At 25.4% G+C, this 58,488-nt stretch overlaps 1 protein-coding gene across 1 annotated transcript; it reads left to right on the forward strand.

Moving 5' to 3' along the window:
- Positions 1–4,622: 4,622 nt before the first annotated feature.
- LOC111642402 (calcitonin receptor-like) lies at positions 4,623–55,367 on the forward strand (the record flags this gene model as incomplete). The annotated part of the gene is made up of 5 exons (XM_023388749.1): positions 4,623–4,761; positions 4,904–5,017; positions 5,087–5,193; positions 53,818–53,919; positions 55,245–55,367. Coding segments are annotated over 5 exons (585 nt in total), but the record flags the coding sequence as incomplete, so codon positions are not given.
- Positions 55,368–58,488: the final 3,121 nt, after the last annotated feature.

Genomic DNA, 58,488 nt, shown 5'->3' on the forward strand with positions numbered 1-58,488 from the left:
ATATATAATATTTATATCTTTGTATAAACATAGTAAAAGTAAGGAATTTTTTAGACAAACAGTAAGTCGGATAATAGTATTAATGGATATGTTTCGGTATATCTTTTAATAAGAAAGTGGAAGTAAAGTATTAGCAGACATGTTTCGGAATCTCTCTTTCTTGTAAAAGAGCATAACATACTATGTAGAGTGAATCTCTTCAAATAAGAATGGATCAATAGCAACCGTATACCATGCACTACTGTAGTAGATAGAATATGGAGAGAGCTCATGACTTTTCCAATTCCCAAATGTAACAATTCTGTATGTTCGTAGATCCATTCAATGGAAACGATCTCATCCCCAAAACGATAGGTCTATTGCTTAAAACGAATTCTGTAAATAGAGCAGCATAGAATTTTGTATTCCTTCTTAACTGTAAATGCCGCATTTCTATTATTTAAGTATCCTGTCTTTATATTGATATCAAAACTTGGAAATAGGACAATTATTCTATCAATTTAGCTGTGTTTTATTCTATTTGTGGCAATCTTTTTAGTCCACGATGTATCAGATAGAACAGTAAGACTTCCTGTTTTCTCCAGTTCATTCATTATGTATTTTAAATTGTGTTAATTGTCTCGAGTACAACCAAAGTCTTCCAAAGCCAAATTCATTAATTCCACGTCATCGTTTTCTATTCTCTTAAAATAGCTCCATTATAAATTAGTATTCATTCTAGCAAACAATATTATGCTATTCAGTTACGTTTGATATACTTTTCTAAACTTTGGGACTTGGAAAAGTATATCAAACTTAACTAAAATTAACTTTAGAAATTCAACTTTTTACATTTAAATTCAAAGTTTATATATATATAAAATATATTAATATATTTCAAAAAGTAACCTACGTATTTTTTAATTTATTAAGTGTTGTTAATATATTTCTTTATTTATATTAAAATAAATGTAATTCTAATATTAATATCTTTTGAGATTGTAAATTAAATTATTATAATATTTATAAAATGTATAAAAGGAAAAAATTACATTTTCGTCTAAGATAAAGTAATGAAAAGGAATGTTAATAACATATTTTGTAAATTAATGCATAGAAAATTTCTCTTTTAGATACTATATAAAAAAGAAATTGTTATTCTAAAATATTCAATTTTTTAAAAATAAACTTTAGTATTTAATTAAATATTAAATATACACAAATAAGTAAAATAATGCAAGCTGTACTGAAGAGCTACTTCAATATTTTAACATTTAAATAGCACTGTAAATATTACTGAAATTATCTAAATTAATCGCATTATTTCTAAATTTCTGTAAGTTATTTTTTTTTCTTTTATTTAAATAGCCAAATAACCAATCTAATAAAATATAATATACATTCATATGAATTGAATACATATATTTCCCAGTAAAATAAATAATATATATTTTTAAAATAATGTAATAAACATTTGACAGAAACAAAATTCAATTTGTATTTTGTGTATTCTAAATTAAGTATTTTGTAATAAAATAAAATTTTATGTGAATAATTGTAAAATCTAAATAAAAAATTAAATGCTCTTCATTGTAAGAAGCATTATTACTTCTAATTTTTATATAAAAATTATATACAAATTAAATAATCAACACAAGAAAAACATAGATAAGATACTTATAATATGTAAAATAGTATATTTAGTAAGGAAGAGAATAAATTATTTAAAGACGAGGGAAATATTTTATAATAAACATTTGAAAGAAAAATTTTACATGGAAAGTACAGTACAACTGCGCTGTTTTTTCTTCTGACGGTAAATGAAAAAGTGCATTATGATTCTAATAACAAGTAAAAGATAAATAATTTTAAAAATTATTAATTTAAAGTTAAATGTTATATTAATATTAAAATATATAAACTTACATTAAACATATAAACTTATGACGTGATTAAAACATAGTAATAATTTATTATATAAATTGAATAATTGTATAATTAAAAAAAAATTAAATTTGTAATTAAATAGTAAATACAATTAATTTCATTTATAATTTACAAAATTCAAAAAAAGCTTTATATAAATTAATTAAATTAAAGTAAATTACTTAACTGAAGTTGTGTTGGCAATAACATCAACTACTTGTAATAGATGACCTATCCTGGAATCATTCCAAAATAAGAATAGGAAGATGTAGTAAATTACTTTCATATACACGTAATCACCGGTAATAATGTATTGGGCACGGATAGATATCACGTTATCATCAATGGAAGTACAGCAACAAATCTTATTTGTTATTATACATGAATAAGATTTTCTGTTCTAGGAAAACTATTCAACTAATCAATATTTGTTTATTTGGGTTAATATATTGAGTTAAAGAAGGTTTTTGTGAATATGACAAGTAATTTATAATCAATAAAATAAGTTTTATATAAAATAAATACTTTTAAAACTCGAACACTTTAATTATTTTTACTATCTCGACTGTATGGCGATCGGTTCACAATAATTACCCCTCAAGATTTTAATATTTTTGGACTCAAAAATGTAAACATTATGGGGAAAGTTGGGGATTTTCCTGTATGTGTGGATTTTATAGTCTGCATGTGTGTTTAGTACGATTTTTCAACCTACTTTGAAGCTTAATAACTCCTGCATCTTTTGCCGAAATTTTCTGAAATTTTGCAGGAAGCTTTGTATATCAGAGTGAAATATTTCTCGAAATTTTGAGAAAAAATTTTAGCCCCTTTAATATCTCACGAACCAATCTAAAGACCTTAAAGGTAATGGTAAAAATTATTAAGGACGAAAATAAATAAAAAATGCCGAGAAATAATTGAAACTATGTTTCAAGCCCTTCCTGAAAGTTTAAGTGAAATAAATGAGCAATACATTCTAAATTGTTAATAAGTTTTATAGTTTGAATGTTAATTTAATTCAATGTAATAAAATTATTTAAATATTTTTGAAACGTTAGTAAATATACCATAAACAAAATAATTACTGTAATTCTCTTCTATTGCTATTTATACAGTATTATCCTATTCTAAATATTTATGTGAATTCCTCGAGTTTAATGAGCCAAATATGAAGCTGTTAGTGCCTAGTACCTGGCATAAACTTTCTAAATTATACATAGATTAGATCTATTACTTATACTTTATAATAGATAAACTGTGGGCTGTAAATGAAATGTAACTTATACAATCAAATTAAATTCTTGCAAAAATAATTACCCTGTTAACAATATATGAGAATATTTTATATTCATTTTGATATTATATATTTAATGTTTAATTCAGAGAAAACATTTTAGTAATTATTGGGCTACAATTTGAAGAAATTATAGACCTGTAAATTCTCACTGTCTGTCCTTCCTTAATGTCGAGAGTAGATATAGAAAGAGTAGGGACAGTAGGCCCTGATTAACTATATACTTCCGTTCTATACCGGAAGTTACGTTTTTTCAATTCAAAAATTTTCCCAGAATGGAGTTACATAGATAACCAGCATAACTCTGTTGTTATCAGGAAAAGTATGATTTACAGGGGCAATCCACTACTAATTTGAGGTTGAGAGCATATATTTTTAATTATATAAATTAAAAATATGATTAAAAATTGCAGCCCGGCATTATGACGATGTCATAATTATTTTTTCTCGTTGAAAATACATCATCTTACAGTGAAATTTCGTATTTAATGCTTACATTTTACAGTAGTATAAACAAATTTAATTGTTCTGATTGAGAATTATCATATCATTATAATGATTAAAATGGCGCTTAAATGGTAATAAAATATAAATCAAAATGCCGGGTTGCAGTTTTTAATAATCTTTTTATTTAAAAAAAGTGTAATGTGACTTCCGGTCCGGACATATAGTAATCTTTCCTTTTATAGTCTTGACTTCCATCTGTATAACTCCTTTCACAAGATTACGAAGGACAGACAAACAGGCATTGGAAATGCATAGGTCTTCATCCCAATTAAAATATTTCTGAATAAATAGTTGCCATTATTTTTTAGATAATATTTAGAAATTTAAAAAAATAATTAGAAAAAAGTAATAATTACTTTTTCAAATCCGTAGAAAATAGTAAATTTTAAAAAATTTTAAACAGATTTATAACACATTTACTGTACCATTTACTCTCAAAAGTATTTTAAAAACATATTAATTTCTATGATTTTTAATTTAAAAAATAATTTAATTTACTCTCTAAACAGATTGTTTCATGAAAATTAATAATGCTCAACTCTTTCTTGGATATATCTGGCAATCAATATATATATATATGATATACTAAATAGTAAAGAAAAATATATAAAAATGTATATATTTAATGTACACATTTATTATAAAATAAATTTATGTGAGGATTATTAAGTAAATCATTTATACCATATNTTGTCAAAAGTACACCATTGCACACAACAGAAAGGGAGAGGTCAAAAATGGCTGAAAAATTGTACACCTAATCAATGAACGGTCCCATACTAATTATGCTAATAAGCAATAACATTCTTAATACATTAATTTAATATTAAAAGCTTATTAATTACTAATTGTAACTTTATCTAGTATCTGTAAGATATAATAATTAAATTATAATATTTAATTTAAATATTATTAGAATACGGATCAGGAATTATTGTTCTATCTCTTTGATGAGTTTGCAAAACTAGAAGAAATTCCTTACTCCGTTTCTGCGATCGAATATGCGTTCAATCAATGTATCGATAATGTATTATCTCAACCTCGGCCTAAGGATGGTAAGTTTATGTATAAATATTTTAAATTTTACCACAAATATCGATTGTTTCGCAAAAAAAAGTTTAGTGAGTGCACTTTAAAAATTCAAACTTTACAAAAGTTTTTGCGGTGATTAATTATAAATTTTAATTTAAAAAAAAGGTAGGAAATATTGCTTACGTACTTTCGATGGATGGGGATGTTGGAACGATACACCCGCTGGAGAGACTGCTTACATCACTTGTCCAACGTTCATAACTGGTTTTTTACCTGAAAGTAAGTAGTAAAATCAATATTTTTTAATAAATCAAAATTAATAAAAATTTTATGTAAATTGTGTATCAGGATTTGCTCACAAAATATGTAACGAAGATGGGACGTGGTACAGACATCCCCATACCAATCGCACGTGGTCTAATTATACGACTTGTATTGATCAGGATGACTTATCGGTTAGTTTTGTTTTCATTTTATTTATTAAAAATTAATGTTCTATTTTTACTTTATTGGTTAATTAAGTTTTAAAGTGTAAATTCAAACGATTAAAATAAAAATTAATTTAGACAAACATAATTTTCTTAATTGTGTTTCTTTGGATTGCTACAACAAAAGTAATAATACTCATTAGTTCCAAAAGAAATTTTTTCTGTGTTTTCTATATTTTCTATTTATTTTTTCTTTCTTTCAAGGGTCATTCCATCTTTTTGAAAATAATTGTTTAAAAAATCGAATTTTTTTGCGGTATCATAGTTACAGAAAAATAAAAGTAACAAGTAACAATAACGAAAGCTTCTGAATTATTTTACTAGAATTTAAAACAGGAGGAGAGGGAAAAAAAAACAAATCCAATTTTCGAGATTTTGTAACGCGAAATCTTTGTGCACTTTAGTAAATGAAAGTAGTTGAAACTTGATGAAATTTATGTATAATGTGGATATTTCTAAGCTTTGTAAACAAATGATGGATAAAATTTAAATAAGCCTATTTAAGTTAAGCAACAGGTGGTAGAAATGAGTTGCTTTACTTTATCATAGCGCTTTAGCAATATGAAAAATGGAGATCTTTAATGGAAAAATATCGACAATGCAAAATAATTTGAATGCCCATTTAGGGATATTAAAAATTTCATGCTTACATTTTAATATAAAATTAATTATGCGTGATAAATTTTCTCGTTATATATTTTAATTTAGTCAATTTTTATTATGTTCAAATATTATTTTTGTAAATTTAAAATGATTCTTTTGGTTGATTACTTTGTAATTTTTTTTATTTTATCATTTATTTCAAAAAATTAAATTATTTATACAAAAATTTTTATTTATTTTTTTTACAATACAGTTTAATCTATTGAATTTTAAAATGGGTTAATTTTAAATTTAATTGTTTAAATTATAATAAATTGGTCTTAAAACAAAGAAGGTCTTCTTTTTTTTTTACTAAAATTAATTATTTATNTTTTGATCTTAAAAAATATTTAACTTTAGAAGAAGAAAAAAAGTTGTTAACCGGTACAAAATGATGCTAATTAATAAGAGTAAAGTCATCCTCTAATTTTTAGAAACCTTTTATTGACAGATCTGGCTTAAAATTAAAAATACTTAAGAAAAGGAAAAAAAAATTAGGAAGGGGAAAAAATTAGAGTCTAGAGTAAAGTAATAAATAGGAACAATGTAATTTTTATCAATTACTTATTCCTAACTCCAATTAATACTTCTCTTAAAACTTAACAAAGAACTTAAAGAGAATGTTTAATTGCTTTTTGCAACATTTCCTTTACAATACGCGCAATTTCCCTAATTACTTTTTCAGAATAAGAAGTGAGTGCTTAACACTTTTCTTTATTTTTTCAGAAAAAAAATAAATAAATAAAAGTTCACGTTAAGAAGAAAAGAAAACAGACATGTTTACTTTTTTTTAAGATTATATTTTCTTATATTCTGTTCTTATATACTAAGAAGTATTTACGTGATTTTAAACTTAAAATTTTATATGTTCTACAAAAAAAAAGTTAAGAAGAACTTTAAAAAATTATTATTTTATTCTTTTTTTAAATTTAATTTAATTTTAAATATTTAAGTTTTAATTTTTTAACATTTATTTTTAATACTGATAATAATTAAATTATAAATAAAGTGAGTGTATTTTAGCAATAATTTATGTGTAATATGAATTAAATTTTTTAAAATTTTTAATAAAATGTTTTAAAATGAATTTTTTAATGTTATTATTTTATTTTTATCCATTTCTTTTAGTCTCGTAATTTGATTTAGTTAATTAAAAATAAAAATTATTAATTAATAGTTAAGTTTCTTATAAATATAAAACAGTTTTGTTCTGGATAATTTTTTTTATAAGAATTTCCTGAAATAAAAAGCGATAGAAGCTTGAAAAAATATCTTTGAAATTTATCATAAAATACAATAAATTAGTTCTAATCTATAATATTGATGACCCAAAGCATTATTCCAGAATTAGAAGGTCATCATGTCTGTATCTCTGTTATTAGTTGTCATCTCTTCTTTCAAATTGTTGCCTCAATTCATACTGTACTATCATTATTCTGCCATTCAAAGAAGTTCTGATATAAGAGAATTACTTTGTAAAAATAACGCTACTTCAGTTATCACTAGCAAGCTCATATATTACTCTTGTATTATAGTAGAATAGCGTTGTTTATATTGGATTTGTTGTTGTAGCTCACAAGTTTTTTTTTTTTTAATTTATAGCTTTACCACACTCGTTACATCAGCTTTTATTATTAATTTAATATGTTTTAGTATAATGAAATCCTTTTATGTATGATTAAATTTAATCACAAAGTAGCATCAATGATGATCATCTTTGTTATAAAAGTCAGACGGTATCTTCGCTTGGTCAACGTCAAAAGCATCTGGACATCACCTATCTGTACAGTAGTAGAATTCACTATCTCTGTTACGACATGGCCATTTCCCTTTTTCTTTTCCATTGGATTCAGTTTCTTTGACAAGGCGTGATCGGAAATTGTAAACAGGAATCGTTTCGTCCGGTTGGATGACATTGGCGGAGGATAAGAAAGGATGCTCTATTTCCGTTTGATACCCAAAAACTTGAAAGCACACACTATCCATAGAAGAGAGAAAAAAATAAAGTTTTATTCGGTAATGGTATAAAACACAAAAAGTTTCAAGTAAATAACCAATAAAGTATTTAATATCATTTAAACGGTATGACTTTAAGTAAGAAAAATTAATTATTTTAAATTACGTGTATAATTTAAGGATGGAAGGGCGTCAAAGTAAAAGTACAGTACATCATTGTACGTACACATTTGAGAGGGTAGAGACATTGTCTACGTGGACATGCCGTTAATAGTATTAATTGCATACAAATTTGTTTTACATCATTAGTAAAAAAACTATCAGATAATATTTTCAGAATTTTTGTCATTTTTTCAGTTTCGGGGTGATCTGTGAAATATGGGGCACGTAATTAAAAAAGAAGGGATTTCCAAAAATAGACAATTGTATACAATAGAGGGAGAGAGAGAGAGAGGGCGAAAAGTTATTCAAAAATTGTATTCGTATAAGGTAACTTGTTAAAATTTAAGTTTTCGAAAAGTATGAAAATGAAAGAAAAATATTTTAATAAATTAACGCTGGTAATGATGATATTATTGTCTATTTACTTTACAAAATGTCAACATAGTACTCCTTTATCTTCATCTCCTCCTCGAGCAAACATTTCTTATATTATCTTCGATAAAAAGTTAATTAAGATTTTCGCTTATTCTTTAATGAAACGATTAATGAAACTTTGTCAAGTTTTATATATTACCTACCGAGATAACACTTTTTAAATTAAATTATGTAGGTTGTAAGCACCAAACGAGGAAAAAAAAATTAGATATCTAACTAATTATATTCGAAAACAATTTTATTTGTTTAATAATAAGTTTGGCTGAAGACATTTAACGTTTCTTTTAATGTTTAATCCCACTTCTTTTCTATTAGAATTTAATTTTAAATAAAATAAATTAGCTTATTATCATAAATAAATAGTGCTGAAGCTAATTTAAATTTCGTCATTAATTTTTCTTTCACTTTCTTTTCAGATCTATTAAAACGCGATAAAAGGAGACAATTGAAATTTAAGGAAAGAACATCTGTAGACAATTAAGAGTAAATGCAAAGGTAATGCAAATCAATCAACGTTTAGCCCTTCATTAACAGCTGAGATGAGAATTGTTTCAAAGACATTGGTCTTAGATCTGGCACGACAACAAAAGCTTTATGCTCCAACTACTTAATTATCTTTATTAGTATCATGCATTAAGTCATTCTGTAAGATTAATGATAATTACTTGTAACAAGAAGCTGCGGATAAAGAGTTTAAAATGGCTAAAGTTTCATACATTTAGGTTATCTGACTTCGATTAGTAAGGTAAATCTATCGTAATTAGCAATTAGGAAGAATCTCTTATATATTAGTGTTTAGCTACAGATGATGAATGTGCAGTTAAGACTCTGCTTCACATTTAAACACGTCTTATCGACAATAATCAATGTTTGAAGAAAATATTTTATAATTATATACTGTTCGACTAAAGTTTTTGTAAAATTTTACACCATTAATTTCTTAAGTTTCACTTCAATGTAATATATTCTAATAATATATTTTTGCTAATTATTTGTGATAATTTTTATACATTTTGAAAAACACAGTTGTGGCCCAGAAGACAGTGAACTAAGATATATTTTCATTTCAGGAATCGGTTAACTGATTTTTGAACCGCCTTTTAGCCTATATATTACTTACCATATATATTAATTTAACAAATTGTTATAATCTAGATATTTAATTAATTTTTTTTAAAATTATTCATAACAATTATTTGTTAAATTTTCAAAGAAAATAAAAATATTTTGCATTTTATATTTTTTTAAAAAATATTTCATTATCCAAACGTTACAGATAATCAAACTGCAATGATAACAATTCGTAATGTTTGAAATCATTTTGTATTCATTTATATGAATAAATCTGTGTTACTTATATTCGAGAAATCGTGAAATTTTTTTCAGGTTTTCCCTTTTCTATATAGAGTTTTTAAGAGTAGGAACACTACCAAAATTTAAATTACGCTTCATCAGTTTTTGAAACTAACTGGTGGATTCAGATATTAACTATAAATAGCATATATCTAATAAATAAATTCAGTATTAACTTGAAAGCAAAGTAAATTGGTTCAAAATTGAATGTGAAATAACCTCATTTGCATACATTTCGAATAAATGAAGTAGTTAAGTTTATAGGAAACATTTAACTATCACTAATAAATTAATACTAATGATGATATATATCCATTATAAAACTTAACTGACGTATAATAAATAAGTAAATTGTTGTTAAATATGGTATTTTTAAAAAACCAAAATAATTAGTTTTGTCAAAAACTTCAATAGAAGAGTATCGTAAATTTGTTATGCTTGAAGAAATAGGCCTACATATATGTTTATCTGTGCCTGAACAGCATGAATTGATGATAAATAAAACACGTTTTTTTTTTATATTTTCAATATTAATATTAACATAGCATTTAACTTTAAATTGATAATTCTTTATATTATTTACTATCAGTAGAATTCATAATACTCTTTTTTCATTTAACGCTAGATGAAAAAACGGCGCTGTTNAAATAAACAGCTTATAAAGTATTAATCAACTGAAAGTACACTTTACGTTGATTTTATTTTTTAAATAAAGTATAAACTTTCGTGAAATAATATAAATAGATATATATTATTAACGAAAACATTTTTATATATATATAAATATTTTAAAGCAATATTTATATAAAATTTTAAGTTAATAAAAAGCCGTAATAAAATAATTTAAGATAAACCCTAATATAAATAACTGTATTAAGTTAGTAGAAACGTTTACTATTTTAAGATTTTATTCCGTTATATACTGTTATAAGTTACATTTTATCTATAATGAAAGAATAATTGGATATTTATTGGGTTGCAATTTTCAAATTGTAGACCTATAGCTTTCATTGTCGTCCGGCTGTTCGTCCGCCCGTCATTCATTAATCTCGAGAAAATAGTTATGTATATGAAAATCGATACCATAATTAGAAAGAGTATGAGCTAACGGCCCGGATTAACTATATACGAACGTTCAGTTTAGATCGAAAGACACGTGGTTTCAGTTCAAAATTTTCTCAAGAACGGAGTAAGATGATCGGCATTACTCGATTGTTATCAGGAGAAGTATGATGTACAGGGGCAAGACACCACTAAAATCCATACAAGAAGACTTAAGGGCCAAATACCCCGATTATCTTTATAAGAACTTTCGGTCTAGACCGGAAGTCATGTGATTTTTTTAAATTAAAATATTATTAAAAATTGCAGCCCGGCATTGTGACGATGTCACAATAATTAATCGCTCGTTAATTATAAAATTATTTAGCAGATTTTAATATATAAAAATATTAAAAATTATTTGAGTATCTTCCACAAGACACGTTCGCGTATTAAGCAAAGATCTTTATTCTACTTTCGTGTCTTCACAAGATATGCATTTCGAGTATGTTATTTCATACTACTTCTCAACGTACAGAAGCATTTACTGCCCTGTGCAAAGGATTTTTATGTAGAATAAATTAGAAATCACTCGAAATAACAATTAGAAACAATACACGGCATGTAATTAATCTATCCTTAATTTAACCAAATATTTAAATATTTAATTTACTAAATTACACATTAAAGTGTACGGCTATTCTTCTTCGCGGCTCGTATTCATTTTATTTGAATTTCTACGAGCTTCATCCAAGAAAAACCAACATTCTCATCAAGGTTTTATATTCAGGAAAATTTTGTAAAGAAAGAGCGTAAATTAAATATAAAAAAAACAATATCAATACAGGAGATTCAGTAACGTACAAACCATATTAAAATACCTCACGCCATTAATGATTATTGGATCAATAAGCAGTCAGAAGCAAAGTTTATTAAGTAAACATGCCAGAAAAATCCCAATTGAAATAACTACTACTTCTATATCGCCATTATCTAACTGGATAGGAAAATGAAAAACTTCTTGATATGTTTCATTGTATTGGATGATGGAAAAAAAAGGGGAAAAGCAAAGTAGTACCTCAGTGGCGCTAACTACCAGTGATTTGGAGCTTTGCCAACTCACAGACAGACAAAACTAACCCTTGTTTCCAAACACGTCAATATATCTTCTTTTATGATTCAGATAAAACTGTAGCTGACAATCGTATAGAAGGGAACAACTGTAACTTGACATTCACCCTTCTTGCGATGTTAACTCAAATTTTCGACTCGTTCCAACTCTTGTGTTTAAGGCAAGCTTAACTAAATTGATCATTTGAATTATCTTTTAGTAGTTTTTGATAAATTTTTAACGAAAATAGTCTAAAAAATTAATGAATTAATTTCATTAAAATTTCAAAATTATAACTTGTATAAATTATGTTTTATACTTTTTTTTATTTTAATAAATCTTTATCTTGCTCTTGTTCTAAAATTGGTAAACTTACATACATAATATTAATAAAAAAATTAATTATTTTTCTGTAAAAATTTTCGTAAAAATTCTTTTCTTGTAATCAACATAAATATATTATTTTATTATTCTAGTTTTCACGATAAATTTGCCGAGTATAAGAGTAAAAAAATTTTCCAATCTTACACTGAGTTATATGAAGAATTTTGTAATGAGGATTACCTAATTATTCTCACTTATCGCACGCTTTATTAAATATATAATACATTAAATATCATATAAATAATTTCAAGCATATCTAATAAATTCCTTTTTCAAAACTCGAATAATATCATCCATATTAGTTGCTTCGTAATAAATTCATACCATGTAATTAGTTTCGTATTATTGAATCAAATGGGAATAAGTATAGGATTATTGAGGTTTTAAATAATTAAACTTATTTGTAATTAACTGATAATACTTTAATTTAGAATCCAACAATCTTATTTCGTACGAGATGAACATATTTTATATTTTTAAAAAACGTGTTTAAATTTTATATTGCAATAAAAGTATTAAAAATAATCGAAAATACATATTTTCTATGGTTTTTTTATGGCAATGATTTGTTGAAATTTTTATAAGAATACGAATTATTTATTTAAATAATGCAAAGAAAATTCTAGAGCGAATTGAATATAAGAACTAGCTATACGCCCTATAGGAGATCAAAAATAAAAGGAAAATAGAGAAAGAAACGGTAGAAATGTCCATAAAATTTATAAAAAATTTATTAAAAAGAAAAAAAATACACTATATTTTGCAAGTAGAAAATAAATCCAAACTTATAAATTGTTATGATTTGAAATGATGTTAAAATATATAACGCATCCAAACAAATCTTGAAAAGACTATAGAAACAATAATTTCAAACATTTAATATCATGAAATATCGATGAAGATTCTTTCAACTTTATCTTCACGAGTGATATCAGAAATAAGACATTGAGAAAAATACATAAATTCGAAATTGTTGGAAATGTTTTCAATTTTATTTTTCTCTTTTAATATTTTTTTTTATTGATCGATCATGCTAAAAACCAATTGGAAATTCACGAAGAAAGTTATTAAATATGTAAAAACATATTTTTGTTTCTTAAATTTCATTTGGAGATTGTAAAGAAAATTTTTCATCAAAATTCAGTTTTCTGCTACGAAAATATGTAAATCTGATACGAAGAAAATAAATAAAACACGAAAATATGAAATAGTTCGAAAATTAGAATATGAACAATCCTGATTTATTATTTTCGAATAAAATTAATATTTTATATTTTATATTCTAGAAAGATAAAGTTTCCAAAGTTTCTTGTATACAAAAATTATAATGGAAAATTTTCTTCACGATATAAGTATAAACTTAATTATTCTTAATAATGAATGCTTTGAAAATCTTATAAACTCGTAAAACATGGTAATAGTTAAAAATATATTTCATGTAATACTATTTATTTAATTTAAAACATGTATATAACATTTACTACTGTTAAAGCTCTCCTATAGATTTTATCGTTAGGCATTAGATATTAATGTCCTTTATCCTTTAAAGTAAATTTTCTAGATGTGTGAATTACTTTATGTTGAAAATGTAATCACTTTGCATAGAATTCAATCTGCGTTTTATAAATCTTTCATCAGTAAACACTCCAGATAACTCTAATAAATAATGTTTACATTATAATCAATATGAAAATCATAGTTTCTACTCACAGATTACATGGACATCCGCAGATGGGGTCAAACGGGACACTTCCCCCTTGGATCGAATAAAAAATTTCACAAATTATAATTGTAAAAGTAATTGAGATGTGTAATCTTATATTCTCGACCATGAGAAACTTTATCTATCTTTTCGTATTGATGCAATACTGTATTTTGTAAACTACTTGTGAAAAAATCCCTAAATTAAATAACATATGTCTGCAAAAAATATTTTTTTGCAGCTGCATGGAATATTTTTGCTGAATTATATGTTTAAAGATCGAAGATTCTAAAAATGACTTCCGTAACATCCCATCACGTATAGGTTTTTTGCAAAATAAAAACAAATTTTTGATAAAAACTCTTATAACATATTTAGTTCATTGTAATAAATATTTTCTTACAACTAATCAAAAAATTGTTTCTGATATTTATACACAATTTTAGGTCTACTCTTTTTTTCTTATGAAACCTTTTCTTCTTCTCTTTGATGCTTCTCCGAACTCGTTTCCGATTTCCTTCTCTGGTTTCTCGATTGAACATTCAACAGTAGTCAGCTAACATATTGAGATCCCATTTTCCTTGGTAACGTCTCTCAATATCACGGACATCCTGGTGAAATCTTTCACCCTGTTCTTCATTGTAGGCTCCCAAGTTTTCGGGAAAATAGTCAATATAGGAGTGTAAGAAATGAACTTTTCAGCTCATCTTGCATCCTTGAGCTTCATACGCTGTCAGCATGCGTTGTACAATGGTTTTGTAGTCAGGGTTCTTAGTATTCCCAAAAACTAATGCACTACATTCTTGAAAGAGTCCCATGCTTCTTTATCTTTTTCTCCCATTGTTTCCAAAAAGAGGGGATCAGATAAAGGGGATGTTGACTTGACTTTTCACTGTGTATTCATCACAAACTTAACAGAAGCTGTCGGGAGAAATTACACAATTCTGGGATCGGGGAATCTGGTATTTTTATTTCGGGAATATGGCTCTGCGAGCCATATTCCCGAAATAAAAATACAAGCACAGTAGCGTTCGAATGCTGGATATAAACTGAGTGTGGCATTAGATGGCCAGCGAGATACTGAACTTATTTAGCTTGTTGAAACATGATCTAATCCAACAATAGGTTGTTTATATTTATTCCTAGTATCCCAGATAACATGTCAAAACATGATCAACCTCACCAGTAATATTATTCACTATCAACTTTTAACCTGTTTCTACACGATCATGCGACCTTCCTAACCCACCTCCCCCTACCACTACTCTCTTTAACCATTAACATTTTTATTTATTTATTACAAAGTCCAGCTATAATTGATAGAATTAATGTGAGAAGTCTTCATTTTAAGGCCATTTTTTAAATAAAAAAAATTNTTTTTTTTTTTTTTTTTTTTTTTTTTTTTTTTTTTTTTTTTTTTTTTTTTTTTTTTTTTTTTTTTTTTTTTTTTTTTTTTTTTTTTTTTTTTTTTTTTTTTTTTTTTTTTTTTTTTTTTTTTTTTTTTTTTTTTTTTTTTTTTTTTTTTTTTTTTTTTTTTTTTTTTTTTTTTTTTTTTTTTTTTTTTTTTTTTTTTTTTTTTTTTTTTTTTTTTTTTTTTTTTTTTTTTTTTTTTTTTTTTTTTTTTTTTTTTTTTTTTTTTTTTTTTTTTTTTTTTTTTTTTTTTTTTTTTTTTTTTTTTTTTTTTTTTTTTTTTTTTTTTTTTTTTTTTTTTTTTTTTTTTTTTTTTTTTTTTTTTTTTTTTTTTTTTTTTTTTTTTTTTTTTTTTTTTTTTTTTTTTTTTTTTTTTTTTTTTTTTTTTTTTTTTTTTTTTTTTTTTTTTTTTTTTTTTTTTTTTTTTTTTTTTTTTTTTTTTTTTTTTTTTTTTTTTTTTTTTTTTTTTTTTTTTTTTTTTTTTTTTTTTTTTTTTTTTTTTTTTTTTTTTTTTTTTTTTTTTTTTTTTTTTTTTTTTTTTTTTTTTTTTTTTTTTTTTTTTTTTTTTTTTTTTTTTTTTTTTTTTTTTTTTTTTGTTAAGATTTCTTAAAATATTTTAATTTGAATTAAAAATTTTTCTTTGAAATTAATAATTTAAATTTTATCGATTTTAAGAGAAAAGTTTTGAAAAATTGTCTTATTATTTAATACTTTTATATTTGATTCTCTTTCTATAATTAATTGCCACATGTCAAATATAAATATTGTGTTTAATTACATATCATTTATGTCAGTCTTTGTAATCTATATAAACCATATTCATATCAGCTAAAATAGTGTGTGATGGAGGAATTTAGTGATGACAAATGAATTATTTTTCTTAATTAATGAGTTATTCTTTCATTTTTGTAATAAAAGTGATTTATTCTTTTATTCTATCATTTTTCATTATACTTATTTGATATAAAAATGATTAAAAAAATTATTTATTTCATTTTATAATAGTTAAAATATATGTACAATTAAGACAGTACGTTAAAGATTATATTTTATTTAAAAAAACAAATAATGTTTAATGATTTTTGTATCTCTGAACTTATAATAAATTTTTAAAAAATACCCCAACAACAAGCTGTGTAACTTTCTCGGCAAAACCTTTTAAAATTGCGTGTGGCGCTATCTGTTATGATATTTTATTTTTTTTTAACTTTTTATATTATTAATTATTATAAAATGCAAAAAGCTAAATTTTGAGAGTCGAGATGAGTTTTATTTTTAAAAAATTGTAAATCAATTAACGAATAAAATCGTCATTAAATTCATTCTCATTCGAAATATAAGAAATCACCCACCTCTATCTCCCCACTCCCTCGACCTTTAATTACCAAAATTTAACAGCTTAAACTCCCTTAACACAAGAACATCCCTGCAAAATTTCAAAAATTTTCGACAAAAGACACAGGAGTTATTAAGCTTTAAATTAGGGGAATAAAATCGTGCACCCACACATACATACTAACATTAATACATACAGAAAAATAAGTCCAACTTTTTGCATTTCTGGACGTCTCAAAGTACTATAGTCTAAAATAGTAAAAAACTTCGGGGGGTCATTTTTTTAGACTGATCTTCATACTTTTCCTGGCTGTTATATACAGCAGCCATGAAAGTAAAAATAACAAGCAATTATTTATTGTGACATCGTCAGAAAACCGGGCTGCAATTTTTAATCAAATTTTTATTTTTTCATTTAAAATATATGCTCTCAATCTCAAATTAGTGTCTTGCCCCTGTATATAATACTTTTCCTGATAAGAATAGTCGTGCATGTCATCACGTAACTCCGTTCTAGGGGAAAATTTTGAATTGAAATCACGTGACTTCCGGTCTAGTTTGGAAGTTCCTATATAGTCGATCGGGACTTCCTTCCCCTAAGGCTTCCATACCAGGTTAACTCTGTTCTCGAGATTAAGGAAAGACAGTGTAAATTTATAGGTATAAATTTTTTCAAATTGGAGCCCAATGAAGCTTCCAACTTTAAAATGGCATACAGTTATAAGCATTCAAAAGCAACTTCTTTTATAATATTTTATGATCATATAAGTAACCAAATCTTACTTTTGAATGTAAAATTAAAATTTATCTAAATCATAGATTACTTTATACATTTTACATTTTATCATTCCTGTTTATGCAAGTTTTACTGTATTGATAATCCTTATTAATTAACACTGTAAAGTATATAACTTGACATATAAAGCTTCAAATTTGAATTCGAAGTTATATTTATGAAGATATATTTCTCATAATTAAAAGATTCAGCAAAACCTATGTAAACCGGACCGAATTTTTTCCGTTTTGGCAGGTTTCCGTTTTACTCAAGTTCCATTTTAGATAGGTTTTACTGTATAATAAAAGTTATAAAACTGAAGATTTTGAAATAGAAAATATAAATGATTACCTTTGCCATTTTTAAAGAATTTTTCGGTAAAATAGCATTATTTATATGAAACATTTTTTTGTAAAATATGCCAGCATCCCATCATCATAATCATCATCCTCATCGCTTTTGTCCATTTATTTCAGATCGACTTTCTGAGTTCTTTCTCTCAATTTCTCTTTATTTCCATCATTTTTATTGTCTGTCAACATTCTAAATTGCACTTTACATAGATATTTCTTCATTAAATGTCAATCGTTTCAAGAAAACTTATTACAGTTTTATCCATTTTATGAACTTATATATTAACATTATATTTAAAAATTTAACATATTTAACCTTTTAAGCATTAAAATATTCGATTTTTATAACAAAATTTCATATAAAATATCTAGATAAAATGAATTTCAGTACTTCTTAGATGGGAATTGAGAATTATTGTCATCTTTTGAATATAGAATCTCTAATTTATTTAATAATTATTTTAGTTTTTTTTTTAAATTATATTCAAATGCTGATCAAAAATGAATGATTTCATATGTATTTTCAATTTAAAACATTTAAAAATATTTAAATATAATACATAATTTATTAAAAATTAAACTGCTTAAATTTAAATCTATAATAAGAATTAAATTATTTGTAACGTTATCTTATATATATTATATTTTATATCATTTTAGAAAATTTTCTTAAAAGAAAATTAAATAGCTTACAGGTTAAAATTCATATTAAAATATCTATATTTTAATCTATTTTATAAATATATGGGCTATCAATTTCTTATTTTAATATAAGAATACCAAAAAAATTAATTAGAATCCTAATTTTTCGCATATAATTATAATTTTGTATATTTTTAAATCGTTGGAATTAGCATAATATAAATTTTAAAAATATATTCTTGTTGTATTAAGCTAATGAAAATCATATGTAAACATTTAAATAAAATTGAAAGTATTAATTATCAGAAATGGAGAACTTTCAGTTGAATAATTATACTTGTGTAGAAATTTTCACTCCTGACACCATTATAATTATTATATGAAAAGTCGTGTGTTTCGGGTACATAACACTAAGTTAACTTTATGTAATTATTCTTACAATTCACTAATTATAATCAAACGTTTATACACTTTCATAATTATTAGCATGTTAGGTAAATAACTGCATAAAATTAATTTCTATATTAGACACTAAACTGTACTAATTGTTACTTTTATTAAGAAAGTGAATATCTAAATGAACTTTTGCTTGATATTCGGTTTAATTAAACGAAGAATATGTTCAATTTAAACAGAATTTTAACTAAATTTCGATTAGGTATAATATTTATTAAGTGTAATATAAAAGAGCACAATTCTCAGATGAAGGAAATAAGAGAAAAATCTGTTTTTATTAAATTAATTTATTATGATAAAGTAATATAATTATTTTAGTATTTTAATTTAATATCGGAAATTATGTCAAATTTGGTCCTTATGTTTTTATGCAAATCTTGATGTTGAGACTCCTGAATCAAAATTAGGGAAAATTTCTTTGGTTATGTATGTGTGTGTTTCGCATCTATTATGTTAACTATCTCAGGAAGGAGTAAAAATTAAGCAACGAAATTTTGCCTGGTAACTAATATATAAGGGGCAATGATGCTATTAAATTTTAATGGTTAAAGGTCCAGTGATGTGGAGATAAAGTGCATGATCCCCTCTATCTCGTATTTGGTCAGACTTGATAGAAATTTTACCAGTTATTACCATTTATAATTTTTTAAAAAACTCATATCTATTTTCAAAATTAAGCTTTTCGCCTTTTTATAATAATTAAATAATATAAAAGTTATTTTTAAAATAAAATCTCACAACAGATGACATCACACTCAATTTTAACTATGTGCTAGTGTTTTGTTTTCCTAAACATTAATATTCTTTGCCAGAAAAGTTATGCAACTCGTCGCTGGATGTTTTTTACAAAAGTCCGTACAAAATAACCTCCAAATAACCGCCACCTTCGAATAAAACCATTTTATACGTTCTTTTCAATAGCCGTTGTTCAGAGGTTATTTAATTGTAAAATAATTAAAACTGTAAAGTGCTATAATACAAATACAGTACATCAATACAGTAACAGGAGAGTTCAACTGTTAATGATTTTTCGATTTTTCTAGGAAATTCTATCCATTTTAATCTTTCTTGGATGATCTGTTTGACCCTCCTAATTCGTACCACAACGACACAGTTACTAAAGAAAAACGATCTGAGTTATGCTTATATTCTGATACTGTATCAAAATGGAAAACTGATAATTTTGTAAATGACACCATTAATCCTCATCATAATTTTGTGCAAAGTTATAACGAGCAGTTGTAATCCCTGCAAGAAATTTGGAAGTTTTATTGAGAGATAGTGATGTAGCTGGTCTCAGAAGTGATTGAAGTGCAGCATATCAGAGGATACAAACTCGAGTGTTAAAATTTATGTTTCTAGGGATAAATTAAAATGAATAATCCTAAAAATTATTTCTAATATTTAGTATGATAAGATAGAAAAGGTCTAAATGTTGGAGAAACTATTAAATAATCGTATAATTTATTAAAGTTTTGACAACGAGGTAGGATGGAATAGAAATAACTAATTTCCTGTCTTATTTTTAATTACAATATAATATTAAATAAGATATTTAAGCATTTTTGGGTTGCAATTCGAAAAAAAAAATTGTAGACCTATAAATTCCCACCGTCATTTGTCTATTTATCTTTCCTTAACCTCGAGAATGGAGTTAGATAGATGAAAGTCGAGATGAAGTATGGAAAGCATAAGGGCAGGAGACCCTGATTAGCTATATGCAAACTTCTAATTCAAAAAAGTCCCATGAAAGGAGTTAGATAGATGACAGGCATGATTCTGTTGTTATCAGGAAAAGTATGATGTACAGGGGCAAAACACTACTAAGATGGAGAGCATATAATTTAAATCATTATTTTTGAATTTAGAATTAATATAAAAATAAATATTAAGGTGTTGTTAGAAATAATCTATTGTTGTATTTATTTGGATGAAAGCAGCCCGTGCAAAAATCTCTTTTTGCTTATCTTTATGAAAAATTAAATGTGTTTATGCATCCGAATATGCCTGTGGCAATATAAATAATAATTATATTTATAATTAAACTTTTATTTTGTATCTGTTATTGAAAACAAAGTTATGATTCTTGTTATGTTTTTATATTTTCTTTCTAATTTTCAAGATTTTCATTTATTAAAATCGCTTGAAAAACGTTTAATTAATGATACAATTGATACATTTTAATGATAAATATAGAAATTTAATTATTATCCATTTAAAATTGTGATATTTTAATTAAAGCATTTATATAAATTTTTATAATGTAGATAAGTTAACTTATTTTATGATTTATAAGCACATTAATTCACCAAAATAATTATCAAACACATATTTTACCAATAAAATATGTATTTCTTTTTTATGCTTTTGTTTTATAACAGTTTTTACGATTTTCTGGAAGGTAGGGGTTAGAAAAGGCAGCAATAAAGTTCTGTACACTGTACAAATATCCTTGAGCTAGCCCTACAAACAGACTCTTAAATTGTTAAAAATGGCTATACTAATTCCAATGTTTCTTTTGAAATTGCTATAAAACAGAGGGAAAAAAACTGAAAGAATAAGTGAATGCTATTAAACATAAAAATAGATAGGAATTTTTCTCATTTAATAAAATATGTTTAATAAATTAGTATCAGTTTATTATTATGAATTGTCATAAAGAAATATCAAATTTTTAATATTTGCTTTTTAAAATGTATAAATGTAATGAAAAATAATTTTTTATGAAGATAAAATTAACTAGTTTGACTTTTATGTTCTCGTCTCTGTTACGTATATAACAGAGGAAAAGTATGACGAAAGGTCAAAAATAATCCCCAAAGTTTTTACATTTTTGTACTCAGGGGACCTCGAAACGTCGAGAAATAGAAAAAAAAAAAAATTGGGTTTCATTTCTATATGTATGGATGTTAGTGTGTGTAAAAACACGATTTTGTTCACCCTCTTTGAAGCTTAATAACTCCTGGGCTTTTTGTCGAAAATTTCTGAAATATTGCAAGGACGTTCTTTCATTAGAAGGATTAATGCTATTAAATTTTGGTGATTAAAGGTCGAGGGGGCGGAAAGATAAAGGGGGTCGTGTATCATATATCCAGTAAGACTTAATGATGATTTTACTCTTTATTAGCATTTACAATTTTTTAAATAAAATTCACTCCTACCCTCAAAATGATGCTTTTTGCCATTTTATAATACTTAAAAATATAAAAAGTTTTTAAAATAAACATCATACAAGATGGCGCTACCAAATGTTGCCGAGAAAGTTAAGCAACTCATTGCTGGATTTTTTTAACATTTAATTAAAATTTAGAGTATAGATTTTTTTCAATATGCCAAATGAAACACGGAATTAATATTTTATTCGTGATATATTTTAGAAAGTTACGAATACATCAAACACTAAAACTTGAAAGATCCATTATGCGACAGTCGACCGGAAGTTGAGATGCGGGGACCAACCTATCCGGTATTCCAAACACCTGAAATCCAAGTGGTAGTAGCAGCCATTTCAATCTGAATTCAGCAACCGCCACAAAACGAAGAATCCCGAGGGAACAGACACTTCATTCTCAGTTAAAAAGTTCCAATGAACCCCAGCACTCGTGGAAAATCCAAGCAGTTGTAGCCAGAACTCAATTCCTCCAGGAGCGGGGGGGGTCCTGGTTTGAGTCCTGAAACAAAATAATGTTCAAATTTGATTTATTGAATAAATAAATATCGAGAAAATATTATTAGAATATGTTCTTAGATTAATACTAATGTTTTTTAAATTTATAAATTTTTAATTTAATTTTAATATTTATTCCATTCCTCAAAACTACTAAATATAAATCGTATGTATAACTACAGTATATAAGATATAATTCTTATTTACCAGCTATAAAGTAGGATCACTTCTTTCCTGTACACTTCATTTCTGAAAGTAGGCCTAAATGTTGATAGATAAATAAGAATTATGCCTGTATATGAACAAGTTCAAAGAAGTTACCAGCTCTATCAAAATATGCCGTACATATAATTGAAATGTATAAAAAACACTAGACAAAAATTGATTATAATGATAATTAAAACAATATATATTATTTTAATAGTTTCTTCCCATGTATAACACCTAAATAATGCCCAGTTTTTCATTGAAAACCCTCCTGGGAGGCACCCTCCTTGGCATATCGCCCATGTGTTGCATTGTATTTTATCGAACCAGACCAATCTAATTTTGCAATCTGCCCAAATTAATATGTAATTACAAAATTAATTTTTGCATAACCAATAATAATAAAAGAAATTTAATATTGTTTTAATAAAAAATAAATAATTATATTTATCAGAAATCATGATAACATTTCAAAAAAATCTATTTGATTTTCCTCTAAAAATGTCTAAATTAAAAAATCAAGATTTGCTTACTGTTAATAAATATAATTATATATTCTCGTTTAAAGGGCTTAATAGGGTCATTTAATTCTAAATTCGCTAAATTCTTCTAATAAATTCGTTAGCTTATGATAAAAAATTGGACAATTTACAACAACAAATCACAAAATGCTGAATAACTCAAATAATATAACAATCAATTATGATTTTCATTACTTTTAAATTAAAGATATTCTTTAATGTTTACAGCTATACAAGCCAATTGATAATTTACAGTTGAAGTTCATACGATTTCTGAAAAATTAAAGATTTGTTTGTCCTAATAACTGAAAATAAAGGGATTAAAAATTAAAATTGAATATCTGATGTGTAAAACTTTTTTGCAAATCCGTTATTCAATGTGTTTGAGTTGCAACACGATATTATTTTGAACTTCGTCGTAAAAAAAAAAAAAATAATAAATACAACCAGTTTTGACGAAAGTACCGTCCAGGTTCTTTTTTTATCAGTAAACTAATACCCAGAATTTTATTCTTTCGTATATAAACTTAATAATTTTATATAAAAAATATGTCAAATATTAAAAAAAAAGATTTACCTATCATCTGTTGTAAACACAAACATTAATTAATATTTTTAATTCATCTACTTTCAATTTATCCTTAAATTTTATAACATTAAAAAAGAAGTTTCTAAACTGTTAGAAAATTCTAAAAGTTTTTCCCCTAAAAAAAATATTTTTGTAATTTCTAAAAGTTTCTTTTTCTAGAAATGAACATCATCTTAAAGTAAATAAAACTTTTATTTTAATATTAAAGATTTAATCTATATAATACGAGTAATATAATATAAAGAATCTGTAACAAAAGAATTTAAAACTAAAGAAGAAAAAGACATCGAATGGAACTGACAGCGAAGAAAATCGTTTTGTGCTATCACTTGACTTACTAAACGTTTTGTGACGTCAGAAGGTGGTGGTTAAGCAAACAAAGAAGAGTCTACAATTCATCGACTGTCAGACTCTCCATCAATGTCATACTTGACCGGATACATGAAGAGAAAAAAAACTGTAAAAAAAACTGTTTTTTAAATTTTAACTAAAAATTAATACAACATTTCAAACTGTACACAGTGTTATTTGAGGGGGAAAATTCGAATAATTTAATATTAAAAAAAAAACTAATAAATTTATGGACGAAATAAAGCTTCGATATAAGATTGTTTGTATTTTTCAAATTTTGAGCAAAATTCAAATATGTGAGCATAACAAAAGCTTGATATATTGGTCAGTTTTCACAATAGATGTATACACGTTGTTACCGAAACCGCCATCACTCTTCTATAACCATAGGTCTGTATGGGGTACATTCGTGTATGGAATATTTATTTAAAAAACATTCAATCTCCTGTTTACTAAACCAGTCCCTATATTTTCTAAATCTATTGTTTTTCTTTCGATTTTTGAATATATTCCACTTTAACAATATTCCAATAAATCGTTCTTACCTTCAGAAAATATTCATAAATCTTTGTTTAATCTGCAATCGACCGATAAAATTTGGTAGTAGTAGTAGTAGTAGAACACGTAGAAAATAGTTTTATAAATGTTTAAAATTTTTAATTAATTATATATTTGAATTCAATTTATTTATAAAATATTCGTTAAAAAAGGTAAAAAACAAAAACTTTTTAATTTAATTAAGAGGATAAACTTTAGACTACTGTATGTGAAGTTAATTGAAATATAGCAACGTGATTTATGGGTGAGGCAGACCATCTCTTTAGTTTGCAAATGGCCAAGTGTTCATCACGTAGAAAATTGAGCAAAGGTTTTATCTAATGAAGTTAGTATTTTCTTCCGTTAGAAAAGACTAATAGTCCAACTTTGGATGATGAATAGATCGTTGCTTAAATCATTTCTATACCTATTAGAACAAGTCTGTCGTTTAACTAATGATTGTTACAATGGTAGTAAACGATTTTCAACTATCATATGATCGATTTCTTTCAGCTAACTCTCGATTTCTTCCTTCTTAACAGATTTTCATAATATTAATTGATTCCCACACAATTTATAAGAAAACGGTTATTTATTTTAATGCATTTCAAAATACAACCGAACCTCTTAACAACGGTCACTGACAGGAACGTAAAAAATAGCCGTCATTAGAATGTGATCATTATTTTGAGCTTGTTGGGCTGCAATTTGAAAAAAAAAAAAAATTGTAGACAAATTCCAACTGTCGTCTCTCTGTCCGTCCTTACAAAATCTCGAGAACGGAGTTAGATAAATGAATGATCCAGGTTCAGATTAACTAAGTCATATGATTTCAATTCTAACATTTCTCTTGAACGGAGTTAGATAGATTTCCAGCATGACTCTATTGCTAATAGGAAAAGTATGATGTACAGGAGCAAGACACTACTAAAAAAATTGAGAATGTTGTGACTAAAAATTGCAACACGGAATTTTGACAATGTCACAATAAATTATTAATCGTTTTTTTATGTATTTTTGTTTAAAAAAATATGCCTGAAAAATGCCCGCTGTTTAGAGATGTTTCGACTATATTTAATTTAACGAATTTAAATTATTTTAAATTATTATAACAAAACACAATTGTGGAATGTATTTTAATATGTTTTCAATTCAATTTTGTAAATATTTTAAAGCTTTTTTAAAATATTTTTAAACGGATACTCGTTCAATAATGTTGACATAGTTAAACCATTTAAATGTTAAGTTTGACAGAGAACAAAAATAAAACTAAGCAAACTTACTGAATAAAGAATCGAGAAAACGAAAACTAAAAAAAACTTTTAATCTAAATTGACAGTGTTATTGTAATGAGGCCATCATTTGCGGGAAAAATCACCTTTCTACAATGTAAAAAAGTTTACATTATGTATCTGCATCCATTTAATTAACTGAGTTATAAGTGTCATTTCCATTAATTAATTCCCCTACTTCGTCAGTTTCTATCTGTTTGTTGATGAAAACAATTAATTACCTTTATTTTATGAGGTTCGTTTGGACATTTACTTTCTAGTTTAGAGGACGAGTACGTGAATTTCTCTTTAGTAAAGAGATAATTTCTTAATTGGATAAGCAACACTTGACATGAGACAAAACAGATGTTTGAAACTAATTCAAACATTCCTCAAAAATATTACTGATAGAACGTTAATGTGATAAATTCACTCGAATATTTCTGACCTTTAACTTTACTCATAAACATATATTTTAATTACATATCAATATAAAACTCGGTTATTTATAATATTACTAAATTATTTATCGTATAGTAAATTTTATATTTATTTAAATCAAAATTTAAATAAAATTTTTAAATAAATTGATTAAAATGGATTTTTATAAATTTTAATTAATTAATTATTTAAATTTTTATATCGCTTATGTAACGATATCGATCGTTTTATCGAGAAAATTTTCTCAAAATATTTATTCACAGGAAAATAGCATGATTTGCATATCACGAAGGTATTATACCAATTATGTTTAAAGATATTTTTTAAATATAAAAGTAGAAGATAAATTTTATTTGCGATTTAAATTTTGTTAAATTAATTTTATTGAATTTCTTATACTCTCATCCCTACCTTAACTACTTAAATATTATTTTTTTACATAATCTTTTCTGCTTATAAAAAATAAACAAACTTAGAAATTTATTGAAAATAATTAATAACTTTTTAAAAAATTATTTCTTAATTTATAACTAAGATCTTAAATAGTTAAAAATTATTTTACATAAAAATAAGGTCTTTTTTTTATAATGTATATAGTCAAACCTCTAATAACGGCCACCACCCAACAGCGAACATTTTTCAGGAAATGTTTTGAACAAAAATATATACAATAACCTCTAAACAACGGCCATATTTTAATTTACCATCAGCGGTCTTTGTTCAGAGGTTTGACTGTATAAATATTATATTTCGATTATAGTTTTGAGTATATAAAGATGAAGACAGGTTCTGTTACTTATTGTAAACAGAAAAATTTAATATTTCTTTAAAGCAGATGAACTAATTACGAGAAAATTCAGCAGAAAATGTGACTTAGAAATTTTTTCTAAGTATCAGAGAATATTATTTGAAACTAACTTTAGATAAATCAGGTTTTTTAAAAATGTATTAAAATATAAAAATGATGAAATTATTACGTATATGAATTACAGAAAAGGAAAAAAATAAGAATAAAAAGTACTTATACAGTCGTAAATATTATTAGAAGTGACGATCTACTTTTTTGTATGCAGACATTCTTACAATGATCAACGTTCTCTTAAAGATCTTGTGAACGATTTTGTCTCTCTTGGAGGACATTGACTTCAATAGTGACGATAACAAACTAAGTAAAGATACATTCTCTGTGAACTGCGATACTGAAAAACGTCAAACTCCAAATCAACGTATTAAATTCTTGATACTTTATCATCTGCATCTGTTGGGACAACGATCCACATTTTCTTTAGTAACGTGCCATATCGCTTATTTTTTTTTCCTTGTGGTTTTATCATTCGGGAAGCAAATCATATGTAGACACTTCTATAATAAACTGTGGTATTTTCTAGCTTCTTTTTATACACGATAACTCTGCCCCTTTATAAAAAGAATTGTTATTTATGCGTCTTTCTTATACTATAAAAGATAATGCATTACATAAAGTTGTGCCTATGATTATAAAATAAAAGTTTCTGTTTTAATAAATTGATTAGCAAGAATATCGAATTTAGATATTTTTATAAATTTAACCAAGCTTATAATTTTTTTTTCTTATTAGGATGCGTAAAAAATTAAAGAGCCCAGTAGCGTATTAAGGTATCGTCACAAAGGGAAAACACAGACAGGTTTATACATAATTTTTGCAGCTAAATTTAAAACACAAGTAAACACATATACATATATTTTTACTTGTAAATTTATACTTTATTTAGAAAAAATATTTTATCTATTCTTAATTTTTGGTTCAGAGGCATATTCCTCCTTCTGCTCCTACTGTATCCTCCTATGAAAGAGTCAAACAATAAAACATGACATTATAAAATCGGCTATTAAATAAATTAATTTTTCAAATTATTTTACTTACTTTCCATTAGAAAAAATAATACATTTTATAAATATTTTCTTTTAAAAATATTTTAAAATTAATATTTACAAATTTTTTCAGAATATTATTTTAATTTTCTTAACACTTGAAAGATAAAAAGAAAAATAATGTAAGGAAATTGAATTTTTATTTATACATTAAATTATCAAAATTATTATTTTAATTCATTTTATTCGATATTTTTAAGAAAATTGAAAACTTTTAAACTAATTTAACAAAATCATTCTACTTCATAATATAAAGTTTTATAGTTAGAAAAGAAAAGAAATATCTATATATATATATTTTAGGAGTTTGTTAAAAATGAAATATTTATAGTTTCAAATGTCGACTATAAAATACATCATCTTATGTAGATAGTGTTTCATGAATAATTTATTACAATAGAATACATCTTTGTGTTTCCTTCTCATTCCTTAATGGCTCAGAAAACGCTAGATATGAAAATCATCTGGAAAAAATAAATCAGCACATTGTTTCTTTAACTATACTTTTACTATTAAACATTTGCTCTTGTTTATTTATTTATAACCACAGTATAAACTATTAATCGGAGTAATGTGTGAAGAGAGCGTATCCGGATAATGAAAACCACAGATAATAAAATTCTCATTTACAATATTGTATTTTTGAAAGAATTTTCCTTTCCTGTTCTCACTTTAATCCACAGCGTTTCCACTTAGTAGTGGCCCGCTAATGGAGGAGTGGATAAAACAACCGAAAAATGGAATTTGGTCGTGTGTTTGACCCTCGCCAACGTGCTGGCCACGTGGAGTTTTCCGGGTTTTCTTCACGTCGGTAACATCTAAATAGGGCCAGTTTTACATAGAAAGTCCTCCTGGGAGGCAGATTACCCACGTGTCTCTTTGCCAAATTCAAACCAAATCATTCAGTAGCTATTCTTTTGTATACAAATGAAGGTGTAACTGGAGAGGAACAAAATTTATAGCTTAATTCTTCCTTATCTTGAAGTACTAAATTGTTTAAGATTCATTCCTTCATGATAAATAAAAATTTATAAAAGCCTCGAATACAAAGATCCCAGTTGATTAGATCCCCGATTGAAAGTTTTCTAGTGTATCTATTACAATATTTATAAAGTATAATTAATTTCAATATATTTATTAAAGGATGTAATTCCGTTACCTGTAAACTTATTGAAAAAAATCAAGTAAAATAAATAAATAAACTGAGTTTAAAAATCATTCCGCTGTAAAATTGAAGTATCGTATAGTTTCCTACTGATTTTGTTACGTTTCTGACATAGTTTCACTTTAGAAAAATCCAATTGTAAAGCAATCAGACAAAGAAAGTAACGAAGAAAATTACAGTTGAAGAATTTATCTGGTTTATTGGATTTTCTGGAAAATGACATTTTTGTTTTAATTTATCACATTTAAACGGGTACATAAATTTTTATTTCAAAATAAAATTAATGTTTGGATGACATAAATACAGTGATAAAGTTAGTCTCGTAAAGTATACACTTAAAATTAATAACTCTTCATTATCATTTGATGATTTCTTATCATTTAAAACTGTATTTAACATACCATTAATTTGATAACGCGGTCGTTAATATTTTTATTTTTAAACATTGAATAACGAAGTAAATTTATATTATATTGACGTTATTATTTCGTAAGAACAATTATATTTCATTCGACTGCTAAAAATACAACAATTAATTGATGCTGACATTGCCTCATTAGTAACTTAAATTATTGATATGAATTAATATAAATAATTTTGACTTCATTATCAACAGTTCTTATCTTTTAATAAAGGTTATTATTGTTTATTTTTAGTAAATAATTACATAAATTCAACATTATATAAGTGCTATTTTTACTTATTTATTAAGACGTTAATTAATAAGCTGTTTATTTTTAATTATTAACCTATTCGTTATTGATTTTTTTTCTCCTCCTTGCTACTTAGATTAAAATAAATTAAACATTAACAATAAGAAAACAATACTTTTTAATATTTAGCTATATTTTTATTTATTTTATATGTAAATCTCTTCTGAATCAAGATAAAAAATTTTCCTCTTTGCAATCAAGATTTTATCAGCACTCTCCACACATTCAACTTCATATCTTTGAATGTAAAGAAAGTGTTGATAAATATATGAAAAGTCCTTATTTATAGAAAATTCTAGAAAAAGTAATTTAATTTTTATTTTAAATTTAAAAATATGTTTAATAAAATCTCATAAGCATGCTACGTGACAAACTTCTTTAAACCTCTGTGATTTATATTCGTTATGTTCTTTAAATTTATTATTTTGTTGTATCAGTCTTATAAATTTATATATCTTTTATTTTTATAGAAATTCCGTAAAATAAATAAGAAATATTAAAAATTATAATCGGTTTAATGTCAAATTAACTGTTAAATATGTATAACCTACTTATAAAATTATAAAATAATGCTAAATATTATTAATATTTTTTTGTGAAATAGATTTTTCGAAAATGGTTTTTCATTCGGACATTTACATTTACACTTAAAAAAATTAAAAACAGTAATCTTTTGAAAGTAAAAATTACATTGCACATCCTATAATTACCGAAACCATTACTAATACACATTAAAAAAACATTAAGGTAGTAGCCTTGACCTTTGTTTAGTGGCTTCTTAGTCACCTACAAAACATTTCAAATGGTTTTTCTTTAAAGTAAGAACTGAGAAGCAAAAACTTTATCTATAACTTGATCATTCTAAGAACATTTTAAATATTTTAGACCCGCTAAACGAAGGTCAAGGTTAGATAAAGTTTTCATGTTTTAGTATTGATTTCAGCAATTGTTTGAATGTGAAACGTGTTTTTACACTAAAAATATCGTCTTTTGTAATGTTTTTAAATAGAAATACAATTTTTTAAATGTAGCAGAACCTCTATTTTGCGAATTTATGTGAAAAGGTCGAAAGATTTTGCAGTAATCTGTAGGAAATTATAAACAGTGTCTTGTAAGTAGAAAGAAATGTCACGAGAAGACACATTCATAAACATATATCAATTTATATGAATATATAAATAAGTTGATTATTATATAATTCTCATATGAGAGGAAAATATATATATAAATATAGCATGGCTTTAATATAATATAGCGATTTTAAACAAAGATTTTGTATAAAGTGAGAATAATATATAAAATGAATGGATAAATTAAGACTACTCGAGTAAACTTTACGATAACATTTAGTAGATGGAAACAAACCGAGGAAGAGCAAAATGAAATAAAATAATAATAATAATAAATTAAAACATTAATGTGACATAGTCACAATGCCGGGCTGCAATTTATAATCATATTTTTAATTCATTTAATATAAAATATATGCTCTCAACCTCAGATTAGTAGTGGATTGCCCCTGTAAATCATACTTTTCCTGATAACAACAGAGTCATGCCCGTCATCTATCTAACTCCGTTCAGGGAAATTTTTGAATTGAAATCACGTGACTTCCTGTCCATACCGGAAGTTATCGTATAGTTAATCGGGGCCTCCTGCCCCTAAGCTTTACTCACGGTTTCGTCTTTCATCTAACTAACACTGTTTTCGAAATTAAGGAATAATAGAAAGACAGACAGACGAATGGATTTAGAGAGAATTTACAGGACTACAATTTTTTTTTAAAACTGCAGGCCAATAAATGAACAATGGACCAAGGTCGAAATAAAGCAGTAGGCCCTAAAAGCATGGTACTCAAATTAGTATGAAGCCATAAAGAATACAAACGATCTATAATATTTAAAATTTATAAAATAATTCTAATTGTTATCATTTTTCTCTTTCAAAAATATCACACAATTCCCCAAAAAAATTAAAGTTTTATTCTTTATTATGCTCGTATACGCATTAAGCTTATACAACAACGAGTAAAAACATAAAATCTATTTCTTCGAATAAAATTATATTTAAAATTCAAAGTTTGCTATTTTATGCGCATTATTCGTATTTTTGTATTTATTTTATAATTATTTATTTTTGTTAGAATATTCATCTAACCTGGATTTGCTTAGATATTATAATCTCGTGGTCTTACCTCCACACCAAGTGAAAATCCAGTAATCCCACGCTTAATAAACAAAATAAAATTAGTAATTGCTTGTTTCTTCTAATTTTAAGAAAGTTTAATTAATTCAGCAAATTATAATAAAATTTGTTTAAATTTTTTAAATACATATATATATTTTATTATTTAATAAAAATTATTTAATAGCGCGTTATCTTACGGGCAAAAAAAAAAGGGTTCCCCCATTAACAGGAGGCACCAAACTAATATTTTATAAGAAAATATTCGATACACGGTGCCCTTAAATCTGGACTCCATGAAGAAATAATCGAATTTTAGAGATATTTAACGTTGTTTTATATAAAACAAATATATAAAAATTCTTTATTTTTAAAAATGATTAAATAAAAAAAAACAAAATTATAAATTGAATTATGTACTGCGAGTGAATTAAAGTTTTTAACTAATCTAAAGATGGGTCATTTAAAAGTTTTATATATCTTCTAGAAAACGAATTACCGAACATCTTATATATAATGATATTTTCTTTCTTTTTCTACTTCAGTTATTTAAATTCTCTCATCGCAAAATTACAAAAATGACATCTGTATAACAACTTCGAATTTTTATTTTTTTTTTGTTTTTTAATTTTTCTCTCTCCCCTTCCCGCTTTGTATATACTAAATATTTTCCCACTAGCGGCGAATTTTAAGAGGAAGAGAACAATTACTCTAAATTCATCCTAAGACATTTTCCGTCATCGACTAACCTTTAATAGATTCACTACCAATGAAAATGAGAAAACTGTAAGCTCTAATACTACATTTTACATAGTATTAAATGTTAGAGAAGAAAAATATCATTTTACTTGCAAATTCGCTTTCAACGTTGTTAATTTTCTCACCTTCTTCTTTTTACTTTCATTTTTTTTTTTAATTTTTTTTTTAAATCTCAAAAATAGCTACTACTATCGTCGTCTGTGCGGAATATATTAATGCAAATTTTGCTTTGGGGAGGAATTTCTTTCTTTACTAATATATCTAAGGATCGAATGAAGTGTTTTAAAGATAGTTCTACTTGCACGCTTTGCTAGAAGCCAGTCGACATTTTTTTTTCTTTGTTTCGTTCTGATTTATAGTCGATCCAAAACTAAAGAGTGGAAGGAAATTGCTTCAACTTATAAACTCGGTAAACTGTGGAAAAGTATTATAAGGTAAGTACTGTACAATAAACCGTTTTTAGAATAAAATAAATATTGTATAGAACCATTATACACAGTTTAAAGATAAATAAAGTAGAATTTTAAAGTTTAAAAATGATTAAATTTTCAATAAAATTTTAAATTTTTAAAATAATTTCGTTTGAATAAGTTACGCGAGTAAAAGACAATACTAGCTCTGTAATTGAAACGGAATCCTATTAGCGAATATTTTACATTGTTTACAGCGATAATATTTAGGTGTAGAAGATAAATATACTTAGTCTTTATTAATTTATTAATGATATTTAAAAATAACGCTTTGCGTGCTTTATAGTCGCGTTTCGTCGCGAGTTGTCGCGTCGCATCGATCGCTAACTATATACATTTTGTTGGAAAGTTCACGGTAATGTAAGAAATTTGCGTGATGTTATGAAAATAAAAAAAAAAAAACGTAAATGCGTATCAAAAGAGAATATCATAATTAGTTCTTTTAATTTTTAAAATTTCTATAATATTTTTATTGAATTTAGACAGTCGCTCTTGTTTTTTTCGCTTCGCGTCGCGTCGCAAAATATAATCCTTACATTTGAAGTGCTATATTTAAATAAAAGTATTTAATATTTAAAACATTTTAAATACATATTAACATTTAAAAATGAGCTATAAATGTATCCTTTTTATTAATAAACTCTTTTGTATAACTTGCTTTGTGTCGTCTCCTCAAATCTTGTAACTGAAATCTCATTCACTTCTAATTAAGATAGAAGGCTGAAACTTCGAGGACCTACCCAAGACCGTTGACAACGCATTGTAATGATGTTTTAGGGAGCTGCTCCACTCCAAAACCCGATAAATTGAACCAAACTTAGAATTTAATTATGATATATGTGTTTATAAATGCACTGTGGCAACATGGTGGGATAGTCCCATTATCTCCACCCCAATTTGAAAAATGTGACTAATAAAAGAATTTTTTAAATGTTACCTAATAAAAACATGAATTTATGAAGCAAAACCTATTTTATATCAAAATATATATGCATGTACGCCTTGTGTACTGTACATATACTTTTTAATAATTCTTTCCACCCTGTGACTAAAAGAGTACATGATGGGCTTGCATCTTTTGGCAAGCCCATCATGGGTCGGCCCAATCCCTCACCGGGTGGTGAGGGATTGGGCCGANATTATCTCCACCCCAATTTGAAAAATGTGACTAATAAAAGAATTTTTTAAATGTTTTAAAAATATATATTAAAATTATTTATTTGTAAAATTATAAAAAATAATATTATTATTAAAACAGAAATATTTGGAGAGTTGAAAATTTCTTGAAATCAGCAGGAAAGCTCAGAGAAAGAAAAAAAAAATATATATATATATAATATAGATCTTTACTTCCTTGATGATTTTTTATAACTTTTAGTCCCAAAACTCGGCTAATAATCTTTCCCTAGTGGTTTTGGCAACACAAAGTAATGAAGTTACAACAATAACAAAAGAAAACTTGATCTTCAGAACAGTTTTCTTTTTCTTTTTTTTTTCCTTCCCCTACTATAGACACACTTCTGTCTCATCTTACCCGATTAACGATTGTCTTGTGGTCAAAACTCGGTTGTCTTTACTTAATTTTTGCACTAATCCCGATAGCGTGCAACCAACTTGAACCGCTTATGGACTTATGCAATGTGTGTAGCAACTCCTTGGAGATCTCTTCAGACTTTTTATTGGCTTTTAAACACGATCATTCACTCCCCTTTTTCTCTGAACGTTTCTGAACTCAATTTATAGTCACTCGGGGAATTAAAGACGTATCCAACGACATTTATTTAATATTTACTTAAGTAAAGTTTTCAGCATCATTGCCAATTTTTTAAATTCACGTAATACATATTTTTTTCGTGAAAAGAATAAATATATTCTGTAATTTTTACAATAAACATTTTTGTTACTTTATGAGATTTGTTTACAATATGTCTTAAATTACTTAAATTTCTATGTAAATTTCGATTTAAATATATTATTTTTTTATANTAAAATTTATTCAAAAGAAAAGAATATAAAATATTTTACGATTGAGATATATTTTTCTTACATTTTTCATAAATTAAATTAAAATCTGATGATTGAATCATCCATCTTCAATCATCTTTAACGATTCGAAATGATCTTTGATATTCGAGTTTTAATTATTAATTATATTAATTGTGTAATTTTAATTAATAAAAATATAATTATCAGTTATTATAATATATATTTTACTAAAAAATAGCTTTAAAATTATTTATGTTTTAGGATATTCATAGTAAAATAGATCCTTATAAGAAATCAATTAGAAATATCACTTAAAACTTTTTTATTAAAAGTTTATAAAAAGAAATAATAATAAAAAATGCAAGATATATAAATAATATGCTGAAATATCTTTAATATTTTCATTATCGTGAATTATTTTATATAACATAATCTATTTATTGAGCCATATAACTTAGCTATATCTACAAGATATTAATATTTTACGTTTGGAACAACTTGACACAACATTATGAATATTTTACTCTCAATGAATTGAAGTTAAGAGTTTATATATATATATATACGTATATATTGGATATCATCAGAGTTTCTTATGGATCAATATCTCTTATGGATAATTCGATTTTGAGTAAAATATCGATGGGGCATTCCATTTCTTCTGCTAATGGTCTAGGGATTAAAGTAAAATGCATTTCATATGTACTGATTGGATCAATATTAAAAGAAGTGAACCGAATGATATCCCAAAATTTGCAAATTTTGCAAAAAGTGGAAAAATGTGTACTTTAAATTTTAGAAAGAAAAAAAAAAAAAAAAATATTCCACGCATAAAAACTTGTTTCCGCAAAGACATCCAAATGCGAAGATAAAAATATTTTAAAGTTCCGAATAAGTTTATCATAATAAAAAATTCTGAATATTTACGTTAAGAAACGAATTTTAAAAAGAAAAAAATAAAATAAAATTAGTATTTTTCAAAAATATATTTTCACAGATTTTTTTTATTAAAAAAAAATTATATCATATTTTTAGTACGGCGTAGTTCCTCCGCATCTTCTCTAATTCTCATACCTTTGCATCTTCTCTAAGTCTCTTAGACGTTATACTTTTGGAAGATAAGTCAAGTGAATAGCAGTAAAATTGAGAATTTTAATATTAAGCCCTCTAAATTATGACTTATCTGAATGGAATGACTTTTAGAGAGATTTAAGAGAACAATTTTACTGAGGAAGAAATCCCAGAGTAATTAAAGCCATCAGCATACAATAGGAGTACTTGCATGATTTTATTTGAATAAATTTTCAAAATTTATGACACTAAATGTTCTTTAACCCATGTACTTTATGAATTTTTTAATGAATTAACAGAATGATTAGCATTCTTCTATGAAAATTTTTCCGGAGAAAAATAACAAATGTTATTCTCCAAATCTCTTTCTTATTTAACGACATTCATTAACCATTAATTCTCTATTATCATCATCAGTCAACAGTGAAAGATCCGAGCAATAAAAACTGACATAAAATTAATTTGAAAACCTTTTTTTCCTCGTTTTGTAGTCGTTAATAATGGAAGTGGGAGTTAAACAAAATAATTTTGAAAGAAGGAATTTGAATATTAATCTTCAGTAATCTCGAAGTAAAAGAGAGGAAGAGAGAAAAAAAAATCTTAAAAAAATCAATAAAAGCTTCGTTTAAAATCAAAGAAAACTTTATCGATAGAATTTTGTGTAAATCGAGTTATTATTGATGATTTTAATATATTATATAAATTTATTCTAAGGATATTTTTAAATTTAAATGGTGATGTTTATGTTAAAGATACTGAACATTTAAAAATCTTTCCTTATTTTGTTTTCAGTGAAGTATAATTCCTTTTCTCTTATAAGTCAATAATATCTACTTCTCATACCATGTCAACTGGAAGTAAATGATTACGACACTCCAGCGATGAATGACTGAGACTAAGAGAAAACTTTCCAACTCATATTTCCTTCAATTAATAAACTCAATATAACATTTCGTAGCATTATTGTTTACTATGATCATTTTTCCACCCTTTGGCAAAGTTATTTAGACTTCCTGTCATTATTTCTAATGGTTTAAGCTAGAAGAAAGCTCACACGAGAACGTTTTATATTCAAAATAATTTTATGTTATCGTTTTTTTTTATTTAAAAAATATANCGGTAGGTGTTATATAACAATTACTATGGTTATTGAAATATTGGATGTAAATGGGGTTTGCTTGCAAAACCTCCGCTGACGAAGTCGCGGGTAACAGCTAGTCTTAATATAAATATGAAGGACAATACGATATCCTCCGCCATTATTAATATTTTAAAAGCAAATATTTTGCAGAAGTTTCGATGAAATCTTAGAGATGTTTACTTTATTAAATTGTTCATTATTGCTAAGAATATATGCAATTTCTCTTCCTAATAAGTAATATGTTTATGAAAATATAACTCATTATTTACCAAAAGGAACCACAACATCTGCAGTTACTTAGTAGCATATCCTATTCTCATTATCTAAATTAGAATTTGGTTTACATCTGTTCATTAAATAATAATTTATTTGCTAAACTTTATATATATATATATATATATATATATATTCGTGATCATTCCTTAAATTAATTATATTATAATTCTTATTTAAAAATAGAAAATGGTGAAGTTTCTTCAGAAAACTTCTATAGTGTAGTTCAACACGAACGAGTGGATAATATATTATAAAAATAAACGAATTAAAGTAGATATTTATTTCAGAATTCTCCCTTATAATTTTCGTAATTAGAACTTACAACGAATTGAAGACAGGTGTAAAGCTGTTAAGATCTCATAAGATCTTTAATTTTAACTTATGGAATTTACAGAGGAAATAGCGAAATCTAAAGGGAATTGCTTACAAGATATAGAGTGGTATATATTATTGCGATTCATTATCAACTCTATTACTTACCATTCTTAGCTTTGTAACCTGGAAAATTTACTTAGCACATCTGCACAATGGGATGGTTTCATTAATCTAGTGATTTACAATGAAGCAAGCGCTAACATTCTTCCAGTCTGAAGAATCATAAATTCTCTTCAGTGCAGTTCGGATAGTTTCCTTTGGAAAATTCTCGGCGACATTTTTCATTTTAGTAATTGCCATGATAACTCTTTTGAGGCTTTTACATGCATTTTTCATAATGTTGCAGTTTATTTTTCTTTATGATTGATTCGTAAATGAAATTAATTTATTAAATTATTGAAAATAATATTTTAAACAAAATATGAATATTATCAGTTATAATTAATTTTTCGGGTTATATATAATTAAATATTATGCAAGATTTAAACAATTGAAAAGTTATAAATTAAATTTTAATTTTAATGTCTTAAATTCTTCATTTAACGATGTTTGGTCGAATTTTCTATAATTCTTTCTAATATAAATATACGAGAAATTATTTATTGTGACGTCGTCACAATGCCGAGCTGCAATTTTTCGTCACAATACACTTAAGTTTAGTAGTGTCTTGCCCCTGCACATCATACTTTTTCTGTTAACAACGAAGTCATGACGGTCATGTGTCTAACATCTTTCAGAACAAATATTTGAATTGAAATAACATAACTTTTGGCCCAAAACCGACGTTTATATATAGTTAATCGGTGCCTACTACTCATACGTTTTCATGGCTGGTCTCGACTTTCATTTATCTAATAATATTCTCGAGATTAAGGAAGGACAGACGGATGGACGACAGTGGGAATTTATAGTTCTACAATTTTTTCAAATTGTAGCCCAAGAAAAATGTAATTAATACTGATTTTATATGGTGAAAATACAAAAAAATTACACAATACAATGGTGTTTTCAGTCGATAAATTGTCCTTCAAAGAAGAAGAAAAAAATTCAACAATTATAAATTATTTGAAACATTCATTCACTCGATACGCATTTGGTGAGCAGAACATAAGCAAATTGCATAGAGTCATAAATGACAAAAGATATATTATTACATCAATTCATTTCTCTTAATGGATCTTTCTGCGAAATCGCAGGGTTCCGAACCATTCTACTTAAAGGCTTAGGCTAGGCGTGGTCCGTTTGTTCACAGTGCTAAGTGACAAGTGGAACACATCCATCATAATACGACAATGTGAGAAAGACTTGTCTAATAATAATCATCTATACTGTCTTACAATTTGAGTTGTTGCTTCAGGAAATATACCTTGTCACGAAATGTTATATGGAAATTATGTCCAACGTCGTTTCTATATTTGCTTTTTCTCTTTTAATGAATATGCTTGATTTTCTTATGTTGATCTAAAGGAATGTTTTCCCCCCGTTTTCTACGAGATGAGAAAATAATTTCCGGATTGTCATTTCTTTTCTTCAAACTTTTCTGAAGTCTGACAGACAGTGATGGATGTGTCTACATAAAAGATATACATCTTTTGTATTGTTGCGAAAGTTTAATGGGACGCAAAATCCAAAACTAGAGTGATTAGCATATTTTTTTAATATATAAGGGTAAATGTCTCCTTTCTACGAAAGTTTATATTTAAATTCGAAACTTTATTACAAGTTTAAAAAGTAATTTAATAAATTAATGTGATCGATTTATTTTTATTATTTAAAGGTTACTTTAAATTAGTGTTCTTAACCTTTTCTGCTGTCATACCCGTTGGATTTTTAAATGCACTTTTGCATCTTCTTAAAAGCTTTGTTTTTTGTGTAAAGGGATAAGTTGGTTGGCTTGATATGATAAGGCAACGCAACACAAAGGATACCTCAAAAGAAGTAGTTTATACAGGAAAATGACCCCTATTTAGGTGTTAGACACGTGAAGAAACTCAGAAAACTCAGTCCTTTGATCAGTCGTGAATTCAGAACCAACTACCAGTGTTTAGTGAGTTTTATCCACTTGGTCACAGGTAAGTTTATAAAGACCCCACTAACAGCCTAAATAAGATCGTCCAAAGTTTTCACATGTATTTTAGTCTAAGTTTACATATAAGTAAGCAATTAATTAAAAATAATATTCATTAATATAAAAGCATTTAGGTCTAGATAGGAATTTTTAACAGGGGAAAAAAATNGATAAAGTAAGGTGATGCTTGTAAAATTAAGCAGTCAAAACTTGTAAACTGTAAAATTTAATCCGACCCGGAGGTTATCTACGCTTCTACTCTTTCTTCAATCTCAACGTTAATTAATAGTTGGTTGGATCACGATTTACGTTCTTCTTTCTTTCATTCACTCGGCTGGCTACTACATAGAATAATCTAATTAATTAGGAGCGAGTCGCAGGTAAATCGCAGGTAATGAAGTTGGTTGTAAAGTACAATATGTCTTGCCTCATTTTACGGAGATGAAAAATTGATTTCGTTCTCTCTAAAGTAGTAAAGTGTGATCTTACACTTGATGATAATCTGGAATAAAGTTATTAGTGAGAACACGTTATGTAATCGTTCTTAAATATTTTATTTTATTTAAATATTTTAAAAATTCTTTTCTGTGTAAATAACTGTAATATTTATTTAAATGTCGTGTTTTGATAAAGTTAATTACATTTTATTTTAACAATTTAATAATTTCCTTCAAATTTTTCGTATAATTTACTTATAAATAACATAATGTATTATAGTATTCAGGGCTGGAAAGAGGGGGGATACCAGACTTTAAACCTGAATTAGGATCTGTATAGTGAACATGGTCGGAATCTGTATAATAAAATTTTGCTTATGAAGTGTACAAAATCAATTTTTATAATTTCGATTGAATAAAAGGAGGAAAAATATATAATAAACTGGGAATATCACAATATAATCAGCTCTCCAGGTCTTGTTAAGATATAGGTGACACAATTTAATATGTTCAAACAAAAAATAAATTTTTTGTTTGTAGAAATGGGCTGGCAGAATTACATTTTAATAAAACATAAAATTCATCTGGATACGAGTCCAAGTTTACTTGCCATGTCTAATCACCAGGAACAACTATTTCCATTGCAGAGACAACCTTTCTTTAGAGGCTATGCCTCTGCACGAATATGTAAAACAGTTTAAAATGTCCACAGGTGACAATCCCAACACAATTAAAAANTGACGGAAACGTCCGTTTCTCGGAGGTGGCCGCCGTTTGGAGGTTATTTTGTATGCAATTTTCTTTTAAAAAAATGGCCGCTGTTTAGAGGTATCCGTTATCGGAGGTTTTACTGTACTTTATTAAATAAATTTAATTACTTAAAAACTTAAAATTAATTTAAATTTAAATCCAAATTACAAAATTAGCGACTCTCTATATATTTTAAAAAATCAATTTTATTAGAAAAATATAATAATCTACTTAAATTTTTATTATTTTCCTTAATAAACGTATCCTCAAATTACACGTAAAATTTATTTTAATTAATCTTCACCGCAGTAAAATAATTTAATTTATGAATTTGGAAATCTTTTATTATTACAAGATTATATAAGCATAAATAAATACTCGAGGTTTTATATTAATAAAAGCAAATTAATAATTTTTCTAAACCATAAATTTACTCTTAAATTTTTAATAAGTGAGGTTTTGGTTAAAGTAATAAAGTCTGGTGTTAATAAATAACAATTTAGATATTATGGATGGTGGAACAGCGTATAACTCTTAATTCATAAAGTGTTTTAAAGGAAAAAGGAAAGAAGGAGTGTGATTAGAAGAATCTGTTACAGTGTTATTAAAACCGTTAAGAATAAGCGAATAGTGAAACAGGTAATACGACCGACAATAAACGTCACATATACAGCCAAACTAATTTCCTAAGTTTGTCAAGTTAAATTACGTTCAACTCTAAACTGAATGACGTTAGTCTACATAATGTAGAGTCAATTAATAAGCTGCATGTTCGCATTAGAAGCAAACTAATTCTACTGAAGGATGTCCGTTTAGTTTCTAGGTCTACTATTCCAACCAGGAAATTAGTTATTTGTGATAAATAACTTCCTTTCTAAACCCGATATTTTTGACACCTTAACTCCTTACAACTTTAAATTCATTAAGATTTAACCTTTATATTTATATATAAATTTCCTCCAACTTTCTCATGGAGTTTTCTAATTAGAAATTTCTAACTGATGTATGTTGAAGGTACTCTCACTAACTTAATTATTGTTTAGCAAATTATGATTATTTGCCAAGCTTTATTGTATTTGTCTATTGAAAAAATAATATTTTTTATAATTATTTATTCATAAAACTTTTTAAATGAATTATTAATTACAGAATTTCTAATAAAATAAATATTCTTTCATATAATTAATTAATATTTTTCTTTCTGAGGTGTTTTAATAACTAGTTTTAGGACTACAAATAGTCCTGATATTTTAATTATATTAAAATACTTTAATAGGATTAAATATTTTAAATTATTCTAATATCTAATTACTTAATTNAAAGGAAGCGAGTGAGAAGATGAGAAAGGGGATAAGAAAGAGGAGAGAAAGTCCCAGTAGAGTATTGAGCAGGAAATATTGTAATATGACCGTGTACTGTACATTAAATCTTTTAATAGTCATTTTACAATTTTAAAATATAATAAGACTGATTTAAAGGATAATAATTAATTAACTGAATTTTTGGAATAATTTTAATAAACATGAATAGTATTGTGATATAACTTTATGCATGAAATATAGACTTAAACATGGTCTCATAATGCATTTTAATAACATTTTAAGTAGATTTTACCTTTATTGAAATATAGTGATCTTTCTTTAATTAAATTTTTCATTTACGTCAGAAGATAAGACCCGATAAAACGAAAAATATCTATTTTCTTAATTAATTACAGGCGAAGAAACGTTTAACGATAAGTGTAATTTTATCATAGATCCTATCACGAGTCGAATATTTCAGTATTAAAGTATCAAATCTGTGACATTTTCAGTAATTTTAAATCGGATATTGAAATATAATTTAAATATAAGTAAAAGCACTGAAGAATTTTAACTTAATATTTATTATAAAATCATTTTATGCTCTCTTGTAAAGTTATAATTACGATCAGAACTATAATTATTATATAACATGTCCAAAACATTTTATTTAGAAAAGTAATTATTCTTTATTTGATTTATAACTCTGGTACTAAAAGATGACATAGAGTTGTGTTATATCCTGTATATTTTAGCAATTAATCACGGTAGGGGATGGACCAAAACTTCTTGGTAGTGATAAAAGCGGAAGCAAGAAGATTCAACATCGAAAAATAAGTGAAACTTCTAAGTTTTCTATCATAAAATATATGTATTAAACTTTGTGATATTATATGGAAGTAGCTATTCGCTTTATATAAAACATTATGTTCATATGAAGCGAGTGGACACTATTTAACTTCTCATTGCTATTGATTATGTATAAACTTTTGAAAGTTAAATTTCATTAGAAAAGGTTGAAAAAGCCTTTAGATAAATTAATTCACTTATTTTTTTTTATTAATATATAATATTTTTCGTTTGAGTTTTACCATTATTTTTTGAAAATTTAAACAGTTTTACTATATGTAATATATTATGATCCAAAAGTCAGTTAACCATAGTTAACTGACTTTTGAGCCGACTTGAGAGCGAGAGAGAATAACATTTTTATGAAAAAATAATAAAAATATATATACATTATATCTTTTTTTTACGGTTACAAATTAATCCTAGAATATAAAAATTAAAATTTTGGAAACTTCAAACTAAAACAAAGAAGATAAATGTTTTTTTTTTCTTTTTTTTATATTTCATCCCGCAAAAGAAAGATATTTACAGCTATTATAACGTTAAAGTGGCAATTATTTAAAGGGATAAAGGAAACTATAAAGTGTAAAACATTTGTATAAACAAGAAGTCATTTAGAGATCATGGCAGACAAGCAGGTATAAGCACGATATTTAAACTCATCGTACAATAATAGTTGGTGTTATTTCAACTACTTATTCAGACAGTACAGTTTGAGAGAAACAAGTAAGCAATTCAGCATCGTCCCAAGACGTCTGTAAATTTGGTAAGAAAGGGGATTAAGTTTCTATCCACCCGTTTTCTCCTTTCTAGTTTAATGGAGCCGAGACGATGGAGGAGTGAGCGATAATGAAGGTTAAGAAGAATTAATGGCGTGGATTGCAACGGAGCCTTGAACATAAAACCTCGTCCTACGTTGATTTATTAAACCGAGACGTACGGAAACTAACCTGGAGAAGAGTCGTAAAGCGACATTAGGGAAATGCCTTTTTTTAATGCATTTCTTATGATAAGAGAAAGTATTAGGTATATGAGGTCAACTAATCAACAACTGCCTGAAAGTTCTTCTTGTATTTTCTTTTTTTCCTTATTATTTATCTTTAAAACATTCTCTTGCAGCTTGGTTTTATTGTTAAAGCAAAATATTATTTGTATAAATTGCAAATCTTTACACGTGTATGTTTAAATTGAACGGCTTTTTAAAATCCCTTTTAATTATTTAATTAAAAACTTTTTATTAAAAGAAGAAAAATTTTATATTAAAGGATTTACCAGAAAGTAAAATAATTAAAAAAATGTAATAAATAAATAAGTTAATCACATTGCAAATGTAATTAAAGAAGTTCTAAATAATAAAACAAGGATTAATTACATACCAATAAACGTGTTTAAATTACTTAAAATATTTTTTTTATGTTTTAAGAAATTTAAAATAAGTAATAAAATTAATACGAGAATATATTAATATTTTTTTCTTAGATTTTAATACTTAAAAAAATATAAAGAAAAAAAAAATANAGAATTGTTTAAATCCTTCATATATTTTTTAAGATATTAAAAAAATATCTCTCTATTAAATATTTGAGCGAAAGTATAAAACGAAAAAAGTATATTAAAAAAATATTTGCAAAGAAACAAATTACAAAATTATAAAAATCAAAACAGTTTTCTCATGATTTTATTATTAAATAAATCTTTAAGCAAGTAATTTAATTATTTACTTAAAAATATATTTAATTATGGATAAAAACTAATAATTTAAATAATTGTATATGAAAAAAACAGCTTCATACTTCAAATGATCGAGTATCGAATTATACTTAGGTACAGAGCCTTTAATCACATATATTGTGTATGAGATTATTGTAATTTTTATTAATATTATTATTAAGGGGTAAGGCCTACTCAGGAGTCTAAGCTGAAGAAAGGAAGAGAGTGAGAAGATGAGAAAGGGGATAAGAAAGAGGAGAGAAAGTCCCAGTAGAGTATTGAGCAGGAAATATTGTAATATGACCGTGTACTGTACATTAAATCTTTTAATAGTCATTTTACAATTTTAAAATATAATAAGACTGATTTAAAGGATAATAATTAATTAACTGAATTTTTGGAATAATTTTAATAAACATGAATAGTATTGTGATATAACTTTATGCATGAAATATAGACTTAAACATGGTCTCATAATGCATTTTAATAACATTTTAAGTAGATTTTACCTTTATTGAAATATAGTGATCTTTCTTTAATTAAATTTTTCATTTACGTCAGAAGATAAGACCCGATAAAACGAAAAATATCTATTTTCTTAATTAATTACAGGCGAAGAAACGTTTAACGATAAGTGTAATTTTATCATAGATCCTATCACGAGTCGAATATTTCAGTATTAAAGTATCAAATCTGTGACATTTTCAGTAATTTTAAATCGGATATTGAAATATAATTTAAATATAAGTAAAAGCACTGAAGAATTTTAACTTAATATTTATTATAAAATCATTTTATGCTCTCTTGTAAAGTTATAATTACGATCAGAACTATAATTATTATATAACATGTCCAAAACATTTTATTTAGAAAAGTAATTATTCTTTATTTGATTTATAACTCTGGTACTAAAAGATGACATAGAGTTGTGTTATATCCTGTATATTTTAGCAATTAATCACGGTAGGGGATGGACCAAAACTTCTTGGTAGTGATAAAAGCGGAAGCAAGAAGATTCAACATCGAAAAATAAGTGAAACTTCTAAGTTTTCTATCATAAAATATATGTATTAAACTTTGTGATATTATATGGAAGTAGCTATTCGCTTTATATAAAACATTATGTTCATATGAAGCGAGTGGACACTATTTAACTTCTCATTGCTATTGATTATGTATAAACTTTTGAAAGTTAAATTTCATTAGAAAAGGTTGAAAAAGCCTTTAGATAAATTAATTCACTTATTTTTTTTTATTAATATATAATATTTTTCGTTTGAGTTTTACCATTATTTTTTGAAAATTTAAACAGTTTTACTATATGTAATATATTATGATCCAAAAGTCAGTTAACCATAGTTAACTGACTTTTGAGCCGACTTGAGAGCGAGAGAGAATAACATTTTTATGAAAAAATAATAAAAATATATATACATTATATCTTTTTTTTACGGTTACAAATTAATCCTAGAATATAAAAATTAAAATTTTGGAAACTTCAAACTAAAACAAAGAAGATAAATGTTTTTTTTTTCTTTTTTTTATATTTCATCCCGCAAAAGAAAGATATTTACAGCTATTATAACGTTAAAGTGGCAATTATTTAAAGGGATAAAGGAAACTATAAAGTGTAAAACATTTGTATAAACAAGAAGTCATTTAGAGATCATGGCAGACAAGCAGGTATAAGCACGATATTTAAACTCATCGTACAATAATAGTTGGTGTTATTTCAACTACTTATTCAGACAGTACAGTTTGAGAGAAACAAGTAAGCAATTCAGCATCGTCCCAAGACGTCTGTAAATTTGGTAAGAAAGGGGATTAAGTTTCTATCCACCCGTTTTCTCCTTTCTAGTTTAATGGAGCCGAGACGATGGAGGAGTGAGCGATAATGAAGGTTAAGAAGAATTAATGGCGTGGATTGCAACGGAGCCTTGAACATAAAACCTCGTCCTACGTTGATTTATTAAACCGAGACGTACGGAAACTAACCTGGAGAAGAGTCGTAAAGCGACATTAGGGAAATGCCTTTTTTTAATGCATTTCTTATGATAAGAGAAAGTATTAGGTATATGAGGTCAACTAATCAACAACTGCCTGAAAGTTCTTCTTGTATTTTCTTTTTTTCCTTATTATTTATCTTTAAAACATTCTCTTGCAGCTTGGTTTTATTGTTAAAGCAAAATATTATTTGTATAAATTGCAAATCTTTACACGTGTATGTTTAAATTGAACGGCTTTTTAAAATCCCTTTTAATTATTTAATTAAAAACTTTTTATTAAAAGAAGAAAAATTTTATATTAAAGGATTTACCAGAAAGTAAAATAATTAAAAAAATGTAATAAATAAATAAGTTAATCACATTGCAAATGTAATTAAAGAAGTTCTAAATAATAAAACAAGGATTAATTACATACCAATAAACGTGTTTAAATTACTTAAAATATTTTTTTTATGTTTTAAGAAATTTAAAATAAGTAATAAAATTAATACGAGAATATATTAATATTTTTTTCTTAGATTTTAATACTTAAAAAAATATAAAGAAAAAAAAAATATGGTGAATAACCTGTATAATTTTACAGTTTTTCTATTATTTATAAGACTGAAAAAATCAAACGTATTCATAAATATTAAAGTTATTTTCTGAATTTAATGATGTAGCAGATGATTAGTGTCATGTATAATTTCAAATAATAGTAAATATAATGGAAACAAAATTAAAAATATGAAACTAGAAAACAAAGAGAGAAAGGGAGAGAGAGAGAGAGAGAAGAGATTCTGCATTATATTCAGATCTCATGCCATACAGACATAAATCTCTCACCTCATCTCTAAACCACGATGGATATAGAGACACATCGAAAAGGTGTAGGCATCACGCACACTATTTCAATGCTAATAGAGGGGTTCTTTGTGTAATCGTGGAAATAGAGGCAGTCAAAGCAAACTCGCCCCACCCACAGATAACAGGCCACTATTTAATAGAGACGGACTACATGTACATTCCGTTGTTGCTGTCATGTACACCTTCATGCTGCCAACTTGAACCAGATGGATGGAAAGTGCTTGCAATTTCGAGACTATTTCAGCTGTTTCTCTGAAAAGACCTATTATTTTAGACTTAACAGGCAATTTGTAACTTTCATCGCACATTTGATTTCAATCTGTTTCATTTATTTGTCACATAATATATAAATGATTTCTATGAATATGATTAGAGAATTCATAAGAATAAAAACTTTTTCCGAAAGAATGAATTAATTTTCTATAAATTATACTAAAGAGTTGAATTTATTTTTAGATTACAATATATTGATCAAAATGAACGATTAAGAAGAATAAAAATTGATTTAAAATATTGAAATTTTCTATAATTAATTTGAAAACCTTTTTTTCCTCGTTTTGTAGTCGTTAATAATGGAAGTGGGAGTTAAACAAAATAATTTTGAAAGAAGGAATTTGAATATTAATCTTCAGTAATCTCGAAGTAAAAGAGAGGAAGAGAGAAAAAAAAATCTTAAAAAAATCAATAAAAGCTTCGTTTAAAATCAAAGAAAACTTTATCGATAGAATTTTGTGTAAATCGAGTTATTATTGATGATTTTAATATATTATATAAATTTATTCTAAGGATATTTTTAAATTTAAATGGTGATGTTNACTTATTTTTTTTTATTAATATATAATATTTTTCGTTTGAGTTTTACCATTATTTTTTGAAAATTTAAACAGTTTTACTATATGTAATATATTATGATCCAAAAGTCAGTTAACCATAGTTAACTGACTTTTGAGCCGACTTGAGAGCGAGAGAGAATAACATTTTTATGAAAAAATAATAAAAATATATATACATTATATCTTTTTTTTACGGTTACAAATTAATCCTAGAATATAAAAATTAAAATTTTGGAAACTTCAAACTAAAACAAAGAAGATAAATGTTTTTTTTTTCTTTTTTTTATATTTCATCCCGCAAAAGAAAGATATTTACAGCTATTATAACGTTAAAGTGGCAATTATTTAAAGGGATAAAGGAAACTATAAAGTGTAAAACATTTGTATAAACAAGAAGTCATTTAGAGATCATGGCAGACAAGCAGGTATAAGCACGATATTTAAACTCATCGTACAATAATAGTTGGTGTTATTTCAACTACTTATTCAGACAGTACAGTTTGAGAGAAACAAGTAAGCAATTCAGCATCGTCCCAAGACGTCTGTAAATTTGGTAAGAAAGGGGATTAAGTTTCTATCCACCCGTTTTCTCCTTTCTAGTTTAATGGAGCCGAGACGATGGAGGAGTGAGCGATAATGAAGGTTAAGAAGAATTAATGGCGTGGATTGCAACGGAGCCTTGAACATAAAACCTCGTCCTACGTTGATTTATTAAACCGAGACGTACGGAAACTAACCTGGAGAAGAGTCGTAAAGCGACATTAGGGAAATGCCTTTTTTTAATGCATTTCTTATGATAAGAGAAAGTATTAGGTATATGAGGTCAACTAATCAACAACTGCCTGAAAGTTCTTCTTGTATTTTCTTTTTTTCCTTATTATTTATCTTTAAAACATTCTCTTGCAGCTTGGTTTTATTGTTAAAGCAAAATATTATTTGTATAAATTGCAAATCTTTACACGTGTATGTTTAAATTGAACGGCTTTTTAAAATCCCTTTTAATTATTTAATTAAAAACTTTTTATTAAAAGAAGAAAAATTTTATATTAAAGGATTTACCAGAAAGTAAAATAATTAAAAAAATGTAATAAATAAATAAGTTAATCACATTGCAAATGTAATTAAAGAAGTTCTAAATAATAAAACAAGGATTAATTACATACCAATAAACGTGTTTAAATTACTTAAAATATTTTTTTTATGTTTTAAGAAATTTAAAATAAGTAATAAAATTAATACGAGAATATATTAATATTTTTTTCTTAGATTTTAATACTTAAAAAAATATAAAGAAAAAAAAAATATGGTGAATAACCTGTATAATTTTACAGTTTTTCTATTATTTATAAGACTGAAAAAATCAAACGTATTCATAAATATTAAAGTTATTTTCTGAATTTAATGATGTAGCAGATGATTAGTGTCATGTATAATTTCAAATAATAGTAAATATAATGGAAACAAAATTAAAAATATGAAACTAGAAAACAAAGAGAGAAAGGGAGAGAGAGAGAGAGAGAAGAGATTCTGCATTATATTCAGATCTCATGCCATACAGACATAAATCTCTCACCTCATCTCTAAACCACGATGGATATAGAGACACATCGAAAAGGTGTAGGCATCACGCACACTATTTCAATGCTAATAGAGGGGTTCTTTGTGTAATCGTGGAAATAGAGGCAGTCAAAGCAAACTCGCCCCACCCACAGATAACAGGCCACTATTTAATAGAGACGGACTACATGTACATTCCGTTGTTGCTGTCATGTACACCTTCATGCTGCCAACTTGAACCAGATGGATGGAAAGTGCTTGCAATTTCGAGACTATTTCAGCTGTTTCTCTGAAAAGACCTATTATTTTAGACTTAACAGGCAATTTGTAACTTTCATCGCACATTTGATTTCAATCTGTTTCATTTATTTGTCACATAATATATAAATGATTTCTATGAATATGATTAGAGAATTCATAAGAATAAAAACTTTTTCCGAAAGAATGAATTAATTTTCTATAAATTATACTAAAGAGCTGAATTTATTTTTAGATTACAATATATTGATCAAAATGAACGATTAAGAAGAATAAAAATTGATTTAAAATATTGAAATTTTCTATATTTTATTTTTGTTAATGAATAGAATTATTCTTAGTGATTGAATTTAAAATAAAAATATTTTGAACTTTGATATTTTGGTTGAAAAAAATCATTTTCTTAAATATTAATCATAAGAAACTAGTTTAAGAATTGTATGTTTTAAAAATATTTTAAAGATTTAAATAGAAAATTAATTAATAAAAAAAAATTAAAACAGAATTTGTTAATTAAGATTATGTTTCTACAGAATCGAAAATAATTGGTTAGTTTGTTTATCTATAAAATTTAATAATAAAGTTTTTAAAAAAAAGAAAAATCTATTAAGCTAATTGTTTACGAGAATGTTTTCAGATAGAGTGAAACTCGTAATGGAATCACTTTTAATTAATTAGAAAGTGTCGAGCTGAATGAATGATTCACGATAAGAAAGTTTACGAAAATATTTCATATCCTATTGATTCTGTATGATTTTTTATGTCTCTTTTATACAGGTTATATATTATGATGTAGCTGTTAACACATGTAACCCAGTGTAACGTCAAATAATTATTTTAAATAATAATTATGACGAATGCTTCTTAACATGTTTACATAATTAAGACAATAAAACAAAATATTGATTCTAAACTGTATAGTTCTATTGTGAATTAAGTATATAAATATTCATTAAATATTGTTCAATTAAAATTTATGCATAGAATTTTTGCATTTTATAATTTACTAATTTGCTTATGATTTGAAAATAATTAAGACTTTCTGCACATTAATTAATACAATCGAATTGCTACCTCCCAACAACGGCCACCTTTACCAGACAGCGACCACTTTATCAAGAACCCCTTTCTTAAACACATACAAAATAACCTGCAAACAACGGCCAATTTTTATGTGTCTTATCAGTGGCCGTTGTTCAGAGGTTTTATTATATTTATTCATTTTTTAATTAATTTTTTGCATTAAGAGAATGATTTTCTCATTATAAACAAACTATTTAAGTAATGAATTTATTAAAAAAAACTAAATCGTATAAGTAATGATAAAATTAATATAAGAAAATATTATTTTTTTTCAGAATTGATTAATAAATAAAATAATAGTTAAATATGTTGATTCAAAAAAACAAGAAATAAAGTTAAATTAAATCAATGATTTAACTTAATTTTAATTACATAAATTATATTTCTTGAATAAGAATATCTTTAAATATTTATAAAACAGAATTTAAAATTTATTTTTCATTTTTTTAAATTTAATATTTTTCTCATTTCTTACTTTTTATAATTCAAATAATAATAATAATAACAATTTCTATTATTATTTCTGTTTTCGTAAATATTGTAAAATGGTTATTATCAGCAATAATAATAATAATAATAATAATATAAAATTTAGTTATCTTTGTTATCAATTTATAAATAGATTATTGTATATATATTTTATTATTTCATTATTTTTTCTACAATATTTACGTAAACCAAGTCTTGAAAATAACATGTTACTTGACATTTGGCATATTCCCAACAAAACTTTGATTTGATATTTTCCCGATAACTCATATACTCTGTTCTTTATTTAATTATCTTATCAATATCATCTTTAAACTTAAATTCCTTATCACAGAATTGATTACATTAAACAAGTGCTATACAGTTTAATTAACAGTATAACCTCTGAACAACGGCCACTGACGGAAACATAAAAAAAAAATAGCGGTTGTTCGGAGGTTGTTTTGTATGCATTTTAATTCAAAATTTTCTGAAAAATGGCCGTTGTCTAGAGGTGTCCCTTAATGGAAGTTCGACTGTATAATAATTATAATTTATTCATAGATATTCATTGAAAATTAATATTTGTTGAATATTAATTGATCATATTAATGAAATTATATTAAAATTTTATAAAATATTAACAGTATGACTATATTTAGCCTATATTTTAGTATCGTATTTTATAAATAACAATATTATTTATCATATTTTTAGAAGATAATCAATTAAATGCTAACGAATTAATTAATTATGTCCACTTTTATATCGTCATTTATCTTCATTCTGTATATTTTTATTGTTATTTATAAATAATTTTATAAATTATTATTCTTATCGACAATATTTATTTATCATTGTCATTGGAAGTAAGTACAAATGAATACGATGTATCATAAATATAATTTGCACAATTATAATAATTACACGAAGAATAACAAGAAATAAATTGATTTACAGCTGTAAAATCAAAATTAAATTGAGTAAACGATTTTTCATTTTTCTAAATGTAGAATAATCTAAATTAAAACAGACAATAGATTTATTATGTTCAGATCCAGAAGGACCAGCAGGACCTCATTTATGGGGACTTCAATATCTGTGTATTGATAATAAAACGACAGAGGCATTTAAGGTAGTCAGTCTATGTATTTAAGGGATCGCATCCAAATTGGAGTGATTTATCTTGAATATATTGGGCTCATTCCTCGACATCCCAACGTGAGCTTGGCCCACAATGGGTGGTGAAGGATAGGTCATAGGAAATGTATGGTAAGTATAGAANCAAGAAATAAAGTTAAATTAAATCAATGATTTAACTTAATTTTAATTACATAAATTATATTTCTTGAATAAGAATATCTTTAAATATTTATAAAACAGAATTTAAAATTTATTTTTCATTTTTTTAAATTTAATATTTTTCTCATTTCTTACTTTTTATAATTCAAATAATAATAATAATAACAATTTCTATTATTATTTCTGTTTTCGTAAATATTGTAAAATGGTTATTATCAGCAATAATAATAATAATAATAATATAAAATTTAGTTATCTTTGTTATCAATTTATAAATAGATTATTGTATATATATTTTATTATTTCATTATTTTTTCTACAATATTTACGTAAACCAAGTCTTGAAAATAACATGTTACTTGACATTTGGCATATTCCCAACAAAACTTTGATTTGATATTTTCCCGATAACTCATATACTCTGTTCTTTATTTAATTATCTTATCAATATCATCTTTAAACTTAAATTCCTTATCACAGAATTGATTACATTAAACAAGTGCTATACAGTTTAATTAACAGTATAACCTCTGAACAACGGCCATTGACGGAAACATAAAAAAAAAATAGCGGTTGTTCGGAGGTTGTTTTGTATGCATTTTAATTCAAAATTTTCTGAAAAATGGCCGTTGTCTAGAGGTGTCCCTTAATGGAAGTTCGACTGTATAATAATTATAATTTATTCATAGATATTCATTGAAAATTAATATTTGTTGAATATTAATTGATCATATTAATGAAATTATATTAAAATTTTATAAAATATTAACAGTATGACTATATTTAGCCTATATTTTAGTATCGTATTTTATAAATAACAATATTATTTATCATATTTTTAGAAGATAATCAATTAAATGCTAACGAATTAATTAATTATGTCCACTTTTATATCGTCGTTTATCTTCATTCTGTATATTTTTATTGTTATTTATAAATAATTTTATAAATTATTATTCTTATCGACAATATTTATTTATCATTGTCATTGGAAGTAAGTACAAATGAATACGATGTATCATAAATATAATTTGCACAATTATAATAATTACACGAAGAATAACAAGAAATAAATTGATTTACAGCTGTAAAATCAAAATTAAATTGAGTAAACGATTTTTCATTTTTCTAAATGTAGAATAATCTAAATTAAAACAGACAATAGATTTATTATGTTCAGATCCAGAAGGACCAGCAGGACCTCATTTATGGGGACTTCAATATCTGTGTATTGATAATAAAACGACAGAGGCATTTAAGGTAGTCAGTCTATGTATTTAAGGGATCGCATCCAAATTGGAGTGATTTATCTTGAATATATTGGGCTCATTCCTCGACATCCCAACGTGAGCTTGGCCCACAATGGGTGGTGAAGGATAGGTCATAGGAAATGTATGGTAAGTATAGAAAAGAAGCTTTCTTAGTGCCCGCAGATCTGAAAGAAACCCCAAAATTTGTATTAAGAAAACACTCATTTTTAAGATACAGGAAATCTTTAAAAGCTAAGTAGCCTGGATGTCTATTGATCTCCAAGAAGTTCTAATTGCACTAAACGCATATTAAAACATTATTTTAAAAATTTTAATTGTATAATCAGGTACTGTACTGTATATAATATCTAAAAATTCAAAATAAAAGGTAAGAAAAATCTGCAAGAACTGAATTTAGAATATACAAATTCTCAACATAAATATATAATTTGAGAAAATATAGATTTAGAATAACTTTCATCTTTTAGTATGTCAGAATACGTACAGAATAACAATTTTATAGAATTATAGGTTTTATAAAAGGAAACTGCACATTACTTTTTTAAAATCCCTCGTCAAAAAATTACATTAAATTTACCTGATTTCGATATTATTAATAAATAGCCTGAATTTAATTTTACTGTTTAGTGTTCATATAAAATATTTACTTGCTGTTTTAATAAAACAAAATAATAATAATAATAATAATTTAAAAGCGAGAATTTTTTAAATATAAATTCAATATAATAACCGTTTTATTTATTCATTATACATAAGAAAATTTTTAATAGCTTTTTGTTATTAATTTCATATATTTTTTTTAACATATTTATGGGGAAAAAAGTAAATTTCCGCCCATCATTATTAATAAAAACTCATTTTATTTCTTGATATTTCAATATAATAAGTATTATCGTGATTATGTTACTCGTCCATACGTGACGCGATGCACAGAGTGCATCGCGTTGACTACAGTATATTGTCTGCATACTGATGAGCTATCCCTTTTTTATTTTCGTAAAAATCTATAAATTCGTTAATATTTATATGATTTTAATAGAAATAAAAAAATTAAAGAAACTATTGATATTAGAAGCGCGATTGTTTGCTTGTGTCATTAGTCGGCGGGCGACGCGACGCGACGCGCCATTGGCACTTTATATACAGTACACATACTGTCGAAATGTAATTATTCACGCATTGCTCACATTTGTAGCCCATGTTACTAATATTCTGTTAACTTATAGTAGTTATATGTGGTGCAACTGGATATTGGAGCAATATGACGCGAACGATAGCATCTGGTCCTTTCAACATACAATATACAATAACGTAACTTACCTTACCAATGTGTATATAACGTGCATATATGTATCGTAAACTAAATGTAAATCATTTAATATATTATACTAATGTAAATATATTCATAAAATACATTCTCTTTTCATACAAGGCTATAAATATTCTTGCAGATTAAGGGAGGACGTGGAGATTAAAGCACATTTTTTTCTTGTTTGCAACACAAAGTTAATTAATTAANTAAGAATTAAATCTTTATTATTAGTTTATTTGAGCAAAAATTGGACGTGTTAAATTATTACCCTACTGATGAGCTATCCCTTTTTTATTTTCGTAAAAATCTATAAATTCGTTAATATTTATATGATTTTAATAGAAATAAAAAAATTAAAGAAACTATTGATATTAGAAGCGCGATTGTTTGCTTGTGTCATTAGTCGGCGGGCGACGCGACGCGACGCGCCATTGGCACTTTATATACAGTACACATACTGTCGAAATGTAATTATTCACGCATTGCTCACATTTGTAGCCCATGTTACTAATATTCTGTTAACTTATAGTAGTTATATGTGGTGCAACTGGATATTGGAGCAATATGACGCGAACGATAGCATCTGGTCCTTTCAACATACAATATACAATAACGTAACTTACCTTACCAATGTGTATATAACGTGCATATATGTATCGTAAACTAAATGTAAATCATTTAATATATTATACTAATGTAAATATATTCATAAAATACATTCTCTTTTCATACAAGGCTATAAATATTCTTGCAGATTAAGGGAGGACGTGGAGATTAAAGCACATTTTTTTTCTTGTTTGCAACACAAAGTTAATTAATTAATTAGATAATTTTTAACGAACCAAAATTTTTTATAACATTATTATGTTTTTTTTTTAATTTTTGCCTTTACGGATGTTAAATAAATTTATTATCTTTCACATTAAATCTTCTTATCTTGTAATCATTCGTAATTTGAATACTTAAACAAAAAATAACATAATAAAACATCCATTAAAGATAGATAATGTCATTTTTATCTAGTTTAATTACAATAATTACTTATAATTCTAGAAAGGATTATTAATTTATTTTGTTTATGTAAATTACTGCGAATTTTTATGTAACTCTATGTAATTTTTGCTTTATTTTTACTCATAACATCTGTTACGTTTTTGCATAAGTTACGTTTAAATGCTTATATATATCCTTGAATTTTTTTGGATTTTTACTGCTATATTATTAATTCCAATATTATATAAATTACTTTTATAAATATAATTTTATTTGATATAAGTATTATAAAATTGACAAACTTTATCAAAGAGATGTATCAATATTTTAAAAATCGAAAAGAAGAAAACATAATTAAATCATAGCTATAAAACTTTTTATTTATGTTCTTAAACTTTTTTTTTTTTAATTTTTTAAAACATTTTCTTTAAGTTTTAGTTTGATCTGAAATTGTTGTTTACTATATAAAACTCTAGAGAAAATATTTATGACCTGATCTCAATCTGTAACCAGTCTTTGTAGTTAAGATAGAAGAAATAAATACTTATAATAGTTCAAACTTGACTTTTATTGGGAGTAAAGACGTCTGATGTTAGACAAGTTTGTTTTTGGGGAAAAAAAAAGTTGGATAGTTCTTTCATATTTTCAAATTTATAAATTTGGGTTAGGATAATTTTTATCTAGTTTTAAATTTAAGTTATGACTCTAAAAAGCGAATAATTTATTCATATTTATAATTATGGCTTTACGATATTTTGAATAAAATCATAAAATTTAATATAAATAAGATTTTTTTAATTTAAATTATTAAATAAGTAAAGTAAAG

The sequence above is a fragment of the Centruroides sculpturatus genome, unplaced genomic scaffold (assembly GCF_000671375.1).
Source record: "Centruroides sculpturatus isolate CEXI.00-Female unplaced genomic scaffold, Cexi_2.0 scaffold1562, whole genome shotgun sequence".
Classification (NCBI taxonomy): Eukaryota; Metazoa; Arthropoda; class Arachnida; order Scorpiones; family Buthidae; genus Centruroides; species Centruroides sculpturatus.